General features: G+C 42.2%; 1 protein-coding gene across 1 annotated transcript; it reads right to left on the reverse strand.

The window, feature by feature from the left end:
• Positions 1-3,467: 3,467 nt before the first annotated feature.
• LOC112224812 (lutropin-choriogonadotropic hormone receptor-like) lies at positions 3,468-42,744 on the reverse strand. Its single transcript, XM_042306315.1, has 14 exons — positions 42,737-42,744; positions 41,448-41,519; positions 29,422-29,496; positions 28,912-28,986; positions 28,659-28,727; positions 23,883-23,960; positions 23,448-23,516; positions 20,942-21,016; positions 14,737-14,925; positions 9,679-9,683; positions 9,108-9,363; positions 8,704-8,815; positions 5,991-6,248; positions 3,468-4,038 (listed from the first exon to the last, which is right to left on the reverse strand). The coding sequence occupies exons 1-14, from the start codon at positions 42,742-42,744 to the stop codon at positions 3,475-3,477; spliced, it is 1,905 nt and encodes a 634-aa protein (XP_042162249.1). The 3' UTR covers positions 3,468-3,474.
• Between the last annotated feature and the right edge of the window lie 29,345 nt (positions 42,745-72,089).

The following is a 72,089-nucleotide window of genomic DNA, read 5'->3' on the forward strand; positions in this document are numbered from 1 at the left end:
GTGTGGGTAGAACTGAAAAAGCGTGTGTGAGCAAGGAGGCCTACAAACCTGACTCAGTTACACCAGCTCTGTCAGGAGGAAGGGGCCAAAATTCACCCAACTTATTGTGGGAAGGCTACCCGAACCGTTTGACCCAAGTTAAACAATTTAAAGGCAATGCTACCAAATACTAATTGGGTGTACAGTATGTAAACTTCTGACCCACTGGGAATGTGATGAAATAAAAGCTGAAATTAATCACTCTACTATTATTCTGACATTTCACATTCTTAAAATAAAGTGGTGATCCTAACCTATCTAAGACAGGGAATTTTTACGAGGATTAAATGTCAGGATTTGTGAAAAACTGAGTTTAAATGTGGTGTATGTAATCTTCTGACTTCAACTGTACAAGTGATTATCCTGGCTTTCGCTAGCATCATTCTTTTATTGTTTTGTATAATCTAAAGTGGTAACATGTAACGTGAACAAGTGTTATTACTAAAAACAAGCTTTTATCTTACAACTAACGTCCTGAGTCATTCATTTAAAGATGGTTATTCTATATTTTTGAGAGAGATGCAAATCCCTAGATCCTAGTATGCGGGTGCCTTTAGTCAGTAGCCTTGCACGAGCCATGGCTTGTGTGAGCCGGAACAGCTCATAGGCTCCTGCTCCGATCTCCTGGTTCTGTAGCATGAGGCAGCTTGATGTACAAGTTTACCTCTTGGGTATGACACTACAAGCTTGGCACACCTGTATTTGGAGATTCTCCCATTCTTCTCTGCAAATCCTCTCAAGCTATGTCAGGTTGGATGGGGAGTGTTGCTGCACAGCTATTTTCATGTCTCTCCAGAAATGTTCAAGTCCGGGCTCTGGCTGGGCCACTCAAGAACATTCAGATGGCTCAGAGCCACTCCTGTGTTGTCTTGTCTGTGTGGTTAGCTTCGTTGTCCTGTTGGAAGGTGAACCTTCCCCTCAGTCTGAGGTCCTGAGCACTCTGGAGCAGGTTTTCATCAAGGATCTCTCTGTACTTTGCACCGTTCATCTTTGCCTCGATCCTGACTAGTCTCCTAGTCCTTGCCGCTGAAAAACATCCCCACAGCATGATGCTGCCACCACCATGCTTCACCAAAGTGATGGTGCCAGGTTTCCTCCAGACATGACACTTGGCATTCAGGCCAAAGAGTGCAATCTTGGTTTTATCAATCTTGTTTCTCATGGTCTGAGACTCATTAGGTTCCTTTTGGCAAACTCCAAGCAGGCTGTCATGTGCCTTTTACTGAGGAGTGGCTTCCAACTGGCCACCATAAAGGCCTGATTTGGTGGAGTGCTGCAGCGATGGTTGTCCTTCTGGAATGTTCTCCCATCTCCACAGAGGAACTCTGGAGCTCTGTCAGAGTGACCATGGGGTCTTAGGGGACCTTCAATGCTGCAGACATTTTTTGGTACCCTTCCTCAGATCTGTGCCTCAACACAATCCTGTCTTGGAGATCTAAGGACAATTCCTTCATCCTCATGGCTTGGTTTTTGCTGTGACATTCACTGTCAACTGTGGGACCTTTTAAAGGACAGTTGTGTCCCTTTCCAAAACATATCCAATCAATATAATTTACCACAGGTAGACTCCAATCAACTTGTCGAAACTTCTCAAGGATGATCAATGGAAACAGGATGCACCTGAGCTCAATTTCAAGTCTCATAGCAAAGGGTCTGAATTCTTATGTAAATAAGGTATTTCTGTTTCTGTTTTACAAATTTGCAAAAATGTCTTAACATGTTTTCACTTTGTCATTATGGGGTATTGTGTATAGATTGCTGAGGATTTTTATTTTATTTAATCTATTTCGCAATAAGGCTATAACCTGACAAAATTTGGAAAAGGTCAAGGGGTCTGAATACTTTCCAGTACCAGTCAAAAGTAGGGGTTTTCTTTATTTTCTTTACTATTTTCTACATTGTAGAATAATAGTGAATACCTCAACTATGAAATAACACATATGGAATCATGTAGTGACCAAAAAAGTGTTAAACAAATCAAAATATATTTTATATTTTAGATTCTTCAAAGTAGCCACCCTTTGCCTTGATGACAGCTTGCACAAGCTTGGCATTCTCTCAACCAGCTTCATGAGTTATCACTTGGAATGCATTTCAATTAACAGGTGTGCCTTGTTAAAAGTTAATTTGTGGAATTTCTTTCCTTAATTGCGTTTGAGCCAATCAGTTGTGTTGTGACAATGTAAGGTTGGTACACAGAATATAACCCTAGTTGGTAGACTAGAGTCTATATTATGGCAAGAACAGCTCAAATAAGCAAAGAGAAATGACAGTCCATCATTACTTGAAGACATGAAGGTCAATCAATACGGAACATTTCAAGAACTTTGAAAGTTTCTTCAAGTGCAGTCGCAAAAACCATCAAGCGCTATGATGAAATTTGCTCTCATGAGGACTGCCACAGGAAAGGAAGACCCAGAGTTATCTCTGCTGCAGAGGATAATAAGTTCATTAGAGTTACCAGCCTCAGAAATTACAGCCCAATTAAATGCTTCAGAGTTCAAGTAACAGACATATGTCAACATCAACTGTTCAGAGGAGACTGTGGGAATCAGGCCTTCATGGTCGAATTGCTGAAAAGAAACCACTACTAAAGGACACCAATAAGAAGAAGAGACTTGCTTGGGCCAAGAAACACGAGCAATAGACATTAGACCAGTGGAAATCTGTCCTTTGGTCTGATCAGTCCAAATTTGAGATTTTTAGTTCCAACCGCCGTGTCTTTGTGAGACGCAGAGTAGGTGAAAGGATTATCTCTGCATGTGTGGTTCCCACCGTGAAGCAGTGCGGAGGGGGTGTGATGGTGTGGAGGTGCTTTGCTGCTGACACTGCATAGTTACCACAGCATTCTACCGCGATACGCCATCCCGTCTGGTTTGCGCTTAGTGGGACTATCATTTGTTTTCAACAGGACAAAGATCCAAAACACACCTCCAGGCTGTGTAAGGGCTATTTTACCAAGAAGGAGAGTGATGGAGTGCTGTATCAGATGACTTGACCTCAACCCAATTGAGATGGTTGGGGATAAGTTGGACCACAAAAGGAAAAGTAGCCAACAAGTGCTCAGCAAATATGGGAACTCCAGCAAGACTGTTGGAAAAGCATTCCAGGTGACTACCTCATGAAGCTGGTTAAGAGAATGCCAAGAGCGTGCAAAGCTGTCATCAAGGCAAAGGGTGGCTACTTTGAAGAGAAAAAAAATGGATTACTAAGTGTTATTTCATTGTTTGGATGTCTTCACTATTATTCTACAATGTGGAAAATAGAAAAAATAAAGAAAAACCCTTGAATGAGTAAGTTTGTCCAAACTTTTGACTGGTTCTGTATATATATATATATATATAATTTTTTTTTTTACAGACAATTGTTTTCATTGTCATTCAACCATTGGCTTAAAATGTGATTTTACCCACAGTTCTGATTTACTGAGACTAGTCATGTTGCTCCGCCTCCCTCGCAGAGAAAGCATCTTTGCATCTTGATGTGGTAGGTGTAGAACCTGAAAGAGTGATGTTTTCTGGGGGACGTAGTACTACCCTTAGGCGGTATAGTGTGTGCTTCCAGGTTCTGTGCCCTGTAGAACTCAACTCTGGCAAGGCAAAAACTACAGCGACTCAACAACAAACGAATATCCTTCTGAAACGATCGAGTAAAGATTGTGTAGAGGAAGGGGTTACAGAGGGAGTTGATTGGGTAGAAGAGGACGAGCAGGATCTTGGAGTGGGAGACGGTGATGAGGGGCATGCGGAGAGCTGCCGAGATGCCGAAGAAGGAGATGGGTGCCATGCAGATGAAGTCGGTGAAGATTAGGACGGCCATGCGCTTGGCGATCTTGGAGTCACCGTGGCGGATTGCTAGGTCGGGGTTGTGGATGGACATGTAGATACGTATGTAGCAGCAGCAGATGATGAAAAAGGCAGTGACGTTGAGGAGAAGGAGGGCTACAACATACACCTGGGAGGCTAGGGACTCGATGTCCATGGGCAGGCAGATTGACACCTGAAGGATAAAATATCAAAGTCAATCAATCAGGTAAATGTGTAAAGCCCGTTTTACATCAGCAATTGTCATTAAGTTATATTACAGCAGAAATAAAAAGGCTGTGAATGTTCACCTACGACAGTATATGTTCTGTGTAAAGTGAATGTTTGAATACGGGCCCAGGTTTACAGAAAGCATCACAGATTAAGCCTAGTCCTGGTCTAAAAAGCAAGTTCAATGGAGATTGAAAGTGCTTTATAGTCTAGGACTAGGCTTAATCTGTTTCTGGTAAACCGGCCCTTTGTTAATACATGTCCTAAACTTTAAAAAAAAAAAAATATATATATATATATATATACAGTGGGGCAAAAAAGTATTTAGTCAGCCACCAATTGTGCAAGTTCTCCCACTTAAAAAGATGAGGCCTGTAATTGTCATCATAGGTACCACTTTAACTATGACAGACAAAATGAGAAAAAAAATCCAGAAAATCACATTGTAGTATTTTTAATGAATTTATTTGCAAATTATGGTGGAAAGTAAGTATTTGGTCAATAACAAAAGTTTATCTCAATACTTTGTTGGCAATGACAGAGGTCAAACGTTTTCTGTAAGTCTTCACAAGGTTTTCACACACTGTTGCTGGTATTTTGGCCCATTCCTCCATGCAGATCTCCTCTAGAGCAGTGATGTTTTGGGGCTGTTGCTGGGCAACACGGACTTTCAACTCCCTCCAAAGATTTTCTATGGGGTTGAGATCTGGAGACTGGCTATGCCACTCTAGGACCTTGAAATGAGTCTTACGAAGCCACTCTTTCGTTGCCCAGGCGGTGTGTTTGGGATCATTGTCATGCTGAAAGACCCAGCCACGTTTCATCTTCAATGCCCTTGCTGATGGAAGGAGGTTTTCACTCAAAATCTCACGATACATGGCCCCATTCATTCTTTCCTTTACACGGATCAGTCGTCCTGGTCCCTTTGCAGAAAAACAGCCCCAAAGCATGATGTTTCCACCCCCATGCTTCACAGTAGGTATGGTGTTATTTGGATGCAACTCAGCATTCTTTGTCCTCCAAACACGACAAGTTGAGTTTTTACCAAAAAGTTATATTTTGGTTTCATCTGACCATATGACATTCTCCCAATCTTCTTCTGGATCATCCAAATGCTCTCTAGCAAACTTTAGACGGGCCTGGACATGTACTGGCTTAAGCAGGGGGACACATCTGGCACTGCAGGATTTGAGTCCCTGGCGGCTAAGTGTGTTACTGATGCTAGACTTTGTTACTTTGGTCCCAGCTCTCTGCAGGTCATTCACTAGGTCCCCCCGTGTGGTTCTGGGATTTTTGCTCACCGTTCTTGTGATCATTTTGACCCCACAGGGTGAGATCTTGCGTGGAGTCCCAGACCGAGGGAGATTATCAGTGGTCTTGTATGTCTTCCATTTCCTAATAATTGCTCCCACAGTTGATTTCTTCAAACCAAGCTGCTTACCTATTGCAGATTCAGTCTTCCCAGCCTGGTGCAGGTCTACAATTTTGTTTTCTGGTGTCCTTTGACAGCTCTTTGGTCTTGGCCATAGTGGAGTTTGGAGTGTGACTGTTTGAGGTTGTGGACAGGTGTCTTTTATATTGATAACAAGTTCAAACAGGTGCCATTAATACAGTGGAGGACAGAGGAGCCTTTTAAAGAAGGAGCCTTTAAAGAAGAAGTTACAGGTCTGTGAGAGCCAGAAATCTTGCTTGTTTGTAGGTGACCAAATACTTATTTTCCACCATAATTTGCAAATAAATTCATTAAAAATCCTACAATGTGATTTTCTGGATTTTTTTTCTCATTTTGTCTGTCATAGTTGAAGTGTACCTATGATGAAAATGACAGGCCTCTCATCTTTTTAAGTGGGAGAACTTGCACAATTGGTGGCTGACTAAATACTTTTTTGCCCCACTGTATTTTCAAATTCTGCTGACCTTAGTGTAGCTGCTGACTCCGAGGACAGGAAGCAGAGCGGCCAATAGGGAGAAGGCCCACCCCCCAGCCATCATGGCTACCACATGCCTTAGCCGCAGCCTTTTGTTCTTGTGCATGGCGTTGGTGATGGTGTGCCACCGCTCTAACGTTATAATGGTCAGCGTGTAGACCGACAGCTCACTGGCGAACACCGTCAGGAACCCCGCCACGCCACAGCCCGCACCCGTCTGCCAGAACGTGGCGTGGTTGTAGTATTCCTACAATAAAATACAACTTTATTATTGGATATAGACTAGAACTCCTACAATGCAACTTTATTATTGGATATGGATTAGAACTCCTACAATACAACTTTATTATTGGATATGGATTAGAACTCCTACAATACAACTTTATTATTGGATATGGACTACAACTCCTACAATACAACTTTATTATTGGATATGGACTAGAACTCCTACAATAAAATACAACTTTATTATTGGATGTGGACTAGAACTCCTACAATACAACTTTATTATTGGATAAGAACTAGAACTCCTACAATACAACTTTATTATTGGATATGGACTACAACTCCTACAATACAACTTTATTATTGGATGTGGACTAGAACTCCTACAATACAATACAACTTTATTATTGGATATGAACTAGAACTCCTACAATACAATACAACTTTATTATTGGATGTGGACTAGAACTCCTACAATACAACTTTATTATTGGATATGAACTAGAACTCCTACAATAAAATACAACTTTTATTGGATATGGACTAGAACTCCTACAATAAAATACAACTTTATTATTGGATGTGGACTAGAACTCTACTATTGGATATGGACTAGAACTCCTACAATAAAATACAACTTTATTATTGGATGTGGACTAGAACTCTACTATTGGATATGGACTAGAACTCCTACAATAAAATACAATGTTATTATTGGATGTGGACTAGAACTCCTACAATACAACTTTATTATTGGATATGGACTAGAACTCTACTATTGGATGTGGACTAGAACTCCTACAATACAACTTTATTATTGGATATGGACTAGAACTCTACTATTGGATATGGACTAGAACTCCTACAATACAACTTTATTATTGGATATGGACTAGAACTCCTACAATAAAATACAACTTTATTATTGGATATGGACTAGAACTCCTACAATACAACTTTATTATTGGATATGGACGAGAACTCTACTATTGGATATGGACTAGAACTCCTACAATACAACTTTATTATTTGATATGGACTAGAACTCCTACAATACAACTTTATTATTGGATATGGATTAGAACTCCTACAATACAACTTTATTATTGGATATGGACTACAACTCCTACAATACAACTTTATTATTGGATATGGACTAGAACTCCTACAATAAAATACAACTTAATTATTGGATGTGGACTAGAACTCCTACAATACAACTTTATTATTGGATATGAACTAGAACTCCTACAATACAATACAACTTTATTATTGGATATGGACTACAACTCCTACAATACAACTTTATTATTGGATATGAACTAGAACTCCTACAATACAACTTTATTATTGGATGTGGACTAGAACTCCTACAATACAACTTTATTATTGGATATGAACTAGAACTCCTACAATAAAATACAACTTTTATTGGATATGGACTAGAACTCCTACAATAAAATACAACTTTATTATTGGATGTGGACTAGAACTCCTACAATACAACTTTATTATTGGATATGGACTAGAACTCTATTATTGGATGTGGACTAGAACTCCTACAATACAACTTTATTATTGGATATGGACTAGAACTCTACTATTGGATGTGGACTAGAACTCCTACAATACAACTTTATTATTGGATATGGACTAGAACTCTACTATTGATGTGGACTAGAACTCCTACAATACAACTTTATTATTGGATATGGACTAGAACTCTACTATTGGATATGGACTAGAACTCCTACAATACAACTTTATTATTGGATATGGACTAGAACTCCTACAATACAACTTTATTATTGGATATGGACGAGAACTCTACTATTGGATATGGACTAGAACTCCTACAATACAACTTTATTATTTGATATGGACTAGAACTCCTACAATACAACTTTATTATTGGATATGGACTAGAACTCTACTATTGGATATGGACTAGAACTCCTACAATACAACTTTATTATTGGATATGGACTACAACTCCTACAATACAACTTTATTATTGGATATGGACTAGAACTCCTACAATAAAATACAACTTAATTATTGGATGTGGACTAGAACTCCTACAATACAACTTTATTATTGGATATGGACGAGAACTCTACTATTGGATATGGACTAGAACTCCTACAAACAATACAACTTTATTATTGGATATGGACTAGAACTCCTACAATACAACTTTATTATTGGATGTGGACTAGAACTCCTACAATACAACTTTGTTGTATTGTAGGAAAGAGTCATTACAGAAATATAAACATTGGAAGCCCCCCTGGAGAAGTTTAGGGGTTAAGTTCTGCCTTGCTCAAGGGTTCAATGGTAGGTGGTTGGTAGTAATGTACTCAACTGAAAAGAGCAGCCCTACAGAAGCCAGTTCAGTCCCCACCTTTTCATAGCCCAACTTGAGACTTGAACCAGTGACCTTCTGATATACCTCTCTAAGCCTTTGGGCTATGTACCTTGCGTGAGTGGAAGTCCATGGCTGCAATGAGGAGGAGGTAGACCCCCGTGCAGAGGTCTGCGAAGGCCAGGTTACACATCAGGAACCGAGAGACATTGAGCTTCTGGTGGCTGGTGAGCAGAATGATAAATGTAAAAAATATAATCAATTACTTGAATATAAGTTGCAATTAAAGCATTGTTTTAATTATATTGTTCTTATTCAAGCAACATTTCTTAGTAGACCACACATGGTCAGTTTACGCAAGAGGATAAGAGTTGAGCACATTCATTCCAATTCAATTGGTTTGGAATCTATCCCTGACAAAGATGGTTGGCATTATCAGCACACTTGTCCAGAGACATGCAGGTCTATGACATTGACCACTCTAGTTAATCCTAAAGCTCTTTTCTCTCCCTTTACCTGATGATCAGTACGACCAGCACGGCCATGTTCCCTGCCACAGCGAATACAGTGATGAGCCAGGTGACTGAACGGAGGAAGGAGTATCCCAGCAGATCCTCACAGGGGTTGAAGGCGTCGGACTCTGGGGTGCACTGGAAGGGTCCAGGACACAGGCTCAGCTGCAGGTCTGGGTATTGGAGGTTGATGTCGTACAGGTCTGTCATATTGTCTACCGAGTGGTCCCTGTAGAAAAGGGGAAGGCAACATGGATTTGCTCAACGTTAGGTGTAGGAGGTAGAGACCGCCCCCCAAAAAGAAAATGGGCAATCAAGGGAAAAACATTTCAAAAGCCTGAAACTTCCCCTGATACATGGTGGAAATATTGTCTTACATGATTTCATCATCGTCATCGCACAGCCTTCTGAGGTTCGGAGAGAGTGCAAGGACAACTTTTTCCCTTTGGATGGATAAAGAGAAAAGGTTAGAGTAGACCCTTGAGTGTCAACCTTTTTGTGTACCTGTGATGAGCACCTATGTGTATTTGTATTTATTAAGGATCCGCATTAGCTACTGCCACGTCAGCAGCTACTCTTCCTGTGGGGTCCAGCAACATTAAGGCAGCTATATACAATTTAAAATATTACATGACATTTCCTAACACTTTACCCAATACATTTAGTGTGTTCCCTCAGGCCACTACTCCACTATGTGGCGGAGGAATCAGAATTAGTTGGGTAACATAGATAAATAAGATGTTTTATTCATCTAATATGCTTATGTGAGATACTTGTCATTAGAATGTATCCTTTTGGACTATAGTGTTGGCAGTTGCACTTTTTTCTAAGCAGGGGCTCAGTCATTTGGGGCCCAGAGAGGGGAGAGGTCAGGCTTGTCTTTTACATGTCTCTGGTGCTATGCAGAATATCAGAAAGGGAAGAGGACAGGATGGAACCTTGCCTTCACATGTGAAGGCATCTGTTAAACCATGTGAAGGGATGGCGTGATTAAGGGGGGAACCAATTAATTAAGTCACTCCCCTCAGTGAGCTTGTCCAGGAGTGGGGAGAAGAGGGGGTTTACTTGAGATGGGAGTATATAGAGTTGACAATTGAGTTATGGCTTGGATGAGGTAATGTTTTGGTACTATGAAGTACCAGGAACGAGATTAGAACCTCGTTTTAGAGACCAAACTGAGAGATAATTTATAGTGAATGCAATCTGGCTAAGGGATACTCCTTTCTCAAGTAAAAGGCCCTTCGTGAAAAGTTCCTAAGATCTGTGGTTTTTCATGTACAGTGAGGGAAAAAAGTATTTGATCCCCTGCTGATTTTGTACGTTTGCCCACTGACAAAGAAATGATCAGTCTATAATTTTAATGGTAGGTTTATTTGAACAGTGAGAGACAGAATTACAACTAAAAAATGTTATAAATTAATTTGCATTTTAATGAGAGAAATAAATATTTGACCCCTCTGCAAAACATGACTTAGTACTTGATGGCAAAACCCTTGTTGGCAATCAGAGGTTAGACGTTTCTTGTAGTTGGCCACCAGGTTTGCACACATCTCAGGAGGGATTTTGTCCCACTCCTCTTTGCAGATCTTCTCCAAGTCATTAAGGTTTCGAGGCTGACGTTTGGCAACTTGAACCTTCAGCTCCCTCCACAGATTTTCTATGGGATTAAGGTCTGGAGACTGGCTAGGCCACTCAAGGACCTTCATTTCCTTCATCTTGAGCCACTCCTTTGTTGCCTTGGTCGTGTGTTTTGGGTCATTGTCATGCTGGAATACCCATCCACGACCCATTTTCAATGCCCTGGCTGAGGGAAGGAGGTTCTCACCCAAGATTTGACGGTACATGGCCCCGTCCATCGTCCCTTTGATGCGGTGAAGTTGTCATGTCCCCTTAGCAGAAAAACACCCCCAAAGCATAATGTTTCCACCTCCATGTTTGATGGTGGGGATGGTGTTCTTGGGGTCATAGGCAGCATTGCTCCTCCTCCAAACACGACGAATTGAGTTGATGCCAAAGAGCTCCATTTTGGTCTCATCTGACCACAACACTTTCACCCAGTTGTCCTCTGAATCATTCAGATGTTCATTGGCAAACTTCAGACGGGCATGCATATGTGCTTTCTTGAGCAGCGGGAACTTGAGGGCACCGCATGATTTCAGTCCTTCACTGCGTAGTGTGTTACCAATTGTTTTCTTGGTGACTATGGTCCCAGCTGCCTTGAGATCATTGACAAGCTCCTCCTGTGTAGTTCTGGGCTGATTCCTCACCGTTCTCATGATCATTGCAACTCCACGAGGTGAGATCTTGCATGGAGCCCCAGGCCGAGGGAGATTGACAGTTCTTTTGTGTTTCTTCCATTTGCGAATAATCGCACCAACTGTTGTCACCTTCTCACCAAGCTGCTTGGCGATGGTCTTGTAGCCCATTCCAGCATTGTGTAGGTCTACAATCTTGTCCCTGACATCCTTGGAGAGCTCTTTGGTCTTGGCCATGGTGGAGAGTTTGGAATCTGATTGATTGATTGCTTCTGTGGACAGGTGTCTTTTTATACAGGTAACACGCTGAGATTAGGAGCACTCCCTTTAAGAGTGTGCTCCTAATCTCAGCTCATTACCTGTATAAAAGACACCTGGGAGCCAGAAATCTTTCTGATTGAGTGGGGGTCAAATACTTATTTCCCTCATTAAAATGCAAATCAATTTATAACATTTTTGACATGCATAGACTGAGCATTTCTATGACAGTGGGCAAATGTACAAAGTCAGGTGATCAAATACTTTTTTCCCTCACTGTAAGTTGAGAGGGGTGTATCTTTGCTATAAAAGATCTCAGTTGCCATTATGTTGGGACTCAACAATTCATTATAGATAGTGAGTTGATGAAAGTCAAAGGGCTATTGTAAATCTCATATTATTAAAGATGAAGTTTAAGTATAACTCATTTGGTAATACAGGAAATTGCCACGACAACTATCACATACAGTTGAAATCGGAAGTTTACATACACTTAGGTTGGAGTCATTAAAACTCATTTTTCAACCACTTCATACATTTCTTGTTAACAAACTATAGTTTTGGCAAGTCGGTTAGGACATCTACTTTGTGCATGACACAGGTACTTTTTCCAACAATTGTTAACAGACAGATTATTTCACATATCATTCACTGTATCACAATTTCAGTGGGTCAGAAGTTTACATACACTAAGTTAACTGTGGCTTTAAACAGCTTGGGAAATTCCAGAAAATAATGACATGGCTTTAGAAGCTTCTGACAGGCTAAGTGACATCATTTGAGTCAATTGAAGGTGTACCTGTGGAGGTATTTCAAGGCCTACCTTCAAACTCAGTGCCTCTTTGCTTGACATCATGGGAAAATCAAAAGAAATCAGCCAAGACCCCCCCAAAAAATTGTAGACCTCCACAAGTCTGGTTCATCCTTGGGAGCAATTTCCAAATGCCTGAAGGTACCACATTCATCTGTACAAACAATAGTACGCAAGTATAAACACCATGGGACCATGCAGCCGTCATACCGCTCAGGTAGGAGATGCGTTCTGTCTCCCAGAGATTAACATACTTTGGTGAGAAAAGTGCAAATCAATCCTAGAACAACAGCAAAGGACCTTGTGAAGATGCTGGAGGAAACGGGTACAAAAGTATCTATATCCACAGTAAAACGAGTCCTATATCGACATAACCTGAAAGGCTGATCAGAAAGGAAGAAGCCACTGCTCCAAAACCGCCCCAAAAAAGCCAGACTACGGTATGCAACTGCACATGGGGACCAAGATCGTATTTTTTGGAGAAATGACCGCTGGTCTGATGAAACAAAAATAGAACTGTTTGGCCATAATGACCATCGTTGTTTGGAGGAAAAAGGGGGAGGCTTGCAAGCCGAAGAACACGATCCCAACCGTGAAGCACAGGGGTGGCAGCATCATGTTGTGGGGGTGCTTTGCTGCAGGAGGGACTGGTGCACTTCACAAAATAGATGGCATCACGAGGCAAGAAAATTATGTGGATATATTGAAGCAACATCTCAAGACATCAGTCAGGAAGTTAAAGCTTGGTCGCAAAAGCTTGGTCGCAAATGGGTCTTCCAAATGGACAATGACCCCATGCATACTTCCGAAGTTGTGACAACAAAGTGAAGGTAATGGAGTGGCCATTACAAAGCCCTGACCTCAATCCTATAGAAAATTTGTTGACAGAACTAAAAAAGCGTGTGCGAGCAAGGAGGCCTACAAACCTGACTTACACCAGCTCTGCCAGGAAGAATGGGCCAAAATTCACCCAACTTATTGTGGGAAGCTTGTGGAAGGCTACCCAAAACGTTTTACCCAAGTTAAACTATTTAAAGGCAATGCTACCAAATACTAATTGAGTGTATGTAAACTTCTGACCCACTGGGAATGTGACAAAATAAATAAAAGCTGAAATAAATCATTCTTTCTACTATTATTCTGACATTTCACATTCTTGAAATAAAGTGGAAAATAAAGTGGTGATCCTAACTGACCTAAGACAGGGAATGTTTACTAGGATTAAATGTCAGGAATAGTGAAAAACTGAGTTTAAATGTATTTGGCTAAGGTGTACGTAAACTTCCGACTTCCCTGTAAATACATTACAACATCCATGTGTACGTGTGTGTCTTATCATGTGTACGTGCGTGTCTTATCATGTGTATGTGTGTCTGAGCCTGTGTGTGTCTCTTCAGTCCCTGCTGTTCCATAAGATGTTTAAAAAAAAATCTGATTCTACTGCTTGCATTAGTTACCTGATGTGGAACAGAGTTCCATGTAACCATGGCTCTATGTAGTACTATGCACCTCCCATAGTCTGTTCTTGACTTGGGGATTGTGTAAAGGCCTTTGGTGGCATGTCTTGTGGGGTATGCATGGGTGTCTGAGCTGTGTGCTAGTAGTTTAGACAGACACCTCGGTGCATTCAGCATGTCAACACTTCTTACAATAACTGTGTGGCGAAATCCTGCACGGAGCCTTCACCGTGCGCTGCCACTTTAAGAGTGCATCAGCAGTAAGGAAGGAGGAAATAAAGGCAGCTCGTTCAGCTCTTTGGCGCGACAGTTTGATTGTGTGTGCTGTGCTGCAGAAGTTTTGCTTTCAGCGTGTGTAGTTTATAAAGTATTTAACTCAATCATCGGTGTGATCGCTACAACTGGTAGTGATAAACTCAATCCATCCTCCACTTTGAGCCATGAGAGATTTACATGTTTATTATTCATGCTCGCGCTCCGTGTACATTTAAGGGCAAGCCGTGCTGCCCAGTTCTGAACCAATTGTAATTTTTTCGAGGTCTCTCTTTGTGGCACCTGACCACACGACTGAAGAGTAGTGCAGGTGCGACAAAACTAGGGCCTGTAGGACCTGCCTTGTTGATGGTGTTGTTAAAAAGGCTTTATTATGGACAGACTTCTCCCCATGTTAGCTACTGGTGTATCAACATGTTTTGACCATGACAGTTTACACTCCAAGCAGTTTGGTCACCCCAACTTGCTAAATTTTCACATTATTTATTACAATATTTAGTTGAGGTTTAGGGTTTAGTGAATGATTTGTCCCAAATACAATGCTTTTAGTTTTAGAAATATTTATGGATGTGTACCTACTTGTCTTTGCGTCGCCAGGTGTGAAAGGCACAGCAGTGGCTGGTGTAAGTAATCTCTGCCACCTCCAGCTCTAGGAGGCTTTCTAGAGGAGGTAGAGTCTTCAGGTAGGGGGTAGAACGGGCAATCAGGACCTTTAAATGTTCCAAGCCTCGACGGGGGAGTGTGTCGAGAGCTGTGGAGGAGACGTCACTGGGCAACACACACAAGATACAGGAAACACCCAAGTCAAATGTTGACACATTTTTTCCTACCCATTACAATATAACTTTATTGTCCATAGTTACAGCGAACAATGAAAAACTATCTTCTGCTCTCTTCATTTCTCAACCCCTCCCACACATCACACAGTTGAGAGTAGCACAGGGTAAAGCTGCAGTGCAGCACCCCTGGATGGAGAGCATGTTGTGTGGTTAAAGGCCTTGCTCAAGAGCACAATGGTCGGGGATTATTATTAGGATATGAACCCAGCAGCTCTCCAGTTGCCAGATCAATTTCTCCCTTTTTTTCCAAGCGCCTAGCCCGGGAATCCAGAAGGCGACCTTTCGGCTACAGGCCCAACTCCTTAGCCGCTCGGGCTACCTACCCCCAAGACCTAACCCTAAACTTTCACCGTAACAAATTTTTACACTCTTTTGTTTTTAACAATGTCAAGCAGGGTGCAAACAAACAATACAACATACCATTACAATCTAACAAATACAGAAGGAGACCTGGCTGCCAAATTGTGTATATACACTGAACAAAAATATAAACGCAACATGCAACAATTTCAAAGAGTTACAGTTCATATAAGAAAATCTGTCAATTGAAATAAATTCATTAGGCCCAAATCTATGAATTTCACATGACTGGGAATACAGATATGCATGTTGGTCACAGTGAGCATTTGCCCACTGAATTCGGTTACGACGCAGAACTGCAGTCAGGTCAAGATCCCGGTGAGGATGATGAGCATCCCTGAGATGGTTTCTGATTGTTTGTGCAGACATTCTTTGGTTCTGCAAACCACAGTTTCATCAGCTGTCCGGATGGCTGGTCTCAGACGATCCCCACAGGAGAAGAAGCAGGATGTGGAGGTCCTAGGCTGGCATGGTTACACTTGGTCTGCAGTTGTGAGGCCGGTTGGACGTACTGCCAAACGATGTTAGAGGCGGCTTATGGTAGAGAAATTAACATTCAATTCTCTGGCAACAGCTCTGGCGGACATTCCTGCAGTCAGTATGCCAATTGCACACTCCCTCAACTTGAGACATCTGTGGCACTGTGTTGTGTGCCAAAACTGCACATTTGAGTGGCCTTTTAGTGACCCCATCACAAAGTGCACCTGTGTAATGATCATGCTGTTGAATCAGCTTCTTGATATGCCACACCTGTCAGGTGGATGGATTATCTTGTCAAAGAAGAAATGCTCACTAGCAGGGATGTAAACAAATTTGTGTCAAAGTTTTTTGTGCATATGGAAAATATTCAGGGGTCATTTATTTCAGCTCATGAAACATGGGACCAACACTTTACATGTTGCATTTATATTTGTGTTCAGTACATCTTCAATATTAAAGCTGATCTGTTCAGGAGTTTGAGTGGTTACATTACCCCAGCGCCATCCCTCAGCTGTGTTCCCTTTGTTATCATTCAAATCAAATCAAAGTTTATTTGTCACGTGCGCCGAATACAATCGGTGTAGACCTTACAGTGAAATGCTTACTTACAGGCTCTAACCAATAGTGCAAAAAAAGTTATTAGGTGAACAATAGGTAGGTAAAAAAAAATAAAACAACAGTAAAAAGACAGGCTATATACAGTAGCGAGGCTATAAAAGTAGCGAGGTTACATACAGACAGCGGTTAGTCAGGCTGATTGAGGTAGTATGTACATGTAGATATGGTTAAAGTGACTATGCAAATATGATGAACAGAGTAGCAGTAGCGTAAAAGAGGGGTTTGCGGGTGGTGGGTGGGACACAATGCAGACAGCCCGGTTAGCCAATGTGCGGGAGCACTAGTTGGTCGGCCCAATTGAGGTAGTATGTACATGAATGTATAGTTAAAGTGACTATGCATATATGATAAACAGAGAGTAGCGCAACGTATAAAGAGGGGTTGGGTGGGGCACACAATGCAAATAGTCCGGGTAGCCATTTGATTACCTGTTCAGGCATCTTATGGCTTGGGGGTAAAACTGTTGAGAAGCCTTTTTGTCCTAGACTTGGCACTCCGGTACAGCTTGCCATGCGGTAGTAGAGAGAACAGTCTGTGGCTGGGGTCTTTGACAATTTGTAGGGCATTCCTCTGACACCGCCTGGTGTAGAGGTCCTGGACGGCAAGCAGCTTAGCCCCAGTGATGTACTGGGCCAACGCACTATCCTCTGTAGTGCCTTGCGGTCAGAGGCAGAGCAATTGCCCTACCAGGCAGTGATGCAACCAGTCAGGATGCTCTTGATGTTCCAGCTGTAGAACCTTTTGAGGATCTTAGGACACATGCCAAATATTTTTAGTTTCCTGAGGGGGAATAGGCTTTGTCGTGCCCTTTTCACGACTGTCTTGGTGCGTTTGGACCATTCTAGTTTGTTGTTGATGTGGACACCAAGGAACTTGAAGCCCTCAACCTGCTCCATTACAGCCCCATCGATGAGAATGGGGGTGTGCTCAGTCCTCCTTGTCCTGTAGTCCACAATCATCTCCTTAGTCTTGGTTACGTTGAGGGATAGGTTGTTATTCTGGCATCACCCGGCCAGGTCTCTGACCTCCTCCCTATAGGCTGTCTCGTTGTTGTCGGTGATCAGGCCTACCACTGTTGTGTCGTCTGCAAACTTAATGATGGTGTTGGAGTCGTGCCTGGTCATGCAGTCGTGGGTGAACAGCAAGTACAATAGGGGACTGAGCACGCACCCCTGGGGGGCTCCAGTTTGAGGATCAGCATGGCAGATGTGTTGCTACCTACCCTCACCACCTGGGGGCGACCCGTCAGGAAGTCCAGGATCCAGTTGCAGAGGGAGGTGTTTAGTCCCATCCTTAGCTTAGTGATGAGCTTTGAGGGTACTATGGTGTTGAACGCTGAGCTGTATACAATGAATAGCATTCTCACATAAGTGTTCCTTTTGTCCAGGTGGGAAAGAGTAGTGTGGAGTGCAATAGAAATTGCATCATCTGTGGATCTGTTTGGGCGGTATGCAAATTGGAGTGGGTATAGGGTTTCTGGGATAATGGTGTTGATGTGAGCCATTACCAAAGCACTTCATGGCTACGGACAGGAGTGCTACGGGTCTGTAGTCATTTAGGCAGGTTGCCTTTCTGCTCTTGGGCACAGGGACTATGGGGGTCTGCTTGAAACATGTTGGTATTACAGACTCAATCAGGGACACATTGAAAATGTCAGTGAAGACACCTGCCAGTTGGTCAGCACATGCCCGGAGCACATGTCCTGGTAATCAATCTGGCCCCACAGCCTTGTGTATGTTGACCTGTTTAAAGGTCTTACTCGTCGGCTACGGAGAACGTGATCACACAGTCATCCAGAACAGCTGATGCTCTCATGCAAGCCTCAGTGTTGCTTGCCTCGAAGCGAGCATAGAAGTGATTTAGCTCGTCTGGTAGACTCGTGTCACTAGGCAGCTTGCGGCTGTGCTACCCTTTGTAGTCTGTAATAGTTTGCAAGCCCTGCCACGTAAGACGAGCGTCGGAGCTGGTGTGGTATGATTCAATCTTAGCCCTGTATTGATCCTTTCCCTGTTTGATGGTTCGTCGCATGGCATAGCAGGATTTCTTGTAAGCTTCCGGGTTAGAGTCCCGCACCTTGAAAGAGGCAGCTCTACCCTTTAGCTCAGTGCGAATGTTTCCTGCAATTCATGGTTTCTGGTTAGGGTATGTACGTGCAGTCACTGTGGGGACGATGTCCTCGATGCACTTATTGATAAAGCCAGTGTGTGGAGTACAGGAGATCTAGAATTTTTTCCCTCTGGTTGCACATTTAACATGTTGATAGAAATTTGGTAGAACTGATTTACGTTTCCCTGCATTAAAGTCTCCGGCCACTAGGAGCACCGCCTATGGGTGAGTGGTTTCCTGTTTGCTTATTTCCTTATACAGCTGACTGAGTGAGGGCTTAATGCCAACGTCTGTCTATGGTGGTAAATAAACTGCCACGAAAAGTATAAATGAAAACTCTCTAGGCAAGTAGTTTGGCCTGCAATCACAATATACTCTACTTCAGGGGAGCAAAATCTAGAGTTCCTTAGATTTCGTGCACCAGCTGTTGTTTACAAATATGCACAGACGTCTTACCGGAGTGTGCTGTTCTATCTTGCCGGTGCAGCGTCTATCCCGCTAGCTGAATATCCATGTCATTCTGCCACGACTCCGTGAAACATAGGATATTACAGTTTTTGATGTCCCGTTGGTAGGACATTCGTGATCGTACCCCGTCTTGTTTATTGTCCAATGATTGCACGTTGGCGAGTACTATCAACAGTAACGGAGGCTTTCCCACTCGCCTTTCCTGGGTCCTGACCAGGCATCTGGCTCTTTGTCCTCTGTACCTGTGTCGCTTCCTCTTGCAAATAACGGGGATGTTGGCCCTGTCGGGTGTTTGGAGAGTGTCCTGTGCGTCTTGCTTGTTGAAGAAAAAAATCTGTCTGTCCTGATATCAGAAGCTCTTTTTTGCCGTAAGATATGGTTGCAGAAATATTATGTACAAAATAAGTTACAAATAACGTGTGAAAAAACACATAACAGCACAATTGGTTGGGTGCCCGTAAAACTGCTGCCATTTCTTCCGGTGTAATTTTACAAACTGCAGATTGGCCTTTTCTGGGATCTTTTATTTCATGAAACATGGGAACAACATTTTACATGTTGCGTTTATGTTTTTGTTCAAGTATAGATTACAGCATGCCTTTGTCAACAAGCATCAAACTTGTTTTAACTTTTTAATGAATAATAATTAAAAAACCTCTCCAATCAGGATTAGACCCACCCGTTGTATAACACAGCATAAACCACAAGGTCTCTATGATAACAGGTCTCAGTAGTCACATTTAGTGTCCCATGTAATCTTTACATGTACTGTATAACTAATGTGTATCTATGACATTTCCAGTTATAGATAGGGAAATAGGAAATACTGGGACTCCATAGAGGTCAGTGTGGCAGGAAGAATCCCACCGGGCACCCAAATAAAATAAATTTTTATTTGTCACATGCTTCGTAAACAACAGGTGTGGACTAACAGTTGAAATGCTTACTTACGTGCCCTTCCCAACAAAGCAGAGTGAAAGAAGATAGAAAAAATAACACATAATAATAATAAAAGTAATAATACTGTAGATACACAATGAGTTGGCTATACGATAACTTGGCTATATGCAAAGGGTACCAGTACAAAGGGTACCAGTACAAAGGGTACCAGTACAAATGGTACCAGTGAGTCAAAAAAGGTTTGCTCAAAATGGGTCAATGCAGAAAGTCCAGGTAGGTTATTTGTTTTTAACTATTTAACTAACTATTTAGCAGTCTTATGGCTTGGGGGTAGAAGCTGTTCAGGGTCCTGTTGGTTCCCGACTAGGTGCATCGGTACCGCTTGCTGTGCGGTAGCAGAGAGAACAGTCTATGACTTGGGTGGCTGGAGTCTGACCATTTTTAGGGCCTTCCTCTGACACCTCCTGGTATCGAGGTCCTGAATTGCAGGGAGCTCGGCCCCAGTGATGTACTACAATGTACACACTACCCTCTAGCGCCTTGCAGTTTGATGCCAAGTAGTTGCCATATCAAGCGGTGATACAGCCAGTCAAGATGCTTTCAACGGTGCAGCTTCAAAACTTTCCGTGGATCTGAGGACACATGCCAAATCTTTTCAGCATCTTTAGGGGGAAGAGGCAGTGTCATGCCCTCTTCATGACTGTGTTGGTGTGTGTGGACCATGATAGATCCTTAGTGATGTGGACATTGAGGTATTTGAAGCTCTTGACCCGCTCCACTACAGCCCTGTTGACGTGAATGGGGCCGTGCTCGGCCCTCCGTTTCCTGTAGTCCATGATCAGCTTCTGGTGGAATCACATTGTTTCCACGTCATTTCAAAGAAATTATGTGGAACCAACGTGGGAATAGACGTTGAATTGACATCTGTGCACAGTGGGATGATTATATTATAGGCATGGACTGTATTGAAGGTGAATGTTACCTAAGAGTTCTCTAAGGAAGTATTTACTTACAGCACAGTTGGCCCTGATGCTCCCTCAAAGGCATCTTCATGAATGTTCCTCAGATACCTGTTGTCTTTCAGAATCCTACACGAGAAAACCATCACATGATACACATAGTATTAAATCATGTTTGTCTTTATCACAATGGAAGTTATATACTTGCAATAAATGAGGGGAATATGGGTGTTTTACTTTTGTATTCTGATGTTTGACCCTTTTGATTTCTCTTCTCTAAAACCTAGTAGTTTTTCTAGGGATGCCCGACAGATCCTCAGCTCTACTAACTAAGCTTTGTTTGTTTTTGTGATCACGTTTTTATTATTTTCAATTAGGTACACAAGACAGATTGGACAAGGAAACAAGTGACAAGACCGAACAAGACAAACAGTTCCCATCCCACCCCACAGGATTTCCTCAACCCAAAGTTAGATTACCGTAATTTCCGGACTATAAGCCGCTACTTTATTCCCACACTTTGAACCTCGCGGTTTATACAATGACGCGGCTAATTTATGGATTTTTCCCGCTTTCACAAGATTCATGCCGCCAAAAAACTGAGCACCGTCACATCATTCTGATTACGGTAGTCATTTTGTCACCCTCATCATGGTAAAGACACGGAGAAATGCATATGATGCAGCTTTCAAGTTGAAGGTGATAAATCTGGCTGTTGGAAAAGGAAATAGAGCTGCTGCATGGGAGCTTGGCCTTAATGAGTCGATGATAAGACGTTGGAAACAGCAGCGTGAGGAACTGACTCAGTGCAGAAAGACAACAAAAGCTTTCAGAGGGAAGAAAAGCAGATGGCCAAAGTATTTGCAGCCACTCGACATCAGTGTAAATCGTGCATTTAAGATGGCGCTCCTTGTTCAGTGGGAGGCTTGGATGACAAGTGGGGAGAAATCCTTCACTAAAACGGGCCGCAGGCGAAGAGCATCTTATGGTCAAGTCTGCCAGTGGGTCCTGACAGCGTGGAGCATTGTCAAAAAATCCACTATCATCAATGGGTTTCGAAAGGCTGGACTGCTGCGTGTTGAAGGGCCAGCATGAGCTCAGTGGGGTATTTGCCTCCGGATGAAAGTGACGAGAGCGACAATGAAAACGATCCAACATCGGATGAAGCAATTCTGAGGCTATTCAACTCCGACACCGAAGGAGATGACTTCAGTGGTTTCAGTGCACAGGAGGAGGAAGATAGTGACCAATGACTTTCTTGGTAGGCTACTGTTTTAATTTTTGTTACAAGCCGTGTTTCGTTTAAAGGCTGTGTAAAGTTCATTTGTTTCAATGTACCGGTAGGCACCTGCGGCTTATAGACATTTGCGGCTTATTTATGTACAAAATACATATTTTTTAATAATTCAGTGGGTGCGGTTTATATTCAGGTGCGCTTAATAGTCCAGCAATTACGGTAGTGGTTTACAACAGCAGTGTTTTTACAGAGTCATAAGTTGATGAAAGAGAAAATATGTTTCTTTCACTCACCCCATGCATGCGTCCTACAGATATTTCCATGTTTATAATGTCCATGAATGATAACAGCCACTGCTGTCTGCTTAAAGAATGAGGAGCCTGCCAACGTGAAGCTATCATCTTTTTGGCTGTTGTTAATCCAGCCAGCCAAATACGTTGCTGTTTGACAGAGAGAGTCATGTCCTCATTTGACAATAAAATAGATGGTGAACATTTCTAACCATTATGTCAATGAGACCGGATGAAACACAACCACAGAAATGTAAAACCCCTGGGCACTCACAGACCATATGAAAAAATTGCCAGGAGCCCCCTGAGGGTACAGTGAGCAATTTGGGGATTGTCTGGCTTTCATAGTTTGCATGGTGTGCAGTAAGTTCTATGGGCAAAATTGTAATGTATCATTTGGTGGTTGGGGTTTCTTGAGGAAAATTATATGTTGGACAAAACCCTTTTCCAATTAGTCACAGTACTACACACAGAGAGGTCTTTCTTCCACGATGCATGGGTAGGGTCTGGTTTATGACTAATTTTCAGAGAATGTAATTTAGAGACAATCCCTGGCTTCCAGTGGGTGGGCTGATGACCGAAATCCATAGATTAGGGCCAAATGAATTAATTTCAATTGACCGTTTTCCTTCTATGAACTGTAACTCAGTAAAATCTTCTAAATTGTTGCATGTTGCGTTTCTATTTGTCTTCAGTATATGAATGTTTAGACTGATTGAAAGCGATTCTGGCGAGATCAAGATGTTGCATCCCGCCGCCACAGCGTGGCACAGGGTAAAGTAAACAACATGGCACCCACTCAATGTTGTCTTCCAAGATGTTATTTTACTGGTAATGGACTTTGATTAACCAAGCCTTTGACACATCTCTGAAGTAACAGCAACCAAGGCTCAGCAAAAATCACAAGAGCAGCTCCTGTTTAGATGTTGTGTGAGTGCTTGCACGTGTTTGTGTGTTCAGGCACTTCATTGTAAGAACTGAAACTAAGCAGGAAGCGGAAGAAAAGGTTAATTGTTTGAGAGGAATTACGTACAGTTTATCCAGCTTTGTTCCGTTGAAAGCGTGCGACTTGATTTCCTTGAATCCATTTTTTATAATTTTCCTGAAAGAAACATTTTCACACATTTAATTTCAATTGGTTGTTATCAGCTTGACCGATTTACTATTGCTTACATACAGCAGTAATGGATTGAAAAACATAATTCACAAGTGCTGTCCTAAACCCTGGATTTGATAAATTATCATGGTTACCGCAATCAATTAGATGAGATTTAATTAAATCAGCAGTGAAACAATTCTTACATTAAACACCCAGATGAGATCTTTTTCTCATCACTGATCTGAACACGTGGTGAGACAAAATGAAATCTAAGAAATGTATTCATTTTCTCACAAAAATTGGATATCCTACAGTATGGCTGTTTGGAGTTTGGCTCCAAATAAGTAATAGTATTGGACTCATACTCACATGTACACACTCTCCTCTGTGATCCCTTGAAAGGCATTGGCAGGTATACTGTGGAGCTGCATGTTGTCTCCCAGCTCACTGCACACAGAAGAGAGAAGAGGAGAGCAGAGGATAGGGGAGAAGAGAAGAGGAGAACAGAGGATAGTATAGAAGAGAGCAGAGGATAGGAGAGCAGAGGATAGGAGAGAAGAGAAATAGGAGAAAAGAGGGGAGAGAAAATCAGAGAAGAGGATAGGAGAGAAAATAAGAGAAGAGGATAGAAGAGAAGGGGAGAGAAAATAAGAGAAGAGGATAGGAGAGAAAAGAAGCAGATAGGAGTAAAGAGGAGAAGGTTTAGGTTTAAGGTTTAATTTATTTGCACCAAAGAAAATAAGTGATAAACAACAATACAGATGAAAACAAATTTTAAAAAGATAAACAATGTGCAGGTTGGAAGCCCAAGGGATTACATAAAAACCACACCACAAAAAAACAATACACAATACATAAGTAAAAAAATAAAGCTTTGTTAAAACAGATAACAAAACCCACTAATCATAAATGAACCAATCGGCAATCACAAAAAAATGTATTTTGTATGATGAGTAATTTGTCCTGTCAATATTACAGTGAATGAGCTATTGGTAAATTGGTAAATAAAGCTATAATAAAGAGTTAAGCCTGATGAACCAAACAACTAATCTTTGATGATACCAGCAGATTTCATCACTTTGCAGACTTGTTCCATTTCATTCCCACCAAACGAGATTCAGGCTCCTATTTTTTATTATTATTATTTTTCTATATTTCATTTTTTACCCCTTTTTCTCCCCGATTTCGTGGTATCCAATTGTTAGTAGCTACTATCTTGTCTCATCGCTACAACTCCCGTACGGGCTCGGGAGAGACGAAGGTTGAAAGTCATGCGTCCTCCGATACACAACCCAACCAAGCCAAGCCGCACTGCTTCTTAACACAGCGCGCATCCAACCCGGAAGCCAGCCGCACCAATGTGTCGGAGGAAACACTGTGCATTTTTTTCAACCTTGGCTAGCACGCACTGCGCCCGGCCCGCCACAGGAGTCGCTGGTGCGCGATGAGACAAGGATATCCCTACTGGCCAAACCCTCCCTAACCCAGACAACGCTAGGCCAATTGTGCGTCGCCCCACGGACCTGCCGGTCGCGGCCTGTTACAACAGAGCCTGGTCTCTGGTGGCACAGCTGGCGCTGCAGTACAGCGCCCTTAACCACTGCGCCACCCGGGAGGTCACAATATTTCATATTCTTACCAGTGAATACAATAAAGTTGGACTTTTTAACATTTAAATATCATTTGTTTATCTGGAACCGCTCAGAAAATGTGTCCATGCCTGAGAGGGCTTCATTAATTGGTGAATCAAAATGCTTGTGTGATAAAATCTAATTGCTATCATCAGCAAAGAGAATGGGTAGAAGACACAGCGACAAGGTCATATATATACTGTAGATTAGGAATAACAAAGGTCCAATTATCAAACCCTGCGAAACGCCACAGGATCTCTTGGCCCTTGTAGATGCAAAGCAAATCGTTCTCTATCATGAACTATATAACCAATTATATGTATAATCATGAAAACTGTATTAATGCAGTTTAGAAAGTAATATTTCATGGTCAACCGTGTCAAACGCTCTGGATAAATCTAAAAAGATGCCAAGAGTGTATTCATTGGTTTTAAGGGCTGTAAATATTTTATCTACAAGTTGCAAAAAGCCATATCTGTGGGAGTAGTTTTTACAAAAACAATATTGGTGTTCATATAGAATACAGTGCTGATTTAAATTATACACCCATTTTTCCAGGATTTCAGAAAAACAGTACAGATATCGGGCGATAATTTGTAAATGATCTTGGATCCCCAGATTTATAGTGGGAGATAACTTTGGCAATTTTTTTATCTTTAGAAACAATACCAGCTTGCATAGATTTGGTGAAGATATAAGTCCAGGTGAGTCCAATATCGCTGATGCGCGTGACGAGGGAAGGTTGGTGTGTGTAATGATAGGAGTGCGTGATACAGGGCTGCCTGGCATCCTCAAACATATTCCACATTAAATGCTACTAATCATTCACATCTGTTAATTTCCAGCTACCAATGAGAAGTGGACATTTTAAAAGTGGTCAGAAATGTCAGTTTCAAGCATACCTGCATTAGCCACATTATTACACATTATTAAAGAATTTGTTAAAATATTATCAATAAGGGTGGCAGATGATCTGGTCAGATAGCTGGAGTATAAAGTATTTAAAACGTCAGATGTTAGTGAGTGGTTCTCACTTTTAAATACATTTATGTTGTAATCACCCAATAGAAAACACATTTGTATCTCCATTAATAATCAAATCCAAGGTTGATCCAAAGATATTAATGAAACTACCAATGTCAGAATCGTGTGGCCAATAGATGCATCCAATACCACATTTTATCAACCAAAAAATGAACAGGAGGGAATTTCTATGAAAAGAGATTCAACATCAATATCATCAGATGCAAGTGCGAGGTCAACAGTACAAATAAATGAAAATGTTCATGAACAAAAATGGACACCACTCCCACTCTTGAGGTTCTACAGTGGTGAACAGCATTATAAGGAGACACGTCATGAAGAGAAGAGAAAAGGAGAGGAGAAGAGAGACGAGAAGAGCGGAAAGAAGCAAAGAGAAGAGATACTAAATATCATTCCCTGGCCACAGGATGTCATCACAAAGACCAGGGTCAGTTCCTTTTCAGTGAAAATAATTAGAATAGTAGAGTCACATACAACTGGGGTTGAGTGTATATGATCTTAAAATGGGTATAGCTATATTATCCTTGTATAAGGCCCGAGGAGGTGAGGTATATGGCCTGATATACCATTGCTGTCAGCCAATCAGCATTCAGGGCTTGAACATTAAGAACATACAGCTGGCGGGTTATACACTATCAGTAAGACAGAACAACAGCCTCTGGTAAGACACGGGGCGGGGGCCTATGCATTTATGTAAACAACAGCTGGTGCACGATATCTAAGAAAGTCTCAAAGTTTTTCTCACACTCAATGCTCTGTATTCCGCCATAAGCAAACAGGAAAACGCTCATCCAGAGGCGGCGCTCCTAGTGGCCGGTGACTTCAATGGCAGGGAAATTTAAATCAGTTGTACCGAATTTCCATCAGCATGTTAAATGTGCAACCTGAGGGGGAAAAAATCTAGACACTTTTACTCCACACACTGAGATGCGTACAAAGCTCTCCCTCGCCCTCCATTTGGCAAATCTGACCATAATGCTATCCTCCTGATTACAAGCAAAAATGAAAGCAGGAAGCACCAGTGACTCGGTCTATTAAAAAAGTGGTCAGATGAAGCAGATGCTAAACTACAGGACTGTTTTTCTAGCACAGACGTGCCTTTTCCCATCTAGACAAAAGGAACACCTGTGTGAGAATGCTATTCATTGACTACAGCTCAGCGTTCAACACCATAGTGCCCTCAAAGCTCATCACTAAGCTAAGGACCCTGGGACTAAACACCTCCCTCTGCAACTGGATCCTGGACCCAGGTGGTAAGGGTAGGTAACAACACATCTGCCATGCTGGTCCTCAACACGGGGGCCCCTCAGGGGTGCCTGCTCAGTTCCCTCCTGTACTCCCTGTTCACTCATGACTGCACGGCCAGCCACAACTCAAACACCATCATTACATTTGCTGATGACACAACAGTGGTAGGCCTGATCACTGACAATGATGAGACAGACTATAGGGAGGACATCAGAGACTTGGCCGTGTGATGCAAGGACAACAACCTCTCCCTCAAAGTGATCAAGACAAAGGATATGATTGTGGACCACTGGAAAAGGAGGACCGAGCACGCCCCCATTCTCATCGACGGGACTGTAGTGGAGCAGGTTGAGAGGTTCAAGTTCCTTGGCATCCACATCATGAACAAACTAACATAGTCTAAGCACACCAAGACGGTTGTCAAGAGCGCACAACAAAACCTATTCCCCTTCAGAAGACTGAAAAGATTTGGCATGTGTCCTCAGATCCTTACAGCTGAACCATCGACAGCATCCTGACGGGTTGCATCACTACCTGGTATGGCAACTGCTCGGCCTCGGACCGCAAGGCTCTATAGAGGGTAGTGCTTACGGCCCAGTACATCACCGGGCCAAGCTCCCTGCCATCCAGGACCTCCTATACCAGGCGGTGTCAAATGAAGGCCCTAAAAATGGTCAAAGACTCCAGCCACCATAGTCATAGACTGTTCTCTCTAGTCATAGACTGTTCTCTGCTACCGCACGGCAAGCAATACTGGAGCGTCAAGTCTAGGTCCAAGAGGCTTTTAAACAGCTTCTACCCCCAAGCCATAAGACTCCTGAACAGCTAATCAAATGGCTAAACCAGACTATTTGCACCCCCGATACACTGCTGCTACTCTCTGTTATCATCTATGGATAGCCACTTTAATAACCCTACCTGCATTTACATAATTACCTCAACTACCTCGACACCGGCGCTCCCGCACATTGACACATTAACTCTGTACCGGTACCCCCTGTATATAGCACCCGCTACTGTAATTTACTACTGCTCTTTAATAAATAAAAAAATCATACTTTTTTAAAGGTATTTTCTTAAAACTGCGTTGTTGGTAAGTAAGTATTTCACTGTAATTGTATTCGGCGCATGTGACAAATAAAATTTGATTTGATTTGAACCACACCGTTTATAATATTATTTCATTGAGTTTTAGGTTCTGGATACGTACAGGAAGAAGTACTCCAGTATGACCAGGGAGGAGATGGTGGAGAAGTCTGGAAAGTGTATTATTCCTGTGTTACAGATACTCCTGGAAGAGAGAGAAGAGGGGGAAATAGTTTTTTTTTAAGTGGATGAAATGTGTGTGTTACAAAGCTGTGACAGCATTTCATCAAGTAAACAAAATGCCAAAATGGAATATTGACAAACTGAGTTGTTGTAGCTGGATTTACAGTAGTATGGTAACTAACAATAATATTGCCATAAAAGCTTACAGGTATCTCAGCTTGGGCAGATCAGTGAAGGCCCCCTTCTCTATACTGATCAGATTTCTGATGTTTTGTATCTGTCTAAGGAATAAAAGAAAGCATCACAATAAACATTTATTTAGAAAACTTTAACACTGATTTCCAACATCTCAATCAAGTAACATATTTTTACTCATGATAAGTGCACTTGTGAATCATACGTGTACATTTTTTTGTTACAGTAATATTCTGTCCAAGAATGAAGATTAAGTAAATAAGTAATATTCTGCATGAATTGTTGTGTTCAATCCAGACAAATGGATTTAGAAAAAAGTTCAAAGACCCACAACAAAATCCTCAAATAAACCACAGTCTATTACAGTAACTTAATAGGGTAGAAGACACAAACTAAGAAAATGTAAACACAGTCAAATACAAAACCTTCAATGGAACAAAACGTTATCTCACCAATTAAAACCTTCAGAACTGGGAGAGGAAAATTCTGTAATATGGTGTGTGTGTGTGTGAGACACTTACATCTCAGTCAGGCTGTGGAGAGAGAGGAATGCATGGTTTCTTATGTACCTGGTGCAGTCACTCTGAGATATCTCACTGTAGCAGAAAAAAAGACAGCATAATGTAAATTCACATTCTAAAGGACTATTCTCCTTAATAATAAAATAGAGACAGAATATGCAGAGAGTAAACTGCAAATGGATCGCAAAGTGAAATGAGAAGTATTCTGATAAGGCCAAAAGGGGATAGGATCAGAGAGGCTCTAGTGACATGCCCTTGACAGTTTCCTGTCTTCCTGATGATGCCCTTGCTACATTCCAACCCATCCCCCATCCCAAACCAACCTTCCACACCCTCTCAACCCCTTTCTTCTATTGTTAATTCTACTTTTTTTATAGACCTCAATACGTTTTACCCTTCCAGTCCACCGTACCACCCACTGATATGTAATTAACCAACACTTTTCTTTAGATAGCCTTTTAGATTCCATCTTAAACCAGATAATTAAACCTAGCGACCCACTCTGCTTATTTTCCCTCAGCCCCGTGTGAGTGTATGTGTTTGTGTGTGTGTGTGTACCTCTTCTTAAGTTGTTGCATAACATCTTAATTACTGTTACTTTTGTGAAACGATTAAAAAGCCATTTCATTTCAGAGCATCCTCACACATGGAGGAGAGGCTGGGCCATGATTTCCAGCCAATGTGAGTCATCCATGACAAGACAATACCATCTGAACTCCACCCCAGCAAATTAGCCAGTGTGACCTAGGACTGGATTAAATCAGATTGACATCGGCATATTGGTTGTTTTGGTGGTGTCGGAGGTGGAACTGCGTTCGAGCTGTCATATCCACAAGCGGCTCGTTGCAACCTACTATGATCCGACAAATCCCATGCAGCTGTGTTAGAAATTCATGCAGCTGTGTTACAAGTTCAAACACTCAAATTAGACTGGTAGGCTATAAATCCCACATCCAAATTAACATGAAAACATGCAATGGCCTAACATCAATGGTTTGACATTTGAGAATCATTATTTCTCACATAGATGCAGCCTACACTTTCTAGCATCGTTTTGAACTTCTAACACAGTAGGGATAATAAGAACGTGAGTGGTTTGTGACACAAGAGCAGCAGCTTACCGATATGTCAGTTTTAACCATGGTAACACCTCGAACACCGTCAAAACATCTGTGGTGTTGGCCAAAGCTGGTTAACACTGGTTAACACTCGATCTGATTGAATCTATGCCCTAGTGTTGATTTTTGAGTGTAACATTTCTAGAGTTGCAAAGTCTTGATTCAGGAGTTGATTTAACACTGCATCAGATAACATTGTCCCACTCAAGTGTAAATGTGGAACAATGTGCATAACACTGAAACATGAATGGGGTCAGTCAGGACAGAAACATTTATTGTGTCACCACAAACTTGAAGACATGAGTTACACAGGGGTCATGTATGCTATTTGTTAGGAGGAGGAGATTGAAGTGACAGAGACGTCACATCATAATGGAAACAAAAGACAAAGCCTCCATCGATGCACTACTGCTTGGATTTAAAAAATGATCATAACATGATGAGAACCAGACCTGGCCCACTTCTGGACCGCAATTCCAAGTGGTAACTGGGCTACATAGTAAATGGTAACCTTGCAGATGTAGTGGATACATGTGGTGTCTGGACTGTCCTTAACTTTCTGACCTCATAAGCATGGGGTGAACCTCTCTTGGATCAGTGTATTATGATACTGTTAGCTAGCTATAACACACAATATTTGGTTCAATGCTTAACTGATTAATGGTGTTAAGAATTAACAAAAATTCAGGAGAGAGGACCACACTTGAATGTAACACTTAGCTAGTTGCCAATTTAACAAGCACCAGCTGCTAACCATTGACAATCAGCCTCCACTACTGTTGGCAACACTTAACAAGGTGCCTTGAACGTAGCACCTCAAACAAGCTCTAGCTGCTACTAACTGATAACCAGTCTCCACCTGTTCTCACTCTTCTTAATCACCGATACCACCCTGTTTAAACCTGACCAAACAGTCATTCCTCCTCTTCGTTTTGTGTTGCATGCTCTCTGTGCTGCATTTCAAGACACTGAGTTACCAGCCTCCAAATCATTGCCACCTTCTATCTCATATTACTTACATTCCTTCAAGGATCTCCTTAGGGGATTGCCATCCTTACAGAAGCCCAACTACCACGGCCTGACGGTGATGTCTACCTGAAACTCCTGGCCAAAACCTACAGAGTAAATCCCTAAGGATCCTTCATCTGCAGTCCATGGCTTCATCCGGTCTAATTCTCATTCCCCTCCTGAATCCTTATTCTTACATCCATTCCATTTCTGCAATAAATATTCTAAACCCATTTCAATTGCTGGTCCTTAAACTCATATAAAGAGATAATGATAGCTAAGGGGGCTGCAATAAACCTCAACCAAAATCTCAATCGGACGCTAATTGAGTTATCAGTAAGAAGACAGCTGCATCCTGATCAGATCAGGGGAAGCTTGTTCCCCTGGCCATAGGAGTTGGCAAGTCAGCACAAACAGATCTGGAACCAGGCTACAGTAAGCCATTCCCCCTGATGGAATACCATAACATGGGTCTTGCCAATTGAGTGGTGAGGGGTCCTTGACTCAAAGGCCATCTGGGGTAAAGCTGTCAGCCCAGATGAGGGATTAACCCAGCTATACATGCAATGCATTAGTTAGATGGGATCTGGATGTACAGTTGTGGCCAAAAGTTTGAGAATGACCAAATATTAATTTCCACAAAGTTTGCTGCTTCAGTGTCTTTAGGAATTTTTGTCAGATGTTAATATGGAATACTGAAGTATAATTACAAGCATTTCAAGTGTCAAAGGCTTTTATTGACAATTACATGAAGTTGATGCAAAGATTCAATATTTGTAGTGTTGACCCTTCTTTTTCAAGACCTCTGCAATCTGCCCTGGCATGCTGTCAATTAACTTCTGGGCCACATCCTGACTGATGGCAGCCCATTCTTGCATAATCAATGCTTGGAGTTTGTCAGAATTTGTGGGTTTTTGTTTGTCCACCCGCCTCTTGAGGATTGACCACAAATTCTCAATGGGATTAAGGTCTGGGGAGTTTCCTGGCCATGGACCCAAAATATCAATGTTTTGTTCCCCGAGCCACTTAGTTATCATTTTTGCCTTATAGCAAGGTGCTCTATCATGCTGGAAAATACATAGTTTTTCACCCCCAAAAAATTGTAGACCTCCACAATTCTGGTTCATCCTTGGGAGCAATTTCCAAATGCCTGAAGGTACCGCGTTCATCTGTACAAACAATAGTACGCAAGTATAACCACCATGGGACCTCGCAGCCGTCATACCGCTCAGGAAGGAAATGCGTTCTGTCTCCTAGAGATGAACCTACTTTGGTTTGAAAAGTGTAAATCAATCCCAGAACAACAGCAAAGGGCCTTGTGAAGATGCTGGAGGAAGCAGGTACAAAAGTATCTATATCCACAGTAAAACAAGTCCTATATCGACATAACCTGAAAGGCTGAGCCACTGCTCCAAAACCGCCATAAAAAAAGCCAGACTACAGTTTGCAACTGCACATGAGGACAAAGATCGTACTTTTTGGAGAAATGTCCTCTGGTCTGATGAAACAAAAATAGAACTGTTTGGCCATAATGACCATTGATATGTTTGGAGGAAAAAGGGGGAGGCTTGCAAGCCGAAGAACACCATCCCAACTGTGTTGTGGGGGTACTTTGCTGCAGGTGGGACTGGTGCATTTCACAAAATAGATGGCATCATGAGGGAGGAAATGATGTGGATATATTGAAGCAACATCTCAAGACATCAGTCAGGAAGTTAAAGCTTGGTCGCAAATGGGTCTTCCAAATGGACAATGACACCAAGCATACTTCCAAAGTTGTGGCAAAATGGCTTATGGACAGCAAATTCAAGGTAATGGAGTGGCCATCACAAAGCCCTGTCCTCAATCCCATAGAAAATTTGTGGGCAGAACTGAAAAAGCATGTGCGAGCAAGGAGGCCTACAAACCTGACTCAGTTACACCATCTCTGTCAGGAGGGATGGGCCAAAATTCACCCAACTTTTTGTGGGAAGCTTGTGGAAGGCTACCCGAAACGTTTGACCCAAGTTAAACTATTTAAAGACAATGCTACCAAATACTAATTTAGTGTATGTAAACTTCTGACCCACTGGGAATGTGATGAAAGAAATAAAAGCTGAAATAAACCATTCTCTCTACTATTCTTCTGACATTTCACATTGTTAAAATAATGTGGTGATCCTAACTGGCCTAAAACAGGGAATTTTTACTCGGATTAAATGTCAGGAATTGTGAAAAGTTTAAATGTATTTGGCTAAGCTGTAGACTTCCGACTTCAACTGCAGCTTAACATGAGTTGACAAGTACTGAGTGTTCTTTGTGGTGAGGATACTTGGGATTCAGCCTCACCTGGCCTCAACCTCTTGGTTGACAGCAAACTGACCTTCCTGCCACACCATGAGGTCAGAAAGAGTGACAGAGATCAGCCAAAGTGAGTTACTGTGTATTTTACAATAACTACTTGCAGCAAGCTGACCATAAATTAAAGTAAAATAAGCATGAACTAGGCTGGGCGATATGGCCAGAATATCATATCACAATATTTTTCAAGTTTTTGATGGTATTTGATGTTTTGGAATAATTAAAGTTCTAAATATGCTTTATGAGTAGTTCATGACCCTAGAGTGGCAACACATAAATTATAAGTGATTTCAATGGGAATTCTACATTCTGATTGTTTTATACTGTTCAAATCCAACTTCAACCCCAAAAATGTTTCAGCAATTTCAAAAATATTCTGCATTTCCTGCACTCATGTTACAATTTCTGCACTTTGTCACGTAGGGCTGCATGATATGAACCAACAATCTAGGCCTAATTATTTGGTGAACTGTTGGAATCGTAGAAATAGAATGATTTTTCAAATTCTACATTTGGATAGCAGGCAGCACTTTAAATACATAGTTTTTTTTGGGAACTCAGTCTGGGTCTCAACTTTTGCAAGGTAGAATTGTCGAATACACAAGGTGCAATATCGAAATGTGGTTGTGCACCAACAGTTTTTCTCTTGTTATGTCAGTCACTAATAGTCACTCGATTATCCCACGTCAGCTAAAATGTTTTAGATTGGTAAATTAGTGTAGCATCCAGCTATCTAAATTTACAGTAATCAAGGTCAGATTATTTCCCTACAAAACCATCAACTCCCTACTAAACCATCAACTCCTTACTACATCATCAACTCCCTATTACACCATCAACTCCCTATTACACCATCAACTCCCTATTACACCATCAACTCCCTACTAAACCATCAACTCCCAACTAAACCATCAACTCCCTACTAAACCATCAACTCCCTACTAAACCATCAACTCCCTACTAAACCATCAACTCCCTATTACACCATCAACTCCCTATTACACTATTAAACCATCAACTCCCTACTAAACCATCAACTCCCTACTAAATCATCAACTCCCTATTATACCATCAACTCCCTATTACACCATCAACTCCCTATTACACCATCAACTCCCTATTACACCATCAACTCCCTATTACACTATTAAACCATCAACTCCCTACTAAACCATCAACTCCCTACTAAACCATCAACTCCCTATTACACCATCAACTCCCTATTACACCATCAACTCCCTACTAAACCATCAACTCCCTATTACACCATCAACTCCCTATTACACTATTAAACCATCAACTCCCTACTAAACCATCAACTCCCTACTAAACCATCAACTCCCTATTACACCATCAACTCCCTATTACACCATCAACTCCCTACTAAACCATCAACTCCCTATTACACCATCAACTCCCTATTACACCATCAACTCCCTACTAAACCATCAACTCCCTATTACACCATCAACTCCCTATTACACTATTAAACCATCAACTCCCTACTAAACCAAACTCCCTATTACACCATCAACTCCCTATTACACCATCAACTCCCTATTACACCATCAACTCCCTATTACACCATCAACTCCCTATTACACCATCAACTCCATATTACACCATCAACTCCATATTACACCATCAACTCCCTACTAAACCATCAACTCCATATTACACCATCAACTCCCTACTAAACCATCAACTCCCTACTAAACCATCAACTCCCTATTACACCACCGACTCCCTACTAAACCATCGACTCCCTACTAAACCATCGACTCCCTACTAAACCATCAACTCCCTATTACACCACCGACTCCCTACTAAACCACCGACTCCCTACTAAACCATCGACTCCCTACTAAACCATCGACTCCCTACTAAACCATCAACTCCCTATTACACCATCAACTCCCTATTACACTATTAAACCATCAACTCCCTACTAAACCAAACTCCCTATTACACCATCAACTCCCTATTACACCATCAACTCCCTATTACACCATCAACTCCCTATTACACCATCAACTCCCTATTACACCATCAAGTCCATATTACACCATCAACTCCATATTACACCATCAACTCCCTACTAAACCATCAACTCCCTACTAAACCATCAACTCCCTATTACACCACCGACTCCCTACTAAACCATCGACTCCCTACTAAACCATCGACTCCCTACTAAACCATCAACTCCCTATTAAACCATCAACTCCCTACTAAACCATCGACTCCCAATTACACCATCAACTCCATATTACACCATCAACTCCCTACTAAACCATCAACTCCCTACTAAACCATCAACTCCCTATTACACTATTAAACCATCAACTCCCTATTACACCATCAACTCCCTATTACACCATCAACTCCCTATTACACCATCAACTCCCTATTACACCACCGACTCCCTATTACACCACCGACTCCCTACTAAACCACCGACTCCCTACTAAACCACCGACTCCCTACTAAACCATCGACTCCCTACTAAACCATCGACTCCCTACTAAACCATCGACTCCCTACTAAACCATCGACTCCCTACTAAACCATCGACTCCCTACTAAACCATCGACTCCCTACTACACCAGCAACTCCCAACTAAACAATAAGCACCCACTTTTCCCATCTGGTTCCACCCACCTTGTGTAAGAAAGATGGCGTAGTAAAACATGTTTGCGGCTTTTGTTCAGTGTGCTAACACAGTCTTGTGTCTCACAAGAAACCAGGGTTTGATACCCAATCAGTCACATTGAGACTTTATTATGTGTCTATGAGACTGAAAAACAAAAGTGATTAATGAAATTCATAATGAAAACTGTGATGCTATTTCTATCCACACAATGCCTAATTGTCACGCCCTGACCGTAGAGAGCCTTTTTATGTCTCTATTTGGTTTGGTCAGGGTGTGATTTGAGTGGACATTCTATGTTCAGATTTCTATGTTTTTTTTTTGTTGTTGTTTTTTGCCCGGGTATGGTTCTCAATCAGGGACAGCTGCCTATCATTGTCTCTGATTGGGAATCATACTTAGGCAGCCTTTTTCCCTTTTGTTATTGTGGGAAGTTATCTTTGTTAGTGGCACTATAGCCCTTGTAAGCATCACGGTCGTTTCTTGGTTTCTTGTTTTGTTGGCGACATTTAAATAAATAAAAGCAAATGTACGCTCACAACGCTGCGCTTTGGTCCACTTCTTCAGACGATCGTGACACTTATATTCAGACCAAGACCCTCTATGCTGTTCACTGTGTGTGTTTGTATGCACAAATAGTATCTTTGGGCTGCATTGTGTGCGTCCCAAGTGGCGCTCTATTCCCTAACTATGACCGATGAAGTCTACGTTATCTAACTACACTGAACATAAATATAAATGCAACATGCAACAATTTCAAAGATTTTACTGAGATTCAGTTCATATAAGGAAACCAGTCAATTCAAATAAAGGAATTAGGCCCTAACCTATGGATTTCACATGACTGGGAATACAGATATGCATCTGTTGGTCACAGATACCTTAAAGGTAGGGGCTTGAATCAGAAAACCAGTCAGTATCTGGTATGACCACCATTTGCCTTATGTGGCGCGACACATCTTCTTCGCATAGAGTTGATCAGGCTGTTGATTGTGGCCTGTGAAATGTTGTCCCACTCCACTTCAATGGCTGTGCGAAGTTGCGGGAACTGGAACAAGCTGTTGTACACGTCGATCCAGAGCATCCCAAACATACTCAATGAGTGACATGTCTGGTGTGAATGCAGGCCATGGAAGAACTGGGAAAGTATCAGCTTCCTGGAATTGTGCACAGATCCTTGCGACATGAGGCCGTGTATTATCATGCTGAAACATGAGGTGATGGCGGCGAATGAATGGCATGACAATAGGCCTCAGGATGTCATCACGGTATCTCTGTGCATTCAAATTGCCTTTTATAAAACGCATTTGTGTTCATTATCCGTAGCTTATTCCTGCACATTACGGAGGTAAAGAAGCCGGATGTGATGGTCCTGGGCTGGCGTGGTTACACGTGATCTGAGGTTGTGAGGCCGGTTGGACTTACTGCCAAATTCTATAAAACAACGTTGGAGGTGGCTTATGGTAGAGAAATTAACATTCAATTCTCTGGCCACAGCTATGGTGGACATTCCTGCAGTCAGCATACCAACTGCACACTCCCTCAAAACTTGAGACATCTGTTTAATTGTGTTGTGTGACAAAACATTTTAGAGTGGCCTTTTATAGTCCCCAGCTCAAGGTACAGCTGTGTAATGATCATGTTGTTTAATCAGTTTCTTGATATGCCACACCTGTCATGAAACATGGGACCAACACTTTACGTTGCGCTTATATTTTTGTTCAGTATAGATAAAGCAGACACATTTTATATGGAGATAGTGTGGTGCCTTATCTTTGAAACTTTATGCAGTATCAGATTATTTTAAACAGCAACCCCCACTATCTACAGTTTTTTTGTCTTCAGAAATAGACCGTGGAAGAACATCAGCCATGAGTAGACCTAAGTATAGCCTTGCACGAGCCTTGGCTCATAGTTTCAAGTTTTATTAGTCGTATGTGGGGATAAACATGGTATACGCCGCCCAATGAAATGCTTACTTGCAGGTTCCTTATCGACAATACACCAACAATAAGAAATAATACAAGATAAGAATACTCATAGGAGCAGGATACTATTTCCTGTTTCTGTAGCATGAGGCAGCTTGATGTACAAGTAATCCCTCAGAACAGGTTGCTAGTCTATCACAGGGCCTTACCCCCACTCCATCTCCTAAATGCTGAGTGTCAAGCAGAGACGCATCGGGTCCCATTTTCAGTCTTTGTTATGACTCGGCCGGGGAACAAACTCACAACCTTCCGGCTGTCATAACTCTCCTGTGACGATCTGAAGGATCAGGTTACAGGGGGGTGCGTGTGCTCTCTCTCAGAGGGGGAGAGCGGGAAGTAGACTGTTTTATGGTCGGTCATAAAATGCCCCTATGCTCTGTAGTGTTCGAGATTGGAATGTAAACTGTGGAACACAGAGACACCCTTGGACATCAAACGTTTGAACAATTAAACAATGTTTCTATTTTGAATGAGAATGATCCATGGACACTTAAAGGACAGTCATGTCGAGTGTGTTTCATTTGGTGATCTCATGAAGGACAGGAAACATACATAACTGTATCTCTGTCAGGTTTACATCTAAATATTGTGAAACGTATGTGATTAAACATTAAACTATTTGTGAAAAGATGTAATGTGATGTTAACCTTCTAAATGAGAGTATGGATTTTCATAAAGTTGTAACTAGTCAGTGGCCACACCCCCGTGAGCCCAGACATCACATTAGGTGTCATAGAACCACCGCTTCTTCCACAGAGTATAAAACCTAGTTCCTATGAAATGTACATTAGACCAGAAAATATGGAGCAACCCTAAATGTTGAAATGGTTAGGAACTACAACGCTATAGACCACGCAAACCACGGTGTAAGCTAAGGTCGCAAATGGTTGAATTTACAAGACCAAAACGTGCTGGGTGACGCTGGACGCTGGTGTGTGAAGCAGTTTAAACTACAACTCTACCAAAGGACAAGACCAGAGGACGTGGAGATCATTCCCATGTTGAAATGGTGAAGAAATCTAGAAAAGTAAGAATAATTATTCAGACTGCAGCTGTTTAAATACTTTAGTCTGGTAAACGCATCCTATTCTAATAAGATTTCCGAATGGTTCTCTGAAGTATCCATTATAACAACTACGACAGACTGTGACTTCCGGGGAACGCAACCAGAGACTTTTCTGTCGACTCTCTCCAGCTGTGGTCGCCGGTCCATCTGAGAGAGACAGCAAGACATACACTCGAAAATATGTCAATTGCCATTTTTTTCAAATAAGCGGTCGTTCATGTAAAGTATTAGCACTTTCTATGAGTGTAGTTATCAGCTATGAGTTTCCCGCTATTGAGCGGTCCCTACCCCATTTCCTTTATCTACCAAGCCATCATAACGGTTTCGTCCTCTAGGGACTTTCTTTGTATCATGTATGAACTAATTGTGTGTGTTTTCATGTATTTCTGTGATTTGATTATTTAGCTAGTAAATAAATAAATAAGCCAATTTGTATATCACTGATTCATAATTTATGCTAGGGTTCGTGCAGATATCCAAGGGTTTGCGATGTTCAGTAATGAGAACTGATGAGGTACAATGCATTAATAAGCGACTGTTTTGATAACATATTAAAATATCTGAAGAGGTGATTCGGGAAATAGAGACTATATAAACTTTTTCCCGTGGTGCCCCGACTTCCTAGTTAAGTAAAGTTTACATGATTAGTTTAATCACGTAATAATAATTGTACATAGAGAATTGATTTGATAAAATAAGTCTTCACATTTAATGGTAGTCACAGACAAAACACAGCGGACACCCTAACCATAAGGCCAGTGAGTTGGTTCATCAACCACGCTTATCATTATTTCACAAATAGTAACCAACAATTTGTTCATATGAATTGACATGCTTTTGATCTCCTAAATAGTGGGTGAAAGGTAATACATCATAAATACATGTAGGTCAAACTACTTCCTCTAAAAGGATGTGTGTATGTAGGCAACTCATCTGTAGTGTCTTAGCTCTTATTACTTATTTATATAATAAGAAAGACTCCGAATACAAGGAAATGAACTGCAGCCTCACATTTCCTAAAATTAGTTTGTACCAGAATAACAGAACAACACTGTGCATGATCAAGGGTGCTCCATTCTTAAAGGGGACATCAGTAATTAACAGAACATAACATCATCCAAAGATACCCATCCAAAGTGGACATCTCCTTTCCTCTTCTTAAAGCCCCCAGACAGTCTTTCACTGCATGTCTATTGAATCACAGTGTGTGTTTATTTAATTTAAATAACTCCAAACATATTTTTTATATTTCCCTGAGCCTCCTTTTGCCATTGAAATGCTCAGTCTGACAGTGTGGGTGTGTTGATAAAAATGCTAATATTTAAATACACAGCCCTGGTGGATAAAATCATCTCTAGACTCTAGAGCCTACTCGTTTCCAAAAGTCATTGGTCAGACTAATTAGGTCTGATTGTGATGTCATGCTTTGGGCCAAAAACACCATCCCTCCTGAACAGGCTGAAATTCCAGGGCGCCTCCTCACACAAAACACCACCTCTTACACTAAAAGGCCATTATCTGAGTGTTACTTTGACCTCATAATGTGGAAATATTATAAAAATGACGACTGTACTGCCACTTTAACATCCATTTAGATAAATGTTTCATACAATATAATGTTAGATTATCACACCTTTCATAAAAGCTACCAGCAGTAGGTCTTCCACAAAACAAATACGTTTATAACTGGGCACTAGTCAAGTTTTAAAAATCCTCATGAAGCTTTGCAGATCTATGACATTGAAAAGGTAAACCCAGACTTAAACTGAAAATGTGTAATAGGGCTAAAGGAAAACTGACAATGCTATATGTCACAGGTGAAAAGGGCGTAATAAATACATTTAATTGAAACTTACATTCTGGACACGTTGATCAGTCCTCTGAAGGCATTGCTTGGAACTTCATTCAACTGCAGATGAGTTAGTCTTCTAAAGATTACACACAAGGAAAAACTTGTTTTAAAAACATGTAGTCTAAGGTAATGCTGGCTGCTGGCAACCAGATCACAGAACATTTCTTATTATTCTGGATGTAAATCTGTGACAGTCCATTTAGTTTGATATGTTATGTTTCGTATGGTATGTATTCATTTGTATACCCATTTTGTATTATATGTTTTACATTACAAAGCAGAGAATTAATTTGCAAAGCGGACAATATGTTACAAATTTGTAAGACATGTGATATGTTATGAATTCTAGGTGGCTAACATTTGCTAGCTGGCTAAAATGAGCTAGACAAAGGGTTAGGGTTAAGTTTAGGAGTTACGTTAAAAGTTTAAGGTTATAGTTAGGGTTAGGGGAAGGGTTACCTAAAAGGGTTAAGGTTAGGGCTCGGGGGAAAGTTTAGCTAACATGCTAAGTAGTTGAAAAGCAGCTAAAAATTAGTAAGTAGTTCAAAAGTAGATAATAAGCTAAAATACAAAAGTTGTCTGTAATGAGATTTAAACTCGCAACCTATGGGTTGCTAGATGTTCGTGTTAGACATACATTTTTGCCTTATGTAAGCATCTGTACTATATAACCATACCAAATATAACATATCATACCAATTCGATTGGATTTACATTTACTATGTTATGTCTAGTCTATGACCCCAGGCTGAGTATTAGTCTACTATGGTGGCCTGAATTTTAATAAACTGAAGTGAAGAGGGTAAAACACAATCAGTAGCTAGGCACTGTACTACAGACAGTACTGTCCTGATAAAAGGCCATCATTGTATCTACTGTAAATTGGATTGTGTTTCCTAATTGACTGGTTGAATTCAAAGGTTAAATAAATAAACATAATAAATAATCAAATAATAAATAATCAACGACAAAAGTGTCCGGCAAATTTAAAAAAAACATGGGTAGATATTGACGCTCTAATGTAATATATGCACAATCCCTCCACCAAAACGGAATGACATTTTAGGGTACTTACAAGTTTCGAATAAACGATGGAGTGGCTTGGGACCTCAGTTGCGTTTCCCTCGTGCAACTGAGTTTATCTCTCGTGTCTTTGTAACATGTATCGCTCTTCAATGAACATGTGCAAATCGACGGACAAGTGAAAGTCCAGCAGGAGCGCAAATTCAGAACACCCGACAGCGCGAGAAGAACCCACACCGTCCGCCTTGCTGGTGCCATCCTGTAGGCTACCTGGGCATTGATCAACCGCTTCCCCTTTCTCCCCAATCGTCACGTTCTAAAGAGAACTCAAATAAAACCGACCTCAGATAGACGAACCTAGGTAGCCAACATAACAAAGCAAATTGAAGCGGAGGAGAAGAGAGAACCATTATCATTTCCACCTGCCCTGCGCTAATGCAAAGTCCTGTATTTTCCTGGGGTGCGTCACTCAGTAAGTCAGCATTCAACAAGGTTACAGCTAGAGCCCAGCCCTGACAGGATCACAACATAACCGCTCTACTCTCTCCACATTAAAAAGACAAATTATACAAGACAAAAATGCTGGGTTAAAAACAACTCAATTTGGGTAAATGTTTGGTTATTTGGGTTATTTTGACCCAGCTAGTTCACAAACAACAGATTGTTTTCCTTAAATTGGGTTGTTGATGCTGGGTTATTGAGCTATGATCCACTGGGTCAGAGCAGAAGACTGGAGGCGTGCCTTAGTAGGGGCGTGGCTTTTAGATCATATTTTTTCGGGTCACTTTTGAGAGTAAATGTAATTCCGGTTAATCTGTTCTGTTGCATTGTCAATGCATGTTATGGTTGAGCACTGACACTTTTGTAGTTTAAATAGGGCTTACAAAATAGTATGAGTTCCTTAAGAGCCTATGCACATCCCAATGTAGGGATAGTTACTATTTTTTTATAATATTTAAATATACATTTTATATTAAAATATGTCATTTCAAAAATATTGAATGAAAATTGAAATTTGCAGAGTACACACTTAAAATGATGAACATGAGTGACATTTACTCTCATGGGTGGCCAAAAAAGAGCTGAAAGTCAGGCCCCTACTGAGCCACGCCTCCAGTCTTCTGATCTGACCCAGTGGATCATGGCTCAATAACCCAAGTAAGTGACCCAACTGGCTCGGTCAAAAATAACCAAACGTGTGTTCTGTCCACTATTTACCCAGCACTGGGTTGTTTTTAAAGCAGTATTTTTTTTGTGTAGGCAGCAATGTCGGTTAGGCTGCACGTCACTCAGTTTATGTTGTAATAGCCTGGTTAAATGCCATTTAGTGGTTCCTATAGGCCACTGCTTTGTGCAGTTTTGAGTTGTTTCCTTAGCTACTACTTTGTAATACACATTAAGTTAGTTAATTTATTCTTCAAAAGTATGCATTGTAAGCCTATTCGACATGGTGTATCCCCCCAATCCCAATTCATGGCACTGGCCTACAATAAATAAAAGAATGTGAACATGAATGTCATTTTACGAAGGGTACAGGAAACCTTGGAGAGGCAGCTGTGCGGCTATATAACCCTCACTGGTGAATGGATTTAGCCTTCAGTCCTGTCAAGCAGTGGACTTCTTCCTTAATTGGTCATCTCTGGTCACCTCCTCTGCTTCTCTGCAATAGTGAGTGGATTGTTGAGCATTGACTATCCAGACCTAGCATGTTTTAAGCATTTCATTGTACTGTGTACACCATGTGTATCCTGTGCATATGCCAAATACACTTGACTTGATATGGAGTGGCGGGAAGAGACACATGCGATCATACATTTAGTAAAAAAAATATTATTCTTAATTTACACTGATAATTAAGAGAGCAGTTTTATTGTGCAATACAACAGTTTATGGTTTGGAACAGATGTGCAAGCCAGATATATAAATGACAAAACAAAGATTTAATAAGGCAAACATTCACAGGTTAAACCAAGCTTAAGGGCACTTGTTATATAAATAATAGTATATATAAATAACATTTATATTATCTTATTTATCTTCACACACATTACCATATTAACTTAAACAATCACTTTTTTTTACAGAAGGATAAATAAGGAAGTAATGAGAAATAGAAATGAGAGAATAAACAGAATGAGCTGCAGGAAAGAGGGATGGTCCCATCGTGAGCATCTTTAGTGGCTTGTGAAAGTCCTTTGGCATTTTTCCTATTTTGCCGTACAACCTGTAATTAAAATTGATTTTTTTGGGGGTTTGTATCCTTTGATTTACATAACATGCCTACCACTTTGAAGATGCAATATATATTTTTTGTGTGAAATAAACAAGAAATAAGACAAAAAACTGAGCATGCATAACTATTCACATCTCCAAAGTCAATACTTTAGAGCCACCCTTTGCAGCAATTACAGCTGCAAGTCTCTTGGGGTATGTCTCTATAAGCTTAGCACATCTAGCCACCGGGATTTTTGCCCATTCTTCAAGGCAAAACTGCTCCAGCTCCTTCAAGTTGGATGGGTTCCGCTGGTGTACAGCAATATTTAAGTCATACCACAGATTCTCAATTGGATTGAGGTCTGGGCTTTGACTAGGCCATTCCAAGACATTTAAATGTTTCCCCTTCAACCACTCAAGTTTTGCTTTGACCCTAAGCAGTATGCTTAGGGTCATTGTCCTGCTGGAATGTGAACCTCCATCCCAGTCTCAAATCTCTGGAAGACTGAAACAGGTTTCCCTCAAGAATTTCCCAGTATTTAGCACCATCCATAATTCCTTCTATTTTGAACAGTTTCCCAGTTCCTGCTGATGAAAAACATCCCCACAGCATGATGCTGCCACCACCATGCTTCACTGTAGCGATGGTGTTCTCGGGGTGATGAGAGGTGTTGGGTTTGCGCCAGACATAGCGTTTTTCTTGATGGCCAAAAAGCTCAAATTTAGTCTCATCTGACCAGAGTACCTTCTTCCATATGTTTGGGGAGTCTCCCACATGCCTTTTAGCGAACACCAAACATGTTTGCTTATTTTTTTCTTTAAGCAATGGCTTTTTTTCTGGCCACTCTTCCATAAAGCCCAGCTCTGTGGAGTGTACGGCTTAAAGTGGTCCTATGGACAGATACTCCAATCTCCGCTATGGAGCTTTGCAGCTCCTTCAGGGTTATCTTTGGTCTCTTTGTTGCCTCTCTGATTAATGCCCTCCTTGCCTGGTCCGAGAGTTTTGGTGGGCGGCCCTCTCTTGGCAGGTTTGTTGTGGTGCCATTCCATTTTTTGATAATGAATGGAATTGTGCTCTGTGGATTGATAAAAGTTTAAAATATTTTTTTTATAACCCAGAAGCTTACAAGAAATTCTGCTATGCCCTGCGACGAACCATCAAACAGGCAAAGCATCAATACAGGGCTAAGGCTGAATCATACTACACCTGCTCTGACGCTCATCTTATGTGGCAGCGCTTCTAAACTATTACAGACTACAAAGGGACAGCCACGAGCTGCCCAGTGACACGAGTCTACCAGACGAGCTAAATCACGTCTATGCTCGCTTTGAGAAAAGCAACACTGAGGCATGCGTGAGAGCATCAGCTGTTCCGGACGACTGTGTGATCACGCTCTCCGTAGCCGAGGTGAGTAAGACCTTTAAACAGGTCAACATACACAAGGCTGAGGGGCCAGACGGATTACCAGGACGTGTGCTCCGGGCATGTGCTGACCAACTGGCAGGTGTCTTCACTGACATTTTCAACATGTCCCTGATTGAGTCTGTAATACCAACATGTTTCAAGCAGACCACCATAGTCCCTGTGCACAAGAACACAAAGGCAACCTGCCTAAATGACTACAGACCTGTAGCAGTCACGTCCGTAGCCATGAAGTGCTTTGAAAGGCTGGTAATGGCTCACAACCCACACCATTATCCCAGAAACCCTAGACCCACTCCAATTTGCATACCGCCCAAACAGATCCGCAGATGATGCAATCTCTATTGCACTCCACACCGTCCTTTCCCACCTGGACAAAAGGAACACTTATGTGAGAATGCTATTCATTGACTACAGCTCAGCATTCAACACCATAGTGCCCTCAAAGCTCATCACTAAGCTAAGGTTCCTGGGACTAAACACCTCCCTCTTCAACTGGATCCTGGACTTCCTGACGGGCGCCCCCAGGTGGTAAGGGTAGGTAGCAACACATCTGCCACACTGATCCACAACACTGGAGCCCCCCAGGGGTGCGTGCTCAGTCCCCTCTTGTACTCCCTGTTCACCCACAACTGCATGGCCAGGCACGACTCCAACACCATCATTAAATTTGCAGATGATACAACAGTGGTAGGCCTGATCACCGACAACAACGAGACAGCCTATAGGGAGGAGGTCAGAGACCTGGGCGGGTGGTGCCAGAGTAACAACCTATCCCTCAATGTAACCAAGACTAAGGATATTATTGTGGACTACAGGAAAAGGAGGACAGAGTACGCCCCCATCCTCATTGACGGGGCTTTGGTGGAGCAGGTTGAGAGCTTAAAGTTCCTTCGTGTCCACATCAACAACAAACTAGAATGGTACAAACACACCAAGATAGTTGTGAAGAGGGCATGGCAAAGTCTAATCCTCCTCAGGAAACTAAAAGATCCTCAAAAGATACTACAGCTGCAACATCGAGAGCATCCTAACTGGTTGCATCACTGCCTGGTACGGCAATTGCTTTGCCTCCGACAGCAAGGCACTACAGAGTGTAGTGCGTACGGCCCAGTACATCACTGGGGCAAAGCTGCCTGCCATCCAGGACCTCTACACCAGGCGGTGTCAGAGGAAGGCCCTAAAAATTGTCAAAGATCCCAGCCACCCCTGTCATAGACTGTTCTCTCTACTACCGCATGGCAAGCGGTAGCTGAGTGCCAAGTCTAGGACAAAAACGCTTCTCAACAGTTTTTACCCCCAAGCCATAAGAGTCCTGAACAGGTAATCAAATGGCTACCCAGACGATTAGCATTGTGTGCCACCCCCAACCCCTCTTTTACGTTGCTGCTACTCTCTGTTTATCATATATGCACAGTCACTTTAACTACACATACATGCTATCTGCATTGTGTCCTGCCACCCACCATCCGCCAACCCCTCTTTACGCTAGTGCTACTCTCTGTTCATCATATATGCATAGTTACTTTAACCATATCTACATGTACATACTACCTCAATCCACCTGACTAACCGGTGTCTGTATGTAGCCTCACTACTTTTATAGCCTCCCTACTGTTTTTCAGTCTTTTTACTGTTATTTTTATTGTTCACCTAATACCATTTTTTGCACTATTGGTTAGAGCCTGTAAGTAAGCGCACGTGACAAATAAACTTTGATTTGATTTGATCTGTACTCCTCCACAACTTTGTCCCTGACCTGTAAGGAGAGCTCCTTGGTCTTCATGGTGCTGCTTGCTTGGTGGTGCCCCTTGCTTAGTGGTGTTGCAGACTCTGAGGCCTTTCAGAACAGGTGTATTTCTACTGAGATCATGTGACAGATCATGTGACACTTAGATTGCAAACAGGTGGACTTTATTTAACTAATTATGTGACTTCTGAAGGTAATTGGTTGCACCAGATCTTATTTAGGGGCTTAACAGCAAAGGCTGTGAATACATATGCATGCACCACTTTCCTGTTTTTTATTTTTTAGAATTTTATGAAACTATTATTTTTTTTTCATTTCACTTCACTAATTTGGACTATTTTGTGTATGTCCATTACATGAAATAAAAATACATTTAAGAGAGGGAGTGGAGAGGGAGGAGAGGGTTGGAGGGAAAGAGAGAGGAATGGAGAGAGAGAGACAGAGAAGAAGGGAGAGAGAGAGGGATGGAGGTGGAGAGGGAGGGGAGGGGAGGGAGGAAAGAGGTGCAGGGAAAGAGAGAAACAGAGAAGAAGGGGGAGAAAGAGAGACGGATGGAGAAAGAGAGAGAGAGAGAGAGAGAGGATCTGAGAGGTGGAGTGGATGAGAGAGAGAGATGGAGAGAGAGAGAGGGATGGAGAAAGAGGGAGAGAGAGATGGAGAGAGAAAGAGATGGAATGACAGAGATAGAGGGAGTTGCAGCCTTCACCTGAGCAGGTTCACCTAGTTCTTCTGAGAGGTTCATCTAAAATTACTGACCAATAATGTATGCCAGTTCTCATTATCCAGTTATAGTGCCTTGAGTCGCTACACACCAAGGTTGTTATTGTAAACTAAAACTAATCATAAGAAAACAATTTAGTGAGCTTAAATCAAATAACTAATCAAACTATTTGAAAAACTAAAACTATACTGAAACTATTATTTTTCACTCTAAAACAAATTGAGATTTACTTCATAATTTAAAGGTAGGCTCAGCGTGTCACGTTCTGACCTTAGTTATTTTGTTATGTCTTTGTTTTAGTATGGTCAGGGAGTGAGTTGGGTGGGTTGTCTATGTTCCTTTTTCTATGTGGTGTTTTTGTGTTTGGCCTGGTATGGTTCTCAATCAGAGGCAGGTGTCGTTTGTTGTCTCTGATTGAAAATCATACTTAGGGAGCTTTTTCCCACTTGTGTGGTGTGGGTGATTGTTTTCTGTTTTGTGTATTCACCGTACAGGACTGTTTCGTTTCGTCCGTTCTTGTTTTTGTGTTCATGATAATAAATTATCAATATGGACACTTACCACGCTGCACATTGGTCCTCCTCTTCTTCCACCACAGACAAGCGTTACACAGCGAGATGACGTTGCCACGAGCATCACTGCAGATATTGGTCACATTTGAGTGGTAAGGCTAATGCAACTGACTGTAGATGAAAGTCAAGGAGTAAAGTAGAGGTAGGTGCATCCAGAAGTAGGACAGAAGTGGTTTTCCAACAGCAAGGCTGGGATCAACATGGCAGTGTTGCCATTGTTTATAAAAGGCTTTCTTTCTAAAGTCGAAATAAACATGTTTCTAACCCCAATTTCCAAATGCCTGGAGGTACCACGTTCATCTGTACAAACAATAGTACGCAAGTATAAACACCATGGGACAACGCAGCCGTCATACCGCTCAGGAAGGAAACGCGTTCTGTCTCCTAGAGATGAACATACTTTGGTGTGAAAAGTGCAAATCAATCCCAGAACAACAGCAAAGGCCCTTGTGAAGATGCTGGAGGAAACAGGTACAAAAGTATCCATATCCACAGTAAAACGAGTCTTATATCGACATAACCTGAAAGGCTGCTCAGCAAGGAAGAAGCCACTGCTCCAAAACCGCCATAAAAAAGTCAGACTACAGTTTGCAACTGCACATGGGGACAAAGATCTTAGTTTTTGGAGAAATGTCCTCTGGTCTGATGAAAAAAGAATAGAACTGTTTGGCCATAATGACCAGCCTTATGTTTGGAGGAAAAGGGGGGTGCTTTGCTGCAGGAGGGAGTGATGCACTTCACAAAATAGATGGCATCATGAGGCAAGAAAATTATGTGGATATATTGAAGCAACATCTCAAGACATCAGTCAGGAAGTTAAAGCTTGGTCGCAAATGGGTCTTCCAAATGGACAATGACCCCAAGCATACTTCCGAAGTTGTGGCAAAATGGCTAAAGAACAACAAAGTCAAGGTATTGGAATGGATATCACAAAGACCTGACCTCAATCCTATTGAAAATTTGTTGGCAGAACTGAAAAAGTGTGTGCGAGCAAGGAGGCCTACAAACCTGTTTCAGTTACACCATCTCTGTCAGGAGGAATGGGACAAAATTCACCCAACTTATTTTGGGAAGCTTGTGGAAGGCTACCCGAAATGTTTGACCCAAGTTAAACTATTTAAAGGCAATGCTACCAAATACTATTTGAGTGTATGTAAACTTCTGACCCACTGGGAATGTGATGAAAGAAATAAAAGCTGAAATAAATATTTTTTTCTACTCATATTCTGACATTTCACTTTCTTAAAATAGTGGTGATCCTAACTAACCTGATACAGGGAATTTTTACTCGGATTAAATGTCAGGAATTGTGAAAAACTGAGTTTAAATGTATTTGGCTAAGGTGTATGTAAACTTCAAACTTCAACTGTACATTTTGAATCTGCGCTAAATCAGCTTGCCAGTACTTTTTAAAGGTCATGTTCATTTTGCACCGTAGAATGAATCTGTATCTCATACAAAGAGAGCTAGAGAGAACATGACTTTAGGAGGAGCTCTCCTGTTGCTGTTCTGCTTGTCCTGTCTAGATTGTTGATTGTGCATTTCCTCCCTCCTCTCCTGCTTACCCAGCTGCTCTCTCTCTCTCTTGTTAGTGTCATTCAGTGTGTGATTGTGATTCTGTTGTTGCAATGCCTCAGTAGACGTCATGACATCCCCAAGCAGACCCAGATCGTTAGCAGCCGTCTTCATTATGTTCCACAGGCCGGGTCTCTGACTGGGGCTCTCTCCCATAAAGACCTGGGTTCAAATACTATTCAAAATCTTCCTCAACACGGGGGCTCCACAAGAGTGCGTGCTCAGCCCCTTCCTGTACACCCTGTTCACCCATGACTGCATGGCCACGCATGTCTCCAACTAAATCATCAAGTTTGCTTACAACACAACAGTGTTAGTCCTGATTACCAATATCGATGAGACAACCCCCAGGGAGGAGGTGGTGCCAGGAAAATAACTTCTCTCTTAATGTCAACAAAGTGAAGGAGCTGATCATGGACTTCAGGAGACAGCAGAGAGAGCACGCCCCATCCACATCAACGGACCGCAGTGGAGAGGGTGAAAAGCTTCAAGTTCCTCGGCGTGCACATCACTGACAACCTAAAATAGTCCACCCACACAGACAGTGTGGTGAAGAAGGTGCAACAGAAACCTCAGGAGGCTGAAGAAATTAGGCTTGGCCCCTAAGACCCTTACGAACTTCTACAGATGTACCATTGGGAGCATCATGTTGGGCTGTATCAACGCCTGGTACGGCAATTGCACCGTCCGCAACAGCAGGGCTCTCCAGAGGGTGGTGCAGTCAGCCCTACAAATAACCAGGGGCACACTGCCTGCCCTGAAGGACATCTACAGCACCCGGTGTCACAGGAAGGCCAAAAAAGATCATCAAGGACCTCAGCCACCCGAGCAATGGTCTGTTCACCCTATTACCATCTACAAGGTGGAGACAGTACAGGTGCATCAAGCTGGGACCGAGAGACTGAAAAACATCTATCTCCAGGCCATCAGACAGTTAAATAGTCACCACTAGCCAGCCCAGTACCCTGCCCTGAACCTTAGTCACTGTTACTAGCCGGCCCAGTACCCTGCTCTTAACCTTAGTCACTGTTACTAACCGGCCCAGTACCCTGCTCTTAACCTTAGTCACTGCTTAACCTTAGTCACTGTTACTAACCGGCCCTGTACCCTGCTCTGAACCTTAGTCACTGTTACTACCCTGCTCTGAACCTTAGTCCGGCCCAGTACCCTGCTCTTAACCTTAGTCACTGTTACTAACCGGCCCAGTACCCTGCTCTTAACCTTAGTCACTGTTACTAGCCGGCCCAGTACCCTGCTCTGAACCTTAGTCACTGTTACTAACCGGCCCAGTACCCTGCTCTGAACCTTAGTCACTGTTACTAGCCGGCCCAGTACCCTGCTCTGAACCTTAGTCACTGTTACTAACCTTAGTCACTGTTACTAACCGGCCCAGTACCCTGCTCTTAACCTTAGTCACCCAGTACCCTGCTCTGAACCTTAGTCACTGTTACTCACTGCCGGCCCAGTACCCTGCTCTGAACCTTAGTCACTGTTACTAACGGCCCAGTACCCTGCTCTTAACCCAGTACCGGCCCCCTGCTCTGAACCTTAGTCACTGTTACTAACCAGTACCCTGCTCTAACCTTAGTCACTGTACCCTGCTCTGAACCTTAGTCACTGTTACTAGCCGGCCCAGTACCCTGCTCTGAACCTTAGTCACTGTTACTAGCCGGCCCAGTACCCTGCTCTGAACCTTAGTCACTGTTACTAACCGGCCCAGTACCCTGCTCTGAACCTTAGTCACTGTTACTAAGCCTGCCCAGTACCCTGCTCTTAACCTTAGTCACTGTTACTAGCCTGCCAGTACCCTGAACCTTAGTCACTGTTACTAACCGGCCCAGTACCTGAACCTTAGTCACTGTTACTAACCGGCCCTGCTCTGAACCTTAGTCACTGTTACTAACCGGCCCAGTACCCTGCTCTGAACCTTAGTCACTGTTACTAAGTCACTGTTACGGCCCAGTACCCTGCTCTGAACCTTAGTCACTGTTACTAACCGGCCCAGTACCCTGCTCTGAACCTAGTAGTCACTGCTCTTAACCTTAGTACTAACCTTAGGCCCAGTACCCTGCTCTTAACCTAGTCAGTCACTGTTACTAACCGGCCCAGTACCCTGCTCTGAACCTTAGTCACTGTTACTAGCCAGTACCCTGCTCTTAACCCAGTACCCTGCTCTGAACCTTAGTCACTGTTACTAACCGGCCCAGTACCCTGCTCTGAACCTTAGTCACTGTTACTAACCGGCCCAGTACCCTGCTCTGAACCTTAGTCACTGTTACTAACCTTAGTCACTGTTACTAGCCGGCCCAGTACCCTGCTCTTAACCTTAGTCACTGTTAGCCTAACCCTGGAACCCAGTACCCTGCAGTACCCTGAACCTTAGTCACTGTTACTAGCCTGGCCCAGTACCCTGCTCTGAACCTTAGTCACTGTTACTAACCGGCCCACTGTTACTAGCCGGCCCAGTACCCTGCTCTGAACCTTAGTCACTGTTACTAACCGGCCCAGTACCCTGCTCTGAACCTTAGTCACTGTTACTAGCCGGCCCAGTACCCTGCTCTGAACCTTAGTCACTGTTGAACCTTAGTCACTGTTACTAACCGGCCCAGTACCCTGCTCTTAACCTTAGTCACCTAGCCTGCCCAGTACCCTGTGCTCTGAACCTTAGTCACTGTTACTAGCCTGCCCAGTACCCTGCTCTGAACCTTAGTTCTTTCTTTTTATTTTTTGGGTTTGTGTGTATTGTTTTGTATTGTTAGGTATACTGCACTGTTGGAGCTAGAAACATAAGCATTTCGTGTGTATGTGACCAATAACATTTGATTTGAATATTTTTTTGTTGTTGATACTGTCATGACGTTGGCCTGGGGATAGGTTTATGACAAGTCATAAATACCTCTTTCCCCCTTTTTCCTCTCTCTACCCTACTGATGTTACATTTGCAAAACCCTTGGTTAACATAGAGATTCTGGGAACATCAGAAGATGGTGGGAAATGAACTATATTCTGGTAATCCGACCATGTCACGCCCTGGCCATAGAGAGGCTTTTTAGTCTCTATTTTGGTTAGGCCAGGGTGTGACTAGGGTGGGCATTCTATGTGATTTTTTCTATGTTTTTGTGCTATGTTTTGTATTTCTGGTTTTGGCCTGGTATGGTTCCCAGTCAGGGGCAGCTGTCAATTGTTGTCTTTGATTGAGAACCATACTTAGGCAGCCTGTTTTCCCACTATGGGTTGTGGGTAGTTATTTTCTGTTTAGTGTGTTTTGCACCTGACGGAGCTGTTTCGGTTGTTTCTTTTGTTCCCTGTTGTATTTAGTGTTCAGTTTATTAAAGTAATGATGAACACTTACCACGCTGCATCTTGGTCCTCACCTTCTTCCACCAACGGTCGTTACAGTCCAATTGAACATATGCGGTGGTACTTAATGAATATGATGTCAGTTCGGTTGTCATCCGAGACATTCTCATCAATGATAAGATGACAAACTCTACAGTGGAAAGTCTACAAATCAGAGTTATCGGATTGACATGGAATTGTTGTTAAATTTAAATGTTTGAATATGAAATTATTGGTGATGGGATTAAATGTGATTTTAGCTTCTAAAATGTGAGATTTGGGTGTTCATAAGATAGGGCTCTGCTCAATCAATGGCCCGCCCCTGTGAAAGGACATGGGCTATAAAACTTTTCAAACATGCCTTCCTCTACCTTCCTATATAAGCCCTTGACAACAATATAACCTCCTGTTCCGAGGACGTGAGGACGACGGTCCGATGTCAGAATGGTTCAGATAATAACTACAGAACGAAGCCAACATCAGCGTGAGCTTTGGTTGCGAATGGTATGAACTTTGAACTCTTTTTCACTACAGAAGTGATACCTCCTAGCCGTTGAGTTAGCAACAGCCGCTGCAAACGAGGGTTAGGAAGGAACAGACAGAGTATCCCGTCTACCACACAAAGACGTTACTACAACGTATTCAATTTACCAGCAGAGACATTCTTCAAAGGACAAAGGACTCGGTTGGGCAACACGGCCTTCCATCTATGACCAACCTACCGAAGCGCAGCTCAGAGTAAATATTTATTGCATTTTCCTTTTCCAAATGGGCGGTAATTTAGAATGCATAAGATACTGTATTTACAATAGCACAGCTTCGCCTTTTGTTCTTCAGTCTTCCCGCTCTTTCACTCAAACCCAGCCCCTTTTCTTTTGTGTAACCAGCTGTCATATCTGTTCCGCCCGCTAGGGACGTCTTCCTTTATGACGTCATTTGTAATCAAGTTATGATTTAATTATGTGTACGTGTAATTCTGTGTGATTAGTTAGGTATTTAGTAAATAAATAATTAAACCCAATTTTGTATTGCTGATTCAAATTGTTAGCCAGGGTTTGTGCAGATGTACCAAGAATGTACAACTTTCAGATGAGGCTGAATTAAGATGATTAATATTGACTGCTATGATGTAAAATATTACTAGGTCTTTATTTTATTTGTTTATTCGGAAGAAAACAGCTCTATAAATATTATTTCGTGGTGCCCTGACTCTCTAGTTAATTACATTTACATGATTAGCTCAATCAGGTAATATTAATTACGGAGAAATTATTTTATAGAATAGCATGTCATATCACTTAACCCGGCATTGCCAAAGACACAACAATACATTTTAAATGATTTCAAGTAGTAATTGAACCCAGGTCTGCTCTCTCATGCCACTCACTCTTTAATGCCACTAAAGTTAGCTTTTTAGGGAGCTTTCTGGCACCTCTCGCTGGATGGCTGTTGACATGTCAGTATCCTGCTGTTTGATAATCAGAGGACACCAGGGGTGTTACATGAGGTGGTTTGTGTGTGTGTGTGTGTGTGCGTGTGTGTTTGGAAGACTGAGATGTGCTCATGTGGAGAGCAGGGAGACCATTTTTAGTGCTTGGTCCTGTGTGGCTCAGTTTTTAGGAGTGTGGCATAAGCAACACCATGGTTGTGGGTTCAATTCATGGAGACTGGGGAGGTGTGTTCAATTGGTGAGACTGCAATCCACCTGTAACTTGCTTATAATACTTACTCAATATCAGGGACAGGAAGATTCAAACACGTACATACTGTGTCAGAGATTGGTAGGAGAGAGGGGTAAGTTGAGCCATATTTTACATTCAGCATTACTACTTCAATGGAAATATAGTATTATTTCTAACAAAGATATCTAAATAATATTTCAGGGTGCTGTGTATCACTGGAAATAATCAGAATGAGCATAGGGTCAGGGTCCGTTGAGCCGCCTTATGGTAAGTGGGTGATGGTGTCTTGTGACAGTGGGTGATAGGGATTGTCGGCAGTGTTGGGGAAGCTACTTTGAAAGGATAGTTTACTAAGTTACCAATTACTTCACACTGAAAGAAGTCAAGCTACACTAAAGCTGCCCCTATGAAAAATATAGTTTACCTTAACTAAAGTTTCTTTGAAAAAGTAGTTAAAACCACAGTGGGGCAAAAAAGTATTTAGTCAGCCACCAATTGTGCAAGTTCTCCCACTTAAAAATATGAGAGAGGCCTGTAATTTTCATCATGATTTTATTTGCAAATTATGGTGGAAAATAAGTATTTGGTCAATAACAAAAGTTTCTCAATACTTTGTTATATACCCTTTGTTGGCAATGACAGAGGTCAAACGATTTCTGTAAGTCTTCACAAAGTTTTCACACACTGTTGCTGGTATTTTTGGCCCATTCCTCCATGCAGATCTCCTCTAGAGCAGTGATGTTTTGGGGCTGTTGCTGGGCAACACGGACTTTCAACTCCCTCCAAAGATTTTCTATGGGGTTGAGATCTGGAGACTGGCTAGGCCACTCCAGGACCTTGAAATGCTTCTTACGAAGCCACTCCTTCCCGGGCGGTGTGTTTGGGATCATTGTCATGCTGAAAGACCCAGCCACGTTTCATCTTCAATGCCCTTACTGATGGAAGGAGGTTTTCACTCAATCTCACGATACATGGCCCCATTCATTTTTCCCTTTACACGGATCAGTCGTCCTGGTCCCTTTGCAGAAAAACAGCCCCAAAGCATGATGTTTCTACCCCCATGCTTCACAGTAGGTATGGTGTTATTTGGATGCAACTCAGCATTCTTTGTCCTCCAAACACGACGGGTTTAGTTTTTACCAAAAAGTTATATTTTGGTTTCATCTGACCATATGACATTCTCCCAATCTTCTTCTGGATCATCCAAATTCTCTCTAGCAAACTTCAGACGGGCCTGGGCATGTACTGTCTTAAGCAGGGGGACACGTCTGGCACTGCAGGATTTGAGTCCCTGGCGGCATAGTGTGTTACTGATGGTAGGCTTTGTTACTTTGGTCCCAGCTCTCTGCAGGTCATTCACTAGGTCCCCCCGTGTGGTTCTGGGATTTTTTCTCACCGTTCTTGTGATCATTTTGACCCCACGGGGTGAGATCTTGCGTGGAGCCCCAGATCGAGGGAGATTATCAGTGGTCTTGTATGTCTTCCATTTACTATATATACACACTACAGTATGCACTGGGACCGTTTCTACTTGTATTTAGCTCATAGGAGTGGACGTCTGCTGCAATAGCCCATCCGTGACAAGGACCGACTAGTTGTTGCTTTCCGAGACACCACTGTTGTACTGCGCTGTTATTTGCCTGTTTGTGACCCGCCTGTTAGCTTGCACGATTTTTGTCATTTTCTTTTGACCTCTCATCATACCACGCTCAAAGTCGCTTAGGGCACTTGTTCTGCCCATTCTAACGTTCAATTGAACAGTAACTGAATGCCTTGATGCCTGTCTGCCAGTTTTATATAGCAAGTTGTATATGGCAAGTCATGAAAACGTGACTCACTGTTTTTAGCAGAGAACCATTTTTGTTGAACGGGTGTATACACTGCTGCTGCCTTGCCACTCACCTATGGAATGCTCTCCCTGACCATCTGAGATCTGCTCCATCAATCAGAACTTTTAAAACAGGCCTTAAAATACATTTCTACAGACTCTTATAGTCCTAATCTGAAAAAACCCTTTAGCGCCTAGCCTACAATGACTATTTCCTTGATTAGAAATGTTTTTATTGTATTAAAAAAATATAGAAAATCGTTTTCTCCTATGTAGAGATTTGAGATAACGCTGCAATGAAAAGTGCTATCCAAATGAAATGTATTATAATTAGTTGTATTATTATATACACAGTCACATACACTACACTGACACGCTCACACAAAACCCACACACATTCACATACACTAAATTTGCACACACACAACACACACATGCATGTCGACACACCACGCACACATACACACACATACTCTTTTACACTCATCATTTGCTGCTGCTACTCTGTTCTATATTTGACTATTATTATCTATCCTGATGCCGAGTCACTTTACCTTGTCTTCATGTACAAATCTACACCAAAAGCCTCGTACCCCTGCACATTGATCTGGTACTGGTACTCTCTGTATACGTCTCCATTCTTGTGTATTTTATTCCTCGTGTTACTATTTTTCTTTTTATAATACGTTTTTAACACTGCATCGTTGGGAAGGGCTCGTTAGCAAGCACTTTGTGGTGAAGTCTACACCCATTGATTTGATTTCACACACACACACACACACACACACTTTAAACCCACTATGCTCTTTTGAGACCCCTTTTTCAAAGTCCTTTAGATCTCTTCCTCTAGCCATTGTAGGCAAAATAATCACCCTAAGCATGATGGGATTTTAAAATGCTTAATTAACTCAGGAACTACACTTGTGTGGAAGAACCTGCATTCAATATACTTTGTGTCCCTCATTTACTAATGTTTCCTTTATTTTGGCAGTTACCTGTATGTTGAATACTCATGCACTTGAGCATTGGTTGTGTGCAAATAAAGAAGGGGACTGAGCATCGTAGACTGGCCTATATAATTTCAGAAGAGGTATCATTCCAGAATGAGGGGTGCTGTAGCAGTGGCAGGTAGCCTAGTGGTTAGAGTGTTGGGTCAGTAACTGAAAGGTTGGTGGATGGAATCCCTGAGCTGACAAGGTAAAAATCTGTCATTCTGCCCCTGAATAAGGCAGTTAACCCACTGTTCCTAAACTGTCATGGTAAAAAATAATTTGTTCTTAACTGATTTTTCCTAGTTAAACGATGGTAAAATGTAGCTCTGCTGGTGTTGCTATTCTGTCTGTCCTGGGCTCAGGAAGAGAGTGGAGGGGTTAAAGAATGACACCACTCATCAGCGTGAGAGGTTCAGATTAACAGCCTTAGACTATGACACACAAACTGGTTGAAATAAAACCTGGTAATTGATCATTATTGATTTAAAAGTCACCAAGGGCCAAGTTTGTGGTTAGAATTCCCACATGGACCATATACACATTTACTTAAAATATATATGAAGTTACCATACAGTATCTAAATGGCATGGTTCGTGTCTGGAGTGTTTCTGCACCTCACTCCCCAAACCATTGAGATCTGCACCACACCTCCCTTTTGCTCCTGTGTTATAGTTCATCCATCAGAACAGCAGGTGTCAGTATACACCCTGTAATGTGACAATTAATCATGAGTTTCTGTTATGCTGTAGCAATTATTACACGTCTCAGAGTAATACTGCTGCAGGTAGCCTAGCAGTTAGAGCATTGGGGCAGTAACCGCAAGGTTGCTTGTTTGATCTACCTCAGCCGACAAGGTGAAAAATCTGTCAATGTGCCCTTGAGCAAGGCACTTAACCTGAATTTGCACCAGGGGTGTTGTACTATGTCTGACGCTGTAAAAGCAACACATTTCACTGCACCTATCTGGTATATGTGACATTACAACGTTTTTTTTTTTAAAGCATCTCATGTCAATGTTATTCATTATGATCTAAAAGACAATACTGGTCCAAGATTAACACTCTGAGACACCATAAATACAGGCCCTGAAAATGGATTCCATAAAGAACAGCCTGACAGATGCTCTGTCTTTGATTCATTATTCATTCTGATGAATCCAGAGCTATGAGAACAATAAATGCTCTGAAAATGGGACATGAGCTTGTTTACCGTTCCCTTTCTGAGGACACTATCTAGCTAATTACAAAATGATGTGAGGAGATTCACATTTCCCCCACAGCTCTGACTAATCAAGACAGGAGTTTTGGTTGTTAAACATAGCTACAGTGACTTTTCCCTCATTTTGTTACATTACAGCCTTATTCTAAAAATGATTAAATATTTTTTTACCCTTAGCAATATACACACAATACCCCATAATGACAAAGAAGAAACTGTTTTCTAGACATTTTTGCAAATTTATTACAAATGAAAACCAGAAACACCTTATTTACATAATTATTCAGAGCCTTTGCTATGAGATTCGAAATTGAGCTCAAGTTTCCATTAGTCATCCATGAGATGTTTCTACAACTTGATTGGAGTCCACCTGTGGTAAATTCAATTGATTGGACATGATATGGAAAGGCACACACCTATCTATATGAGGTCCCACAGTTGACAGTGCATGTCAGAGCAAAAACCAAGCCAGGATTGTGTCAAGGCACATATCGGGGGAAGGGTACTAAAAATGTCTGCAGCATTGAAGGTCCCCAAGAACACAGTGGCCTCCATCATTCTTAAATGGAAGAAGACCATGAGAAACAAGATTTTCTTGTCTGATGAAACCAAGATTGAACTCTTTGGCCTGAATGCCAAGTGTCAGGTCTGGAGGAAACCTGGCAACATCCCTACGGTAAAGTATGGTGGTGGTAGCATCATGCTGTGGGGAGGTGTTCAGCGTCAGGGACTGGGAGACAAATCAGGATGAAGGCAAAGATGAACGGAGCAAAGTCCAGAGAGATCCTTGATGAAAACCTGCTCCAGAGCACTCAGGACCTCAGACTGGGGCAAAGGTTCACCTTCCAACAGGACAACAACCCTAAGCACACAGCCAAGACAACACAAGAGTGGCTTCGGGACAAGTCTCTGAATGTCCTTGAGTGGCCCAGCCAGAGCCAGAATTTGAACCCGATCAAACATCTCTTTAGAGACCTGAAAATAGCTGTGCAGTAACTCTCCCCATCTAACCTGACAGAGCTTGAGAGGATCTGCAGAGAAGAATGGGAGAAACTCCCCACATACAGGTGTGCCAAGCTTATAGCGTCATACCCAAGATGGCTCGAGTGTCACGTTCTGACCTTAGTTCTTTTGTTATGTCTTTGTTTTAGTATGGTCAGGGTGTGAGTTGGGTGGGTTGTCTATGTTTGTTTTTCTATGAGTTGGTATTTCTGTGTTTGGCCTGGTATGGTTCTCAATCAGAGGCAGCTGTCAATCGTTGTCCCTGATTGAGAACCATACTTAGGCCGCCTGTTTTCACCCTTGATTTGTGGGTGATTATTTTTAGTTTCTGTGTTTCCACCAATCGGGACTGTTTCGGTTTTCATTTTGTTTCTCTTGTTCTTTTGTATTCTGTGTTCATTCTCATTAAATTACATTATGGATACATACCACGCTGCATTTTGGTCCTTCGATCCTTCCTACTACTCCTCCTCGGAAGAGGAAGAAGAAGACTGTTACATCGAGGCTGTAATCAAAGGTGCCAAAGGTGCTTCAACAAATTTCTGATTAATGGGTCTGAATAATTATGCAAATGTAATATTTGTTTTATTTTTGGATTTTTTTAAAATTGCAAACATTTCTGAAAACCTGTTTTTGCTTTGTCATTATGGGTTATTGTGTGTAGATTAATGAGGTGGAAATTTTTTTTTTCATACATTTTAGAATAAGGCTGTAACAACAAAATGTGGAAAAAATCAAGGGGTCTGAATACTTCCCGAAGACACTATATGTCTGAATGTAGTTTTCCTGCGTTTGAAACAAAAACGTGTTTATAAGCAAAATATATCCGTTTTTCCCCTGAAGTCCATGATTTTATAGTATGGTTTGTTTTGTCTTAGGGGACTTGGTAACCACAGGCAGCTTAAGAGTTTTTATGATCATTCATATAGACACATTGAACATTGAGTTGTGTATTTGACACAGCAGTTGACATGGTACTGATAGTCTACAATGTGGTGAGTATCTATGGATGGACAATCCAAGTGCAGTTGATGTCCTTGCATGTCACCCATGTCCACATGAGAAAAGTGACATAGTGTCGTGTGGTGTCTGTACTGAGGACGAGGAAATGAAAGATAAAATACTTGTGTATTACGTTAGGAGTGGGGTGTCATTTCAGATTTGAGGGTGACTCTGAATGGATGAGAGACCCAACAGTATGTTTTAATTGAGTAATCAACAGGAATCAAATCAATACTTGTGGGGACCAACTGGGGACATTTTGCCAGTCCCCACAAGGAAAAAGTCTATTTTGAAGGGGATTAAGGTTAGAATTAGTGTTAGGGTTAGAATTAGGGTTAGAGATAGAATTAGGGTTAGGGTTATGGTAAGGGTTAAGTTTTAGAGTGAGGTTTTGGGGTTAGGGAAAATAGGACTTTGAATGGGAATCAAATGTGTGTCCCCACAAGGTTAGTAAAACAAATCTGTGTGTGTATGTGTGAGTGAGTGCGAGTCTTGAGATGTTGTCTTGGGAGGTAGTTGTTCAAAAGGAAGGAGTACATGTTTTTGCAGTGTGGATGCCTGGGAGAATACAAATACTTTGACTTTAAAAGCCCAATGTCACTCTCTTCTCTCTCCTCTGTCTCTCTGTCTGCGTCCTTCTGACACAGACTCTCTCTGTCAGTCCTTGTTAACGAAGTGCCAATTGACAGAGGCCGTCTCCCAAATGGCCCATAGGACTTTGGTCTAAAGTAAGGCTCTATGTAGGGAATAGGGTGACATTTGGGACTCAACCAGGCTCTTTCAATGAATTGTGTGTGTGTGTGTGTGTGTGTGTGTGTGTGTGTGTGTGTGTGTGTGTGTGTGTGTCAAAGTGGATTTACACTGAATGGGTATTCAGGCTGACTGACCACCTCTTATCCTACAATCAATAACATCATCACGGGACTCCATCACTATCACAGGACTGTGGGGTTTGTCCTGCATCAGGCCCAGCTAGCACATTTGGTTCCAGAATGTTGCAGAAAGGTTATATGCAAAATTACCACAGGGCAACCACACTAACCAGGCTTCAAGAAACATGGTTCTTAAAAAGTCAAGCCATAAATGGTAAAAAATAAAGTACAAATATAAATCATAATGAATAAGGTTTTGAAGTGTCTGTCCTGTATCTAGGAGATATAAGAAAGCTCAGGAAATATTTTGGGACACATTAAAAAACTACCTCCTTACTACAATTCATGTGTATGGGTTACCTTCAGACAAGTCCCGTGACACTTGTGGGGGTCATGGCAAAACGTGAGAGTCTACCCTTTTCACAGAGTGGTCATATTAGTTTATAGGCCAGACCAGACACTAGAGACATTTTAGTTTTTTGCCCACGCAAAAAAAAACATCTCTAGCTTAAACTGATGGATTTTGATAGGGTGCGTCAATAGACTCCTAATGTATTCATAAGCTACTATTTCATCCCGCCACAAGAATATAAAATCTAGGGTTGCCAACCAAGCTGGCTGGTCGTTTGTTCGATTGGCACCGTTGCCAGCCAAACCCACTGGTCGTCGGTCCAATTGGCAGGTTGGTTGTTATGCAGGGCATGCTCTGCTGGTGCTGACAGTGATAGCGTTGTCTGTGGTAGGCTACACTTGTAGTCGACTGCTGGACAATGTTGGGGAGTAGTGAACTACATGTAGTTCAGCTAGTAATTTAACTACATTTTTCATTAGTGTTTTTAATAGGTAATTACTTGTTTTTTTGACATGTAGTTGTGTAGCTAACTACTGGAAATACACAACTTTCTTTGCAAAAATATGGGTGAAATAATCAATAATTTCCTTTCTTTTTCAGAATCCGACCTGCCTAATTCTCATTGAAACATAGTTGTCATTTAATAGACTAAATTATACATTCTGTTGACATATGATCCCAAAGTATTTTTGGATGTAGTGAAGTATTTTGTGATGTAGTGAACTACTTTTTTCCAAGGTAACTTTAGTTAAGTAAACTATATTTGAATAGGGTGTTTTAGTGTTGCTAGTGTTGTTTTACACACACACACACACACACAGACACACACAGACACACACACACACACACACACACACACACACACACACGTTCTGATTGGCCAGTGAGGGACCAAGTTTCGACACAAGCAAACTTGTTTATTAATTAAAACCCCGCCCTTTCGCACCAACACCAGCAAGTGCACCGATAATTGTGAGTCAATGTGTAGGGTTACAAGGCAATTTAGGTAAATATGTACATATGGGTAAGGATAAAGGGACTAGACAACAGTATAGATAATAAACAGTAGCAGCAGCGTATGTGATGAGTCAAAAGTGCTAGTGGAAAAAGGGTCAATACAGATAGTTAAATAGTTAACCAATAGCTACCCGAATGAACTAGTCAGCAGTCTTATGGCTTGAGGGTAGAAGTTGTTCAGGGTCCTGTTGGTTCCAGACTTGTTGCAGATTTGTGTGGTAGCAGAGAGAACAGACTATGACTTGGGTGGCTGGAGTCTGTAACAACTTTTAGGGCCTTCCTCTGACACCGCCTGGTATTGCTGTCCTGGATGGCAGGGAGTACCGCCCCAATTATATATTGGGCCGTATGCACTACCCTCTGTAGTGCATTGTTATCGGATGCCAAACAGTTGCCATATCAAGCGATGATGCAGCCTGCCAATATGCTCACAATGGTGCAGCTGTATAACATGTTTAGGACCTGAGGGCCCATGCTGCATCTTTTCAGCCTCCTGAAGGGGAAGAGGCATTTTCATGCCTTCTTCACAACTATGTTGGTGTGTGTGGACCATGATGATTCCTTATGATTCCTTGTCCCGGTGGGAGAGGGCAGTGTGGAGTGCAATAGAGATTGTGTCATCTGTGTGATCTGTTTGGTCAGTATGCAAATTGGAGTGGGTCATGTTAGCCATGACTAGCCTTTCAAAGCATTTCATGGCTACAGATGTGAGTGCTACAAGGCAATAGTAATTTTGACAGGTTACCTTGCCATTCTTTGGCACAGGAACTATAGTGATCTCCTTGAAACATGTAGGTATTACAGGCTGGGTCAAGGATAGCTGGAAAATGTTAGTGAAGACACTTGCCAGCTGGTCAGTGCATGCTCTGAGTAAGCGTTCTGGTGATACATCTGGCCCTGCGGCCTTGTGAATGGAAACCTGTTTAAAGGTCTTACTCACATTGGCTCTGGAGATCGAGATCACACAGTCATCTGGAACTGCTGGTGTTCTCATGCGTGGTTGAGTGTTGCTTTTCTCGAAGCAAGCATAGAAGGGATTTAGCTCGTCCGGTAGGCTCGAGTCGCTGGGCAGGTAGAGGCTGGGTTCCCTTCGTAATCCGTGATAGTTTGCTTGTAAGCAGTAATCAGGACAATATAGTTATGCCCAGATTTGCCAAATGAAGGGTGAGGGAAAGCTTTGTATGCATTTCTGTGTGTGGAGTAAAGGCGATTTAGAGTTTTTTCACCTGTAGTTGCACAGGTGAAATGCAGGCTGCATTCTGTCCAATATCAATATTTTGACCCAGCCAGTTGGGTTGCGTGAATAACCCAACAATTACCGGACACTAGCAGCGCTACATCTGGATGTGTATTTTCTTGTTTGCTTATGGTCCTATACAGCTCAGGTCCTATACAGTCCTATACGATCATTTATGAACATTTGAACATCTTGGCCATGTTCTGTTATAATCTCCACCCGGCACAGCCAGAAGAGGACTGGCCACCCCACATAGCCTGGTTCCTCTCTAGGTTTCTTCCTAGGTTTTGGCCTTTCTAGGGAGTTTTTCCTAGCCACCGTGCTTCTACACCTGCATTGCTTGCTGTTTGGGGTTTTAGGCTGGGTTTCTGTACAGCACTTTGAGATATCAGCTGATGTACGAAGGGCTATATAAATAAATTTGATTTGATTTGATTTATACAGCTCAGGTTCTGTAAATAACCTTTCTCCATAAAGGCTCTATAAAGAAACCATTAAAAAGGCCCAGGGTTGTAACCATAGCGGAACTCTTTTTTTTGGTGCTATATACTGTAGACTTTTTTTATGGTTCTTTATAGAACCTTAGGAAAGGGTTCTTTAAATCACCATACAGGTTCCATTTAGAACTTTATGAACATGGTTCTTTATAGAATAGCATGGTTCTTTACTTTATGAACATGGTTTATGAGCATACCTTCAAAAAAAGATTCCATAGAGCATCAAAAAGGGTTCTACTATGGTTACAAGCCAAAGAACCCTTATTTGGCACTAAATAGCATTTGTTTTTAGTGTGTACATGACTGGGTTCAGATTCAGAGCAGCGTGCTGTAGGTAAGCCTGATCCCAGATCAGTTTGGGCTGTCTGGCCAACTGTCTTGTCAACTTGCCAAGACAGCCCAAATAGATATGGGACCAGCTACAGTAAGGTCATTCATCCACGATATCTTCTCCTCTCCTAATGAAGCTGAAAAGGAGAAGCATGTGGGGGAGGGAGGAGAAGTGGAGGACCACAGGGAGTAGGGTCATTAATCCACTTATTTGGAAGACCACTGAAACGGAACGCCAATCGTATTCCTCTCATCAGGATAGATAATTGTCCAGAACCTAGTGACCGACAACAATAAGCACTGTCTGACTGCACCACATAGGCAGAGAGAGACCAACGGCACTTAAAGGAGCACTTCACCACTTTTAACCTCATATTCATTATCTCTGGAACCATAACAGTGTTTACAGGTGTTAATTAAAAAAAATATATAACAGGGTTTAACAGTGCTAAGACCTGCCTAAACACAATCAATGTACTCTATTATTTCTTTATGGTGGTCTTTATTTAGGTTGATAACAACACAGTAGATGTGTCACTGGATGGTGATACCTCAGTTCTAATGGAAGGTTAGAGAAGCCTGGCAGTGCTAAAGGTGCTGTAAATTGTGCCACCATGTCAGTGCCTCTGTGACTCCTTCTCAAGTCTTGATCATGACCTCCTCACCAGGGGAACTGCCATCCATTGATAGATGCCCATGTTGGCCTCATCTCATTTGGACGGTGTGTATGAGTGTGTTTGTGTGCTTGAATGTGTGCTTGTGTGGTGTGTGTGTGTGTAAGCTTGCATGAGTGTGTGTGTGTATGGGTGTGCTTGTGCAGTGTGTGTGTGTGGTTGTACTGTGTGTGTGTGTGTGTGTGTGTGTGTGTGTGTGTGTGTGTGTGTGTGTGTGTGTGTGTGTGTGTGTGTGTGTGTGTGTGTGTGTGTGTGTGTGTGTGTGTGTGTATATATATATATGCTTGCATGAATGTGGTGGGTGTGTTAACAAAGGTAGGCCTGCAAATATACTTAATGACTGGAAATTAACACTAGGCAGGCTGTCCTCACTCTCCTCTCAGATAGGGAAAGGGGGAGAGAAAACAGAGACAGTAAAAGGGAGGGAGAAAATAGGGACAAGGAAATAGAGGAAGAAAATAGAGATAAGGAAAGGGAGGGTGAAAGTAGAGACAGGGAAAGGGAGAGAGAGAGATACAGAGAGAGGGTGATAAAGAGAGAGCGAGAGAGAGGTGAAGGACAGATCAGTAGCGGCAATTACATCGAATAGAAGAATTCAATTTGGGTCGAGGTTTATCATGTGGGTGGGCCACATGACAGCCGTTGTGCCTGTCAGAGATTGGGAGTGGGGGGAGTTAATCATACACTCACACACAAACACACACACTTCCTGTTTCTTAGCGTTCAGTGTTCTGAGACAGGCAGTGTACAAGAAAGAGGTCAGGAGTGAAGTGGTGGAAGCATTGCCTGAGTCCCAGATCTGTTTGTCCTGTGTTGCTAACACAGATGTTATCATGTCAGCACAAACATACACGGGATTTAGGGTCCTACTCTCTATGGCCATGGTCACAGGAGTTTCATCTGTCTGTTGAGGTCAGACCTGGCTTCAAATTGTATTTGTTTTCTTTCAAATCCTTAAGCTGCTCTTGATTGAGCTTGCCTAGTGCAATGAAGCCAATGTATGAGTCTCAAATTGAGAGCTTGAGACTATAAGATTATATCTGCAAAAAGATGATTCTGAGATAATAGGTTTTAAAGTTCCAAAGCCACAATGGTTTGAATGGTCTACACAATGTAAGGTTGTATTCGGTGCATGTGACAAATAAAATGTCATTTGATTTGATTTGGTGACAGAAACTTTTATTTTGTATACTTTGAATTTAACAACATGAATTGGAGGTATTTAGAGAACTACATAGGTAGAGAACATTGAACTTAGGCTTTTTCAATGACTACATTTGAACAAAAATGTGATAGAACCTTATAGTCCCAAGCTCTCGAAATGTGCAAACCCCACCCATCCAGCATCCCAAATATTTTAGAGGAAACAAATTCTCCGCCCTATGGCAAAATGTGTAGAATTGCAACAAACTTGTGTTTAAACTGCAACCTTTTCTCTACACTCAATTGGAAAATGTTAGAATTGCACTAAATTAACTGAAACGAAAAAAATGTAAGTAAGCTGAGACCCCGACTGAGCAACTGTGGCAAACCTCATGATGATTTCAGATCTTTTGTGGCCCCCACCCCCATCAAAGTTGCCCATCCTTGCTCTACAACATCCATAGAATACAACCCTACCTCACACAGGAAGCGGCGCAGGTTCTAATCCAGGCACTTGACATCTCCAGTCTGGACAACTGCAACTCGATGTTGGCTGGGCTCTCCTCTTGTGCAATCAAACCCCTGCAACTTATCCAGAACGCCAAAGCCCGCCTGGTGTTCAACCATCCCAAGTTCTCCCATATCACCCCTCTCCTCCGCACACTCCACTGACTTCCAGTTGAAGCTCGTGTCCACTTCAAGACCATGGTACATGCCTACAGAGCAGCAAGAGGAACTGCCCCTCCCTACCTCCAGACTATGCTTAAACCCTACACCCCAACCTAAGTACTTCGTTCTGCCACCTCTGGTCTCTTGGCCCTCTCACCCCTGCGGGAGGGCAGCTCTTGCTCAGCCAAGTCAAAGCGTTTCTCTGTCCTGGCACCTCAGTGCTGCAACCAACTTCCCCCTAAATCTAGGACAGAAGAGTTCCTGCCCATCTTCCAAAAACATATGAAAACCTACCTCATCAAAGAGTATCTTAAATCCTCCCACAGCACCCCCCTTGCACCCTCTCCTAAAAGTATCACTGGATGGTGATACCTCAGGTCTAATGGAAGGTTAGAGAAGCCTGGCAGTGCTAAAGGTGCTGTAAATTGTGCCACCATGTCAGTGCCTCTGTGACTCCTTCTCAAGCCTTGATCATTACCTCCTCACCAGGGGAACTGCCATCCATTGATAGATGCCCATGTTGGCCTCATCTCTATCGAGCTGCGTGTGTGTGTGTGTGTGTGTGTGTGTGTGTGCGTGTGTGTGCGTGTGTGTATGTGTGTTAATGGATGTGTTGGTGTGGTGTGGTGGATGTGTTAATAAAGGCAACCAGAGAGAGAGAGAGATGCACGAAGGACGGATCAGTAGCGGCGATTACATTGAATAGAATAATTCAATTTGGGCCGAGGTTTATCACACTGGTGGAGCAGCTGTTATGCCTGTCAGAGATTGGGAGTGGGGAGCATTAATCATACACACACTCACTCACGCAAGCATGCATGCACACACGTACACTCTAAAAAATGCTGGGTTAAAAACAACACATTTTGGTTTATTTGTTAACCCAGTGCTGGGTAAATATTGGACAGAACACAAACTGGATTATTTTAACCCAGCCAGTTGGGTTGCATGAATAACCCAGCAAGTTTTAGATTTGTTTAGATTTCATTAGGATCCCCATTAGCCAACGCCAATGGCAACAGCTAGTTTTACTGGGGTCCTACACGTAATGAAAAATACATTACAGACAAAAGGCTTACACACATTTAAAAACATGAACATGTAGTGTTTATTTGTGTTTGCATCTATGAGTTACACATACAGTACATGTCAGTACATATGCACAGAAATGAGGTCACATAGAGAGAATTGTTGTGCCGTGAGGTGTTGCATTATTATTTGTGGGATTACTGCCCTGTTGGGATTACTACCCTGTTGGGATTACTGCCCTGATGGGATTACTGCCCTGTTGGGATTACTGCCCTGTAGGGATTACTGCCCTGTTGGGATTACTGTCCTGTTGGGATTACTGCCCTGTAGGGATTACTGCCCTGTTGGGATTACTGCCATTTAGGGATTACCCAGACATGGGTAAATTTAACCATCAGTTATTTTTTACTCTCATGCTGTGTTGACCAAACAGCGAGATCTTTTATTATGTAATCTTTCTAATATTTTCAGGAGGTGGCACAGACAGAGATGGCGCAGACAGAGATGGTAGCCTCACTTCCAGTCCTTAGGAAACTGTGCAGTATTTTTTTTTTTTTTAATGTATTATTTCTTACATTGTTAGCCCAGAAAATGTTAAGTGTTATTACATACAGTCGGGAAGAACTATTGGATATAAGAGCAATGTCAATTTACCAACATTACAACCAGGAATACGACTTTCCCGAAGCGGATCCTTTGTTCGGACCACCACCCAGGACATTGGATCTAATCCCGGAGGCTGACCCAAAACAACGTTGCCACAGGAGAGATAGACGGAGCGGTCTCCTGGTCAGACTTTGAAGGCGTGCACATCACCCACAGCTTCCGAGTATATTACCCGCCAATGTCCAGTCTCTAGACAACAAGGTGGATGAAATTAGGGCAAGGGTTGTCTTCCAGAGAGACATCAGATATTCTAACATTCTCTGTTTCACAGAAACATGGCTCTCTCGGGATATGTTGCCGGAGTCGGTACAGCCACTGGGTTTCTTCATGCGTCGCGCCGACAGAAACAAACATCTCTCTGGTAAGAAGAAATGCGGGGGTGTATGATTAATGACTCATGGTGTAATCCTAACAACATACAGGAACTCAAGTCCTTCTGTTCACCTGACCTAGAATTCCTTACAATCAAATGCCAACCACATTATCTCCCAAGATAATTATTTTCGATTATAGTCACAGCCGTGTATATCTCCCCCAAGCAGATACCTCGACGGCCCTCAAGGAACTTCACTGGACTCTATGTAAACTGGAAACCATATACCCTGATGCTGCATTTATTGTAGCTGGGGATTTTAACAAAGCTAATTTGAGAACAAGGCTACCTAAATTCTGCAGTACCCGCGCAGGCAATACACTGGACCACGGCTACTCTAACTTCCGTGATGCATACAATGACCTCCCCCTCCCTCCCTTCGGCAAATCCGACCATGACTCTATTTTTCTCCTACCGTCCTACAGGCAGAAACTCAAACAGGATGTACTCATGACTAGAACCATTCAATGCTGGTCTGACCAATCGGAATCCACGCTTCAAGATTGTTTTCATCACGCGGATTGGGACATGGTCCGGGAAGCCTCAGAGAACAACATCGATTTATATGCTTACTCGGTGAGTGAGTTTATAAGGAAGTGCATTGGAGATGTTGTACCCACTGTGACTATTAAAAACTACCCTAACCAGAAACCGTGGACAGGTGACGGCATTCGCACAAAACTGAAAGCGAGAACCACCGCATTCAACCATGGAAATATGTCTGGGAATATGGCAGAATATAAACAGTGTAGTTATTCCCTCCGCAAGGCAATCAATCAAGTGCAATGTCGATATAGGGACAAAGTGGAGTTGCAATTCAATGGCTCAGACACAAGACATATGTGACAGGCAATTACAGACTACAAAAAGAAAACCAGCCACGTCATTGACTCCAAAGTCTTGCTTACAGACAAACTAAACACCTTCTTTTCCCGCTTTGAGGATAATATAGTGCCACCAACGCGGCGCGCTACCAAGGACTGCGGGCCCCCCCTCTTCTTCTCTGTGGCCAACGTAAGACATTTAAATGTGTTAACCCTCACAAGGCTGGTGGCCCAGACGGCATCCCTAGCTGTGTCCTCAGAGCATGCGCATACCAGCTGGCTGGTGTGTTTACGGACATATTCAATTGCTCCCTATCCCAGTCTGCTGTCCCCATATGCTTCATTGTTTGGGTACAGGAACAATGGTACCCAAACAATGAAGTGTCCTCAGAGCATAAATTGATTATGCTCTGAGGACACAGCAAGATGGCAAAGATAACTAAACTTTATGACTGTATCACTCACTTCTGTCATCTTGAAGTGCTTTGAGAGACTAGTCAAGGATCATATCACCTCCACCTTACCTGGCACCCTAGACCCACTTCAGTTTGTATACCGCCCCAACAGGTCTGTGGATCACATCATGATATCCTAAAAATCGGATTTACGTAGGCTTTTAGGG

The sequence above is a fragment of the Oncorhynchus tshawytscha genome, linkage group LG25 (assembly GCF_018296145.1).
Source record: "Oncorhynchus tshawytscha isolate Ot180627B linkage group LG25, Otsh_v2.0, whole genome shotgun sequence".
NCBI lineage: Eukaryota > Metazoa > Chordata > Actinopteri > Salmoniformes > Salmonidae > Oncorhynchus > Oncorhynchus tshawytscha.

Excerpts from the sequence above, each read along its gene's own strand:
- LOC112224812 (XM_042306315.1), bottom strand. Across the intron at positions 23,517-23,882 it reads ACAGAGGAGAGTGTGTACAT|GAAAATTATAAAAAATGGAT; the intron begins GTGAGTATGAGT and ends TGTTTCTTTCAG. Across the intron at positions 6,249-8,703 it reads TGGACTTCCACTCACGCAAG|GAATACTACAACCACGCCAC; the intron begins GTACATAGCCCA and ends ATTTTATTGTAG.